The 72,089-nt window shown below is 44.0% G+C and overlaps 1 protein-coding gene across 7 annotated transcripts; it reads right to left on the reverse strand.

Annotated features, from left to right (window-relative positions):
• Positions 1-2,905: 2,905 nt before the first annotated feature.
• ephb3b (eph receptor B3b) lies at positions 2,906-56,047 on the reverse strand. Of its 7 annotated transcripts, none has more exons than XM_040184135.2 (16): positions 55,071-56,047; positions 28,528-28,592; positions 24,188-24,860; positions 20,610-20,765; positions 19,334-19,669; positions 17,086-17,210; positions 16,302-16,464; positions 15,777-15,885; positions 14,284-14,336; positions 13,923-14,045; positions 11,792-12,039; positions 11,005-11,220; positions 9,939-10,088; positions 9,392-9,591; positions 6,544-6,699; positions 2,906-4,744 (listed from the first exon to the last, which is right to left on the reverse strand). In XM_040184135.2, exons 1-16 carry the CDS (start codon positions 55,132-55,134, stop codon positions 4,636-4,638), a joined length of 2,946 nt encoding a protein of 981 aa, XP_040040069.1. In that variant the 5' UTR covers positions 55,135-56,047; the 3' UTR covers positions 2,906-4,635. The 7 variants fall into 7 exon arrangements, with proteins under 7 accessions (XP_040040069.1, XP_077964414.1, XP_040040068.1 ...); XM_078108288.1 differs by having other exon boundaries at positions 13,839-14,045; XM_040184134.2 differs by having other exon boundaries at positions 13,923-14,057.
• Between the last annotated feature and the right edge of the window lie 16,042 nt (positions 56,048-72,089).

Raw genomic sequence — 72,089 nt, forward strand, 5'->3', positions numbered from 1 at the left:
ACGAAAAGAGCGTTAGAAATAGATGAACTCTTGGTAACTTCTCGCAAGGATCAATATCCATTCATCAGATGCCTGTGGCCATAAATGATGAAAGACAACATTACAAAAGATATTTTTTCGAAAACGTACCCTCGGGCTATTCCACGGAAAGGGGAATGAGGCAGGCTAAACATTTCTCAAAGACAAACATGACATCACAGAGCTTTAGATGAAAAGTGAAAAATTCCTTCTAACAGGTACACTCACACACAAATCAAGGAGTTTGGAATGTTTGTGTGAAGCCAGTATGCATGTAACTGAGGCCTTTTGTAAGACTTTATCTATGAGTCGTATTATTGTGAAAATACAGAAAAACAGCAACATTCTGATCGTGTTTATATGAGTGAGAGACGGCCACACATTTAAAAGGTGAAGCAAGTGTGTTTGTTTTGTGCAATTATTTGACTGGAGAACATGTTATGTGTTGCCATAGTACCTCAAGGAAACAAGATGTACTTTATTCACATGAATGATTGATCAATTCAATAACACAACATAAACACTCAGGAGATCGGGTAACATTTCTTAAATAATTTAATTGCAAAAAGGTATTTTAAAAATATTTCTACAAGAATTCATCATCACTTTTTTAGTAATTTGTTGTGTATGTCTGCAGCATTAAATACATCTTAATGCTTTTAAAGAAGATTTAACAATTGCATTTCTCAGCGCTTTACTCGCAGATCACTATACACAAAAAGTACTCTCTGAAACATCTCCCTTCCTTGTATGAAGAGGGGCCTTCAAAAATGACCAAAAGACAGATGTGGAGTGAGCTTGTTAGAAGACAAAAAAGACAATATTTTTTATTTAAACAGACAACTGATGAAAAGAAAGTTAAAGGTTGTAACTTATGGGGTTTCGGGGAGGGTGGGTGTGTCTGGTGGTCCTTGAACAGTGTAGAATAGGAAGAGAAAGGAGGAGAAGAGTTTGGAAAGTTTGAATCCTATCGCCACAAAAAGAGATATCTGACGCAAAGCTCTACTGTTCTGTACTAAAAAATGGAAATGATTTTATTTCTCCCACACTCTCACACACACAAACCAAACAAACAATCTTAATTTCAGCATCGGGTGCAGTCAGAAGTCTCTTTCCTGTCTGTTATTTTTAAATACGAAACACTCCCATGAATGTGTGAAAATCCAGTTAAAGAATAATGGTTTGCAGTTGGTGTGTGAGCAGTTGAGCTCATCACTCACGACTGGTTGACTTTAGTGAACATAACTCCAGACCCCAGTAAACCACGTGCACCTCATCAATAGTTCATGAAGCTCCAAAGCGCTGACATTTTTAAGAGTGGGAATGTCTGCCATCTGATTGTGTTTAGCCTCCAAATTCAACCCCAGCTTAATGTTTATGCTCATCAACTTTGTCTTATTTTGGTGGCACATGTGACTTTGTAATAGAGGGGCTTAGCTGATTGAATGATTGAGCTGAGGGCATCGGGAAGTATAGTATTGTATATTTCCGGGAGACTTTTTGTGAAAGTCTTTAATTCTGCTCTATTCTAGACTGTCTCCTTCTTTCCCTAACAAAATTATGTTTGTTCTTTGGGAGAAACTGAAGTCATTTAATAGGCTCTTTCGCCACATTTTCATTATGTTAATACATCTGACGATACCTGCGCTTTTGTTCTACAGCCATTATATTAGAAATCTGGGTTGACAACAAAAGCCAATATGATACTTCCTGTGTAATTCTTTTTCACAACCATTACATTACTGTGGGTTAGTAACCCCCTAATGTGCAGAATTGAAAACATCCATATGAGGAAAAAGATAAAACAATATAAAACTGGAAACACATTGTTGTTTTGCATAATATCCTCCATGGCTTTTAAAAGGTACTCCAGAAAGTCTGACAAAATAATATGGGAAGACACAGCATGGGCGCTAACATTAAGTCATCATTACACACCTAACTAACTATCTTAATTCTTGATCTTATTGCATTGATCACCTCAAACCCAAAAAATAGGGAGAATGTCTGGAAGAACACACCAGTGGTGCAACCCTATCCCCTATCCCCTAAACCTAAAACCTTCAACCCCCCCACTGTGAGAGGTGCAAACAGTATGGCGTCTTGATGCAGCTGCTATCATTTAAGAAGAGAGGGTCTGCAGATTTGGGCTTTCTTCGTGCCAGGGCTGTTGATCCCGCACTGTACCAATCAAGCGGCAGCCCGAGCTGAGACAGGATGATTGCAGGCCAGACAGGAAATGAAGAGAGATAATGATAGGTCAGCCAGCCGTATGTCTGCGCTCACTGCAAGCCCGTGTCCTCGCAATGCCAGATTGGTTGCTGCATTAATCGACCTGACAGACAAAGACCAGTAGGTTGGTCTTGACAGCTCCGGACTCTCTGCTGAGGATCCCGTTGCAGCCAGGCAAACAACGGATCAACTGTGGAGCTCCAACTCAATTGCAATCAAAGTGATTCTGCAGGTAGGCTCCATCACCTCTGGACAATCCTCCTAAATGCGCCTTAACAGTTCAACGTAAGATGGAGTGGAAGGATCTCATTGTTGGAGGTGATTGAACACAAGTGAGTTCAAAAACTCATGCATGCCACATTTGAGTTGTTTGAGGGGTGATTGATTTGAAGAAGAAAAAAAAAAGTGCTTCACAGATGAATGGCGACGGATTGGTGAAGCCTAATATCTGTTTCAGCTGGCACAAATAAACTTGAACAATCGGGCACAGATACTTACACAACAACGGGCCGAAGAGTAAAAGGGTGACATGCTATTAACCCACGAGTGCTGTTAACTCTCTTCCTCTGCCACCTGACTTTCCCCATCCTCTCTCTTAGTACTGTACTTGCTGTTGATATCACTCTGAATCAAACATCTCACAACAACAATTCCATTTTGTCAAAACACCATTTTTCTTCTGTTATTTATCGTATTTTTGTTAGAAAACATGTACAAGCTGTTTAGAACAACAACAAAAATACAATATCCAATTTATATGCATTTCCTTTTTGTTTAATACTCAGCAATTCATAAAGGTGAATCCTCTTGGAGTTTCTCTTCCTTCTGATTGTATCAAGTCCTTCCCAAATACTGTCCATTTGGGTGTTGGTGGGGTGTGTGTGTGTGTGGGGGGGGGGGGGGGGGGGGGGGGTGTTTGTGGGGGTGGTACAAATAAATACATACAGGGCAGGATTTCCAGAAATTAAAACAAGGGTTTTGATTATTTCTAAATTCGGATAATAGTACGTTGAAGGTAAGGAGTCCATCCTAGTTTCTCTCAGTTTGTCCCCTAAATCGATTTTTTTGGATTCAATAAAAAAGAATGTTTAACAGCTGTCCACAGAATATAGCGTAATTGTTTCAGATATATTTGCTCCTTGTCACGGTTCAGTTCATGCGTTAATTCTCCACGGTGGCAAATAGCGGAAGCCGTATTGTACAGTATACTTGTGTGCAACTTGACATACTCACACACCCAAGCACACTTAATCACACATATACGCACACATGCCCACGCACGCATACAAAAACGCACACAAAAGGCCGAGTGGTCTTTCTATATTGTTGCCACAGTCCTTGTCTCCCCGTAATCACAAAAAGTGTCCAGTGGGGGTACGTGGGTTTGATCGGCCATTTTAAAACCACAAATCTCCCAAAAATGTGTAAGAAAGCCAAAAAAAGGGAAAAAAAGGTGTGTGGACAAACAAAAATAAAACATTTATCTGTAAAAACACACTTGATGATGCTCTGGAGCTATTCTGAGTCACTTCAGGTCAGGGTAAAGAGGTCATCTGGTGACCTCGTGAGGATTCAGCAGCCAAAACAAGTCTCCAAAAATGCGGCTGCCCTCCTTTGACCTATTTGATCCCTATCATCTACTTGACCTTTGATCTCAGCCCATCATTTCTCCTCTTTCTTGTACCTCGCCCGTCTCCAGCGAATGCCCTTTATACATCACACACCTTCAATATGAAGATGGAGAACGACACACACGTGCACAATTACACAACTTCTATCAGGGAAAGAATTGTCCTCTATTTCTTCTGGGTGCAAAACACCTCTGCTTTTTGTTTTTTTTTGTGAACCTTTTCTTCACGTTTTTTTTATACTAGGGCCTTTACTATATATGATGTCCATCAAAGCTGGGTTGAGGGGTCGGAGGGATGGGCTCTCGAGTGAGGATCAGAGTGTGACGTTTCAGTTACAGGGCTAAGGCCAACCTCACTAAAACACACATGCATGCAATTGTCAACCCACACCAGAGCTGGTGAGGCACGCATGGAATATAAGGGGGGAGGAGGAGGGGAAGGGGGTTGGGGGGGAGGGGTGAGGGGGGGGGGGGGGGGTAACTCTTTCTCCTCTTCCAAAAACACACAAATTCCGATTGGATGGTAAAAAGAAAAAAATGAGGAATAACAAAAAAAGCAGGAACAGGAAGTGAAAGTGGTAGTGAAATAACGACAAAAAAATAGTCAGAGGCACTGCAAGCCAGTTTCGTAGCGTCTAATGGGCAGAGATGGGTCAGGCAGCTAGGGTTTTCCAATGGCTCTCTCTGGCACACTTCCTCCCCCCACTTTCCTATCTCGCTGTCCTTCGACTGCATCGATCTGTTTGTCCCGTCGCTCACACCTGGACGGGAAGTGTTTGGTTCATCTGCAGTCTCATGTCCTGAATGCTACCGAGGATCTTCTTCTGGTGGCCGGCCAGCGTAACCCCTATCCGCAGCAGGTCCCTGTGGATTCAGAAGGAAAAAGAAGAAAATAAGAACAGGTGGCTGAGTCTTAAATATATAAATAAAAAGAACCAGACTAACATCACATGTTTAAAGTGGAAGGGCAAATTTAACTTCTCGCACAAAAGTAAACACACATTCAACCAGGCGCAAACAGTCGCAGCACCTTGGAAATCACCCATAAACTGGCATCCAGAGGGAATGTCCACACAAAGGAGACACTCATCCAGCTATAGTGAACGTGGCTCTTAATGCAACATACTTGTGTTGCCCGGCAGGTGGGCAAGAGGAGAGTCAACGAGCCATTATGTTTTAGTTAATGATTAAAGAGCAAACTTAGCTACTGTTCGGCAGCTGGCGGGTTTCACACCAGCCTGCCTCCGCTATGGAAACCGGAAAGCCAAGCATTTTCTCTTTTTTTTAGATACTAAACAGATTACTCAGTTAGGGACCTGTCATTCATACTTAGGACGGGTCTGTGTAGCAGTAAATCAGCTTTAGCTCAGCCCCTGTTGCAAACATCATTTCTCAGAGCTCAAAAATATCCAGGAAAAACTACAGCAAATAAGACTGGAAAGTGTAAATGAGTCTTATAGCCGAGGGCTCACAGCGGCTACGGTGTAATCTAGAGTAAGTTGAAGGTGCAGTGAGAAAATATGAAATGTTGACATAGTGTAACGTTGACATCACTAAACCCTGGTAGGAACGGCCTGGGAGAGCGCACCTGCTTCGGCCGTCATTAGTCCGTCAGCATAATCTAATCGTCATGGCCATGTTGGTTTAACGCCGTACAATTATATCACCAGAACCTTTCTTTTCCGCTCGCTTGTTTGATTTCCCCAGTCGATAGCTGGGGAGTGAGCGGACAGCGTCTGGAGCGGCGATTAGCGGGCTGTTGGGCCTTTGCCACACACACACACACACACACACAAATACTGGTTGATCTAATATTGAACACATTCACCGTATACTCTCCTTTTCTCAATGACTTTGTGGCCCAATCTGATCTCAAAAATGAGCAAGCAGACACGTGCAAAAACATTCAGTCCATAATGCACATCCATCCTCTCCAGAGCAAAATAAGGGCGCATCACCGCAATTTCACACTAATAAATGGTGTTATTTTTATTTTTTATTTTCATATATTTCATATTTCGTCACCCCCATTGGTGAACCGATGGAGGATGAAATGATAATAAATGGGAACCATTAGAAGAATTACTGACCATTAAGGCCAACAGAGAGCCACAGTACACCACACCTGTCAGCCTGGCCAAATTGAAACAAATTACCCCACCTCCATTGCCTATTATGCAGCTAATGAGGATAATTTATTTATCATTATAACCCTAATTAATTTATTTGATCATCACTGGCCTCCAATTCCCATGACTTCCTTTACATCATTTCCTGTTTGTAAACACAGCAGAAGGTTGATGATCGTCAAGGTGACCCGCACATCATAGTTGAGGGACGATCGCTCGCGGAAAAATTGTTTTACACTAGTAAATTGTGCATGAGCTGAAGAACGTAATTTTTGTGGGTCCTCTGGAGATTAACCAATCCTCCCCAGTCTACAGCAAACTTATCCTGATTGATTACCTACTAAATTAAAGAAAAAGAGGGGGAGGGTTTGCTGCAACACAATAATACCTCTTTTCCACATCGTATCATGACTGACTGACATGATTGACTGTTTTTGTTCACTCAAAGTAAATCTGTATAACACTTATTTGGCTCTCCAACTCTGCCCAGTCAATACATGTACGGCTGAGTAGCTGCATCCACTCTTCACTCACTCTGCTGTCATCTGGGCCACCAGGTCAAAGGAAGCAAATCCGGCATTGACAAAGTTGTCACGGTAACGGCTCATCTTGATGGCGTCCAGCCAGTCCCCCACAGTGGTAAAAGTAGTATAGTCTGGCACACAGCGGTCAAGCAAGGGCTGGGATACCCTACATTGGGGGGGTGGGGGGGGGAGGAGGGAGAAAGAGAAACAGAGAGAGAGAGAGGGTTAAGGTCGTCACTCTACAGCCTCTGCAGGCCAACCTCAAACCCCAAACGCCCCCCACTGAGCGCCACCTCTCCATTTCTCCACCTCTCCTCCTCTCTTCTCCTCTCTTCCACTATGTAAGGAGTGGTGTGCAGGGGGTGTCACTTTTATGACTGTGGAGAGACTGGCTGGAGGCTTGGGTGGTGGGTGGTGGATGCTTGCGTTGAAGCTGGAGAGGCTTCAGAATTTGATTCTGAATGATGAATACACTTATTGAAATATTTCAAAGATTTCAAATTAAGACAATCTAATCGTTTGCTATAGACAGCTGTCATTGTCGGGTTTGTTCTTAATCGTGAATGCATTTAATTGGCAGCATCGGTAATGTAAGAATGCATCATGTTTCCTTTTGGATAGCTCTTGTTTTTCGGTGAGATGTGTCTTTGTTGCACGGGGACCGAGATAACAGAAAGAAAAACCACGCAGGCGTGGTTTAAACCTGTTCCGGCATTCCATGAATTTTTCATCGTCAATGCATACTTTCTTACAGCCACATCATCCAATGTTGGCTAGACAAAAGGGCAACACAATCCCACTGAGATGGGAAGACATACTGCGATAATGCGTCATGACATCTGTGGAATGTAAACACCGATGGCACGAACCTGTATACACTGGCAACAATGAAAGGACCTCACAAACCTCCATGTGTGTATTCCTGAAAATGTGTTTTGCGTGTTCTTGCACACCTGTTGACGGCACTAAAGGGCCTTTTTAAAGAAAAAAGTAACCCCTGTGCTGATCAATGATGTTGATAGAGAGGCCACCTTGGGGGTTTTAATAAAACTGTGCTCCAGCTCAGCAAGAGGTGGAGCGGATAAACAAGAGAGGAGACGAAGGTGGAGGGCAGACAGGGAGGTGTGGTGAGCAGAGGGAGGAGAAACAGACGAGGGAGCGTGCAGAGAGAATGAGCGCCACTGTCTCCCCTCCTCTCTGCTCTGTTGATCCCTGTCATCCTTTTTGATGGCATTAGATTCATTAACAATTAAAAAAGGAATGGAGAGAGAAAGAGGGATAAAAGAGAAACGGCACGGAGGGGGAGTTAATAATAGTGATACAGAGGGTCCATTGAGTGGTGTAGATGGAGGGATTTTTAATAAGGCCTGTGCTTTGGAGCCCGAGGCCTCAGGCCGTTGTTACTCTTAATGGAGGATTGTTAGTCCTCTGAGGTTGGCTTCAAAAGGGTCCCGACCGTTAAAGGCCACATGTGAGCCACAAGCAAATAAAAACAGAAAGAGAGCAGAAAAATTGGTTAATGTTGTTCGCTAGCTAGTTTAGACAGTTCCTGGCAATAATTAAATTCAAGGACAATGGCTTGGACTGTCCACGTCTCCAAAGGTTCTGTTAAACTGTTTTACTGCATTGAAGTTTAGAAAGTGTGAATGCCTGCGTTTACAAACTATGCTCAACAGTCGATCTTTAGCACAAATGTTGCAGAAAGCCCCAAATCACCAAACCTCTGGTGCTCATTCCACTTTACACCTACAATGCGATACGTCTTGTCTTGTCAAGTGCACACAACCCACACAATCAAAGGACTTTTAACCCAGACAGTGTTAGCTAACCTCCAGCCACCCTTGTATGGCGGCATTGTCTCTCACTCCTCCCCTGTTAGGTTTGTCGGCAGGAGGCCACCTCTCCGCTGGCCCGTTTAAAATCTCGTTAGTGGCTAATTAAAAGGCGCTCCCATCTTTTTTTTTTGCATCCCCTTAACCCAGCTAATTAACAGCAAGCTTAATCTTCTAAGAACGTCAATCTGGCGGCCAACCGAGACCTTGTGTCCCCCATGAGCCTAAACCAGGATTGTCTATGGCCCTCCCTCAGGACAGAAAGACCCTGATATGGGGACAGATAGGTAGGTCATCCCTGTCACTCTCTCCCCATATCTACACCTTCTATCCTCCAAATTCTTTCTAGGAAAACCGGTTGCAGAGGACCGTAGTACAGCTAAATGTAGACGTGACACCATTGATTAAGCTCCCAGTTGGCGGAGTAGTTGCTTTAAGGGCTCTATTGAGTGATGGTAATTTGGATTTGCATAATGGCCCAGGCTGCATTTGTGAGTTGTATTGGAGAAAGTCTACACTTTATAAGAGTCAAAAGATTGTTACAGCTGAGTCAGAGTGACTCACGTACACCGTATTAACTTGGATAAGAAATATTTGCACAATGGAAATCATTATCGCGGTTAGTCTGGCTCAGGTGCAAATGAAAGTACTCTCACGGATGGAGAGTCGAGTGACTTCATTCAATAAACTAATGACCTATTACTGTAATCTATCACAGGAGTCCGCAGCTCTCCAACATTTGGCCTAAGAAAACCATAGAAGATTTTTAGAAAGCCATCAGCACTGATATCATTAGGCGATGACCATAATGTGACATTATTGCCCTTGATGAAGATCACTAACCCACTGACTAAAACCCATCAAGGGCTTCAAAGTCAAAGTCAAAGTTGCTTCCTATATTCACCAGCCCCACTGATCATTCGTATAATACAACATTTGCCATTAATGCCTATCTGGATGGGTTTTGCTGAGTGTTAGTGTAAACCTATCCCTTTCTTGTATCAAAATAATCATATTGCAGCTTACCCAGTGGACTGCGTGCTGTTGGTGACCACCTTGAGGCTGGCGGCGTTGCGGATAAGCTTGTCCAGCGTGGCCACAATCTGGGTGAATTTGGGTCGTAGGTTCCTCTCTTTGACCCAGCAGTCCAACATGAGCTGATGCAGTGCTGTGGGGCAGTCCATGGGTGGGGGCAGTCGATAGTCCTGCTCCACGGCATTTATCACCTGAGGAAGGATGGTAGAGAAATCTCAATACCTCTTAATCACAGATTACAGTGCAGAGGCAACGAAACACATTGATAGAGATGGGTGGATGGAAAGAGCGAGTGACGGAGGACAGAAGAGAGGGAAACGATGGAGAAAGAGATAAACAGGTCAAATTGGATCGAGAAACAACCGAAAGATGTGGATGGGTATAGATAAAATAAATCAAAAATTAAAAAATGCTTTTAAAACTTCTAAAAATTAGTTAATGTATATTTCAACAGATTACCATTTCTTAGACAAATATTAGTAGATAGTGTAATGTCAAACATATCAAACTATGAAAAAATATCCTTGTAGCAGCTTACATCTTGATTGCTCATGTCCCAGTACGGCCGTTCGCCATAGGACATCACTTCCCACATGACAATGCCGTAGCTCCACACATCACTGGCGGAGGTGAACTTCCTGTAGGCAATCGCCTCGGGAGCCGTCCAGCGGATGGGTATCTTGCCTCCCTGTGGATATGCGAATGAGTAGGTGAGCATGAAATACTGGAGGGATGGAGCACAAACACAGAATCACACACATACAAGAGGGAGAGAGAGGGTGAGAAAAACACAGTCTAAGGGAAATGTTGATGCACAACGCATGGACGCATGCTGTACAACCCAAACACCAGGAACGAACAAGGTTAACGGAGTCACAGAAAATGAAATGTACAAACATGTGATGCTAGAAGAATATTTAATATGCAACAAACTGTACTTTTTAACATCAATATATATCACCAGCGTAGTGTCCTTTCATATAATTATCCGACAAATTGAATTCTAGGTGAGGTGATTTGCATTTCACGTTGTCATTGTCTAATAAAGTAAAGAAAGCTCTTCCAAATTAGATAGACAGGTGAAGGATCTTTTTTTATTAATCCCCTTAATCACATTTTTTAGGTGTATTAATATCAGTCTAAAAACAATTAAATTAAATTACTATGCATTATAGATAAATATAACACCATGTCTTCCCGGGCCACAGTGGTGGCTTTTATTTTTTACCAGAGTTCATGTAACTTTCTGACAATGGTCCCTATCCCATGTATTGTACTTGGTCTCCAAATAGGAGCATTAATCAACCTTTTATTACATACATGCCAGAAAAGGATATTGCAAAATGTCTCTGCAATTGGTCTTATTTTTTCCACTTTTACCTACAGTCAACAGTGAGAACCCCCCCCCCCTCCTCCCACAGTCATGTCACATGGGAACAGAGACACTCATATTGGCAATACTAATCATTTTCTTATAAAGGCTATACTCAACATAATTGGTGATGTATTGATGTTAAAACAGTACATGTAGCACCTTTAAACATTGATTCCAAACATGAACAGAAAACCTCAAAGCGCATCCACAAACTCTCTCTCTGACTCACCAGGGAGCTGGTGTACGTGGGGTCTGAGGGGTCGTCCTCGAGGAAACGAGATAGGCCGAAGTCAGACACCTTACACACTAGATTACTGTTGACCAAGATGTTACGGGCAGCCAGGTCTCTATGAACGTAGTTCATGTCCGACAGGTACTTCATGCCTGCTGCGATACCACGCAGCATGCCAACCAGCTGGATCACTGTGAACTGCCCATCGTTGAGCTGGCAGAGGAAGAGAGAAAACAAGGATGGATTGGATAGGAGATTAAAGTTCCATGTTCAAAGGAATACAGTATATGTTAGCCTCCCTTTTACCTTTATGTCTCTTACCTATATGCTATTCTGCCATTGATAGCAACAGTACTTCTTCTTTGCATATGCCCTCTTTCATGCAGCTTTCATCTCCTTTCACTTTACACTGTAATGTCTTTTTGCAAATGTCTCTTTGCAACCTATCCATCCTCCGCTCCTCCCTTACCCTTTCTCTGGCAGACAGTGTATGATGTGACTTTGAGGCAGTGATAAATTGGGAACTGAGCTCTTTGTAAATGTCACCAATTGCCTGAAAGCAGTATATGTCAGATAACCATTGTGGAATCTGCAGCAGTGGTTAAAAAGACCTTTCATGGCTCCAAAGAAAGTGAGATTATTAAAAACTGATTGGGATTTACTAGTTTGCTGGATGGAGCTGCATTGATGATGAAAGACAGATACATGTTTTATTGGGCGTAACTGTTATTAGATCTGCTTCTTGTATGTATAGTGCTAGTGTGGGACGTTTATTTTTCCTCACCCGTAGAAAGGAGTCCAGCGCTCCATTCTCCATGAACTCGGTCACGATCATCACTGGCCGACTCTTGGTGACCACACCCTCCAGGCGGATAATGTTGGGGTGGTCAAACTGACCCATGATGGACGCCTCAGACAGAAAGTCTCGCCTCTGGCGGTCAGTGTAGCCCACTTTTAGAGTCTTGATGGCTACGATGATCTCCCGGCGCCCGGGCAGCTTTAGGCGACCGCGGCACACCTCTCCAAACTCTCCTGTGAGAGCCGACGTGAGCCAGACAGAGAAACGGCAAAGGAAGGAGAGAGAGAGAGAGAGAGAGAGAGAGAGAGAGAGAGGGAGGGGAGAGAGGCACGATGGAAGAGTGGAGGACAGTGGGGGAAGAGACGGGACAGTTAACTGGTTAGAACCAAGGAGCCAGGGAAGGGTAGCAGGAGGGGTGGGTCAGAGGGAACTGCAAGATAAGCTATAGGACTCTAGGCCAGTGTCACGGGATGGTGGTGATGGGCGAGCAGACAAAGACGCCGTGCTGTTAAGCTACGGATTAAAAGAAACAGCGTGGTGAGTTTGAGAAATAAAAATGAAATGTGAGATGATTTGAAGAAAAGAAAAAACGTATTCGGAAGGTGAAAAATGGTCTAAAAAGCGCGCTGATGGAACGTGAGATGGGGGGTGACAGAGGAGGATAGGTGGGGGGAGGGGCGTGAATCTGGTGGGGAGACAGGGGTGCTATGCTTCAGGGTGCCTAGAAAAGCGGACACAGTAGGAGGAGATGGGTGGAGACAGAAGCTTGGGGGTCCTTGGGGTTGTGGACGCTTTACGTTTAGCGTCTACGCCGAGCGTGTGCAGGAATGTGAGGGGAATCAAGCCGTGGGAGCGATGTTGGGGGAGGTCGGGGGAAGGCGGGGAGGGGATGGAGGGTTGGGTTGAGGATGGGGGGAGAGGAGAGGAGGGGAACAGGGGGAGACAGGGGTTGAGGGTTCGTCACTTTTAAGGCGAATGCTGGGAAGCGACGGGTTTCAAGTAGTGGCCTCGGAAGTAGAAGAGCTGTAGTAGTAGCAGTAGTAATGGTAGTAGCAGAAGCAGTAGTAGGGACTCCCATCTCTGCCATCACAACGTCCTCCATTTTGGCTCAGTACAATGCTAAGAAAACTCAACCTCAATTGGCAGAGTCCTGTAGCTTTTAATCAGAAATATTACTATCAAATATATTGTATACATGAAATACTTTACTATCAAGAAAAAAATCGTTTTCAGGAGGGTTTTTAAAGGATGAGACACAATCACATAATGACAGAAACAAGGGTTGAAAGTAGTTATCCTGTAGAAGCACTCTTCAATAAAGAGGTTCACACTAAAATGGGGGCAGGGGCAGAGACTAACAGTCCTAGAAAAGAAATGTTTTCTTATCTTACACCCCGTGCAGACAGGAATCTATATTTCAGGGGGATGCAGGAGGGGAATATTAGCCGTTCTCCTTGGTAGCAGGAATTGCTTTGTGCACAAATACCATAAAAAGTATCTATCTTTATAAGTAATACAATGGGAGAAAGCATAGACAGCAAGTATCCCAAAAAACAGGGCTGTAATAATTACTAAAAGAGAAAAGAGACTAAAGCACACTCATTGTGTGATTCCCATCTCCCCTAACAAAACAACACCTGTCTGCATGGGGCTGAAGTTTTTGATTGGGCCAAATCTGATTCCATTAGAATCAAGTTTTAAATTATTGAAATGACTGTGGTTTCATTATCATTGAAACTACATTATTTATTCTCACTTAGAATTTTTGTCAATCCAGGATTGGACTCTGTTTAAAGGAAATGGGTGAAATTATAATCGTCCATACAAAAAGGGTTGCAGCTGCTCTAAATGCACAAATCATGGTAGACACCCAAGGGGACGCTAACTTAAAGAGAACAAACTGCAGCTAGTAATGCTTTAGACATAGAGTGCTGGAGACATCTGTACAGCTGGAAAGAGGATTCCTAACATGAACGAGTGTGTGAGGGAAGGGGAGCAAGGAGAGGACTAGCGATGAATTGAGTGAAAGTACCGCTTGGTGTGAAGTCCTCTAACGGTATGGCCTGGAGGTGACTAGCAGTCTTCCCCCTGTAGCTCAGGAGCTTTGGTGGGTTACCTGCGCCAATGACCTCCTCGATCTTCACGCAGGAGACGTCGATTTCCTTGGCAAACTCTCGCACAGCCTCGTTGGGATCCTCGTAGGTGAAGGGGTCAATGTAGACTTTCATTCCAGGTGTTACTATGGGGGATTCAGTAGCAAGAACAGGAAAGTGAATCTATGGCGTCAATATTCTGAATACACATTCTCTATCAACAAAGGATAGATCAATGCAAATGCTATTGCACTAGACACCAATTAACGTGATCTATTCTCTAGTGGTTAAGGAAGCTAAGCCATTGCTATGCAGTAACGAAAGGGTAGAAGCGCAGAAGAAGAATGATGCAAAAAGGAGGGGCATTTCGGCAAAGAGACTTACTGTACTGCTGCAGTTTCTCTGTGTACTCCGACTCAGAACCGTTTCTCTGCTTTCTGTCGAGCAAGATGAAAACACAAAGTGAGTCACGTGGTCTCCAAGCAGCAGGCTGCAAATGCCGGAACAGAACAAAAGGGGAGAGGAGAAAATAGATCCCTAATAATGTCTGCAGAGATGTAGCCACACTACAATGCAGCATCGGAAAGAAAAGAATACACTGTGTGTCAAAAGATTGGATCAATGGCCGGTGATACAAATATTCATACTTGGGGACTGGAACACGGTTCTAAACAAAAAAAAGATATCATACTATTGCCCGAAGCAGCAAGTGAAAGTCGTTTACTCTCGGTACCCTTAAAAATGAGCAAACAGGACAAAAGAGAGACTCAAACAGCAAACTCAACTGTATCGCCTTTCTAGCCTACAGACATCACACTGACACCACTATTTTTTTTCCCCTCATATCTATCGCTGTCTTCATTCTCTCCTTCCCTTTTCACCATTTCCCTGCTCTCTTTTTGTTCTTTTAGTTTCTGTATCCACATCTTGTTTTCGGTGGGGGGTGGCACAGATTATGACAGAGAGAGGGGGGTAGGTTTTTTTTTCTTAAATAACATGTTAATTTGCTTCCTTTGTTGTCTAACCAGTAACCAGGGCAATAATACCCAGTGGTGATTTGCATCTTATTTCAAATTCAAATCTGGTTCGGGAATATGCCAAAGCTCTGTGTTTTGTATCACTACTATTTTCTTCTTTTTCTTCCGTGGAAGTCGGGGTAGCAGCTAAGCCCGGACCCTGACAGAGACACAATGTAGCGGTGTGAAAAAGAGAAGTGAGCGAACAAGCGAGAGCGAGAGGTTGGGTAGCAAGGGAGATTATTATTCAGTCTAGCGTGACCGATGCCCACGCTTGTCAGCGGCCGCCTGAACTGGCTGGTGGAGAGAACCCTGGTGGGCGCGATTCAGTGTTGGGTGCCAACCTTTCACACGTATGCACACACACGCACTGCACTTCCTGCTTGACAAATGAATGGTGAAAGAATTAACGAGTCAGGCTTTTTGAAAAGGTGAGCAGCCGCTTGCATCATCCCAGTCAATTGGGCTCAGCAGACACGGCCACATCTGGGTTCTTTGTGGTCGGGCGAACGCACAGTGGAGTCTGTGAGTGCTGTGCCACGGGGACAGACCTATCAGGCCTAACAGCTGCTCCACCATGCTGTGTCCAGTGAGCAAAGTAGCATTTTGGCCAAAGCTGTTTACTATTCACGAATTCAGAAGGCTAATCTGGCATTCAGGGGGCTCACAGGTGGCACAACAATCCGCTGAGACTCTTCTCGGGTGGTTTGGAGGACATGCAAATAAAGTTGACATTTGAAGCTAGCTCCTTTTTTTTTAATATTGTTTTTTTTCCACAAATGTTCCCTGAAAGTCCTCACGTATGAGCATATGCTGCGGTCGACGAGTCAGCGTGGCTGATAAAGTTAATTGTATCCTGACCTGAGGCAGACGATTGCGATGACCACGACTGCAATGATGAAGACGAAGGCAGCAGTGGCTGATCCCACGATGAGGGGCAGCTGATCATGCCATGACTTTTGGTCGTCATCTTTGGGGATCAAAGAGGAAAAAGTGGTTAGTTAGGAGGGCTGCTCACATACATTTACAACACACTAGCCGGAAAGTATTTTCCTATATCTAAATATAACCACGCCCCTGCGTTCTTTAGACTTCATCAAGCACAATGTGAGCAATGTTTTTGTCTGCTTAATGATATCTATGATGTAGAGAAGAACTGAAGCTGATACCTTGTCTGATTACCAGTATATTTTCACCAAATCATAAGTCAGTTTCTTAACAAGGACTTCAGTCTTTTGGAATAAATAGGCATGGTAGCTTTGAGACTCCATTATGTTCTTAAATTCATGCCCAGCACTATTGAGGTGTATAATGGTATTGCGGCAAAACAACAAATATTTCAAATATACCCCTGTGGGTGAGGAAGTAGATATGGGAGTAACATACTTTTAAAGTTGGTGCTGAAGTCGGCTGGGCTGCTGTAACGGCCGTAACCGGCCACTGTCCTGGCACGGACCTGTACCACGTAGGGGGTTCTGGCCTTGAGACCTTCAATGCGGGCGTTGCTCCGTTGTGCAGTCATAGTGTGGGCAATTGCCTCGCCCTGATCCTGCAGAGGCAAAGATAAGTAATATGGCATCAGCAATCAAAACGATGCAAAACAGTGTGCCCCTGTGTTCTCCCTTCTCTTCCCTTTCCCTTACACACCAATCTAACCACACAGGCCGTGAAAGCAATATGGAGACTAGAGGAAGAGAGAGAGAGATAAATGGAAGGAGACAGATTGTAGCCTTTGTGTTAATTCGATGGGAGGAGGACATGTCAACCAACAGAGGTGACATACACTGAGGGACTTTGTTCTTTCTCCAAGGCAGATCCAGACACAGCTCTCTGGGCCTTTGAAAAAAATCCAGAACTTTTGTAATGTGTGGATTGAGAAAGGACAAGAGGGAGGGCAAGAGAGAGATGGAATTAGGGCTTCAGAAAAGGGCAGAGCAGAATATAAATATGAAAGGGGATTGGGAGGAGAGAAATAGAGAATTGGAAGAAGGGATAAAATGATGGGATGAGATCACGCAAAATTGGAAATGGTGACTTGCCTCACTGAAACCTTGTGTTTATCAGCTGAGGCATTGTTTTTCCACATTAGCAGAAACACAGATGACACAGAGACCATGCAAGTCATTGAAATTAGATTGAATTTCAGGGATTGATTTACATTGGTGCTTACCTTCTCATGGTACTTAATCTCATAATCCAGAATGATTCCATTGGGTTTCTCTGGAGGCAGCCAGGACAGGCTCATAGTGCTCACTGTGGCCGCCATCAGGTGAACTATGGGCACTGCAGAGGGAGCTAAAAAAGGCAAGACAAAAAAAAAAGGAAATTCCGCTTTAGTTATAATTTTCTATGTTATGTATTTTTTTCAAACCCTCTGCCCTTTGTGTGTCCACAAAAAAAACAACACAGTCTTTGCTGTGGGCTAGTGAAAAGCTTTGACCGATGGTTAGTATGCATAACCATTCTCCACTATTGCTCAAATTCTGCCTCTGAGTGCTTGGGGAGGGAGAGGGGATATCTAATTCTTCTGTGACAAGAGAATCACACTGGAAAATGAGAGATACGTTTCTGGTACATGCCTTTTCCTTTACCATACACCAACTGTAGGCAGGCTTGGGGGCAAGCACGCGTACAGACTTTTTACTTTTCATTTGATTAACTACAGCTGCACTTTTGCTCCAAACTGTTGAGGAAATATTTGGGAAAGGTTCAGCTATCCTCCGCTGGTAAATTTACCCGTCATATCCATTTTTTATTCATTAATGTATATTTAATACACTCAAAATATATATTATTGTAATATAATATATAATTTGCAGATAAATAGACATGCATTGTTGTCATATAACACACTGGAACCCCTCCCACCTGGGCTTCTAATGCTTTCCACATGTGCATAATAATGGCGTGTTGTCTCAGTCTCTCTTTCCCCTTTTCTAAATTCATCCGTTGCACTCCCCGTTTGCATCACCATCGTAATCTTTTCATAACCAGCTGTCAATCTTCACCTGCAACTTCTATTTAAGAACAACGTTCTCACTATTTCCTACACAAGACTTCTTTAGCTCTTCACTTTTTATCCTTCTTTTCACCACTTTACTCTCAGTCTTAGTCCCTCTCCCTTCCGTTGAGCTTTTTAATCCTCAACTTTTAGCTCTTTCATCCTCCCCCTTGCATTTCCTTTCTCCCTCTACTAGCTGTGTTTGTGGCCAGACATCCCTCTGCTTCTCTCTCTCTCGCTCTTTTTGGGCCCCAAACCTTCCCTTACCTTCTTCATTCCCTCCCCCTATGCTATCCACCAAGGCCCACCATGTCTCCCTTCTCCCCCCAGAAGACAATGCTTCCGAGACCTATCCCCTGGTTTCTCCAGCCAGGGGATTAGGGGCCCTCCTCCGGGTGAAGACGTTGGAGTTACCATGGAGGTGGCCCCTGGGGCTTATCGCCGCCCTATTATTTATTTTGCTTCTTAAAAGGTGAATGCACACGAAGGGATGGTCTTGGGACTACACCAAGGAATTATCTGATCACAGATGATGCTCTCTTGCCCCCTCCTATCCTTTCACCGCTTTTTGTTTTTTGCAAGCAACTGACCCCAAACCACCCCGGATGGAGAGTGGACCCCATCTGAACAGTGCTGAACGGCATGTAAAACAATGAGGCCCTCACGTGGGGCCCTATAGGGCCTTTGGGTCTTAGACCCCAAAACACAAGGCCTCCCTGAAATAGGAGGAGAAGGCCATGGAGAGAGGAGAGAGATGATCAGGGAAGGAGCATAGCACAATGCTGGGTTTCTGACCCTGCAGTAATAGTAAATTTAACATAAAGATTAAACACATCCAAGGCTCAACAAAAGAGCCCTGGGAGAACCTTGACGGAGAGAAACTAGTTAAAATTAATCTCAACAGCACTAAAATTGCTGAATTTTATTGAGTAAAAATACTATAGCTACAACCATCACCAACCTCAATACATATCAATCTTTTTTAATTCCACCATTAATCCTGAAATGTAATGTTTTTTAATTAATTAAATAAGATTGTAGGCAGTATTGACTCCTATCGGTCCTGAGGGCTGGATGAGTGGTGTCTTGGAACCAGTGGGCAGCTCGAATACTGAAGGTTCAACACTTTGAATGCAGACTGCCTCGCTATTGCTATTTGCAGCGGTGTTTGTACAGAGCGCACTGTGGGCGTGTGAAAAAGGTCCCTTTCTAAGCTCATTCAGAAGAATGTCTTCCTTCTCAATCCCTGTTCAAAGGGAAAATATGTAACACACTCCCACGTGCACAGAAGAAATTGATCTCTCCTTCTTCAGCGCGGAACACATTGTCTTGCATCCTTTTCAAGCCTTCGGCCGTGCCTACAAGTTGAATATTGAAGTTTGACAGGTAAGCCAACGGGACTGCAGCCTGCACCTACCGGCTTGATTTGTGGTGATGTTCACTGCAGAGAACTGGGGTGTGTAGGGGCTCTTGTTGGAAACACCGTTCATGGCCTGGATCTCAAAGCTGTACTGCGTGTGGGCTTGTAGATTGCGCACAGCGACGCGGCGCTGCGTCAGGCCCAGGTGCCGTGGCGAGATATCGACGTTGTCATCGCACCGTGAGCACATTCCCCGCTCGGGCAGGCATTTCTTACAGATGACGTTGTAGAAAATGTCTTCGCGGCCTCCCAGGTCCCGCGGGTCGCTCCATTCCAGCACGAGTGAGGTTTCGTTCACACTGGAGATGACACTGCGTGGAGCGGAGGGAACGGCTGCAAGAGAGAGAAGCAAAGCAAGGATGAGATGAGGAGAATAGGTTTGGAATCAGTATGAATTTAGTCTCCGTGCACAATAGCTGTTACAAGATTTGTCTTGTAGAGAAACTAATGAGAGACAGAGATTCATACTGCAAAGCACAGTTTACATACGTCGTATTTATGAGATCCATGACCCAAGAATATTCCTTGTGGTGTGCTATCCGTACATTTTTTATGCATTAACTGGAAATAAAAGATGTTCTTCCACATAATAACAGTTTTTTCCAGCAGCCCCCCCCGAAAAGGAGTTCAAATTTAAATTGGATGCTCATTTCCAGTCTGTGTCTGTGAGTGAAGTGCTGGGGGGGAACGAGCGAGACCAACTATTGGCAGAGCCATAGCAATTCTTATCCAATTACTGGAGCCTTATCTCTTACTGCACTGTGGGAGAATCAACCCCCCACCCCAGCAACAGAAAAAAGGATCTTCTTCTCCCTTCAGCAGCGCATGAATTAGCTCCTATGTGTCTGTGTGTGTGTGTGTGTGTGTGTGTGTGTGTTGCTATTAACAAAGGCACTGCAACAATAAAAAATCCTTCAGTGTGTCTGTAAAAGGAGGGCAGCATCGCAAAGAGATACACTTCACTGACAGGCAGACAGGGAAGGGCCTGCATGATAACGTTCTGGATAACGTTGGGAAAGCAAGCAGACTTGTTTGCAATGTGTGTGCGTGTGGGAACCTACAACTGAGGGCATTTATCAGCCAACGAATCTGGCAGAATATTTATGTCACTGGTAAATTATTTTATTTCATGGCTAAACGTACATTTGACTAACGATTGAATATAAAATATGAATCCCTTACTGTCTTGTATGACAAAGATTGCAATAAAAGCATTTCACACTATCAGCGTGACTTTGAAACATTTGGTTATTATCGGGCAGTCTTTACTTACTGGTGCAGGGGGAGTCGGGGGAATCGGCGTCTGAGCGGTAGTAACCGTTTCTACAGGAGCAAACACTGGACGCTCCGGAGCTGGCCCGGCTGTTGGCTGGACAGGGTAAGCAGAAGCTGTCTCCTTGTTTGGACTTGAAGGTGCCAGGGCTGCAAGCTGATGTAAAACAAAATAAAGCAAAACTGTGAGGCAATGAAACTCTTATAATAACACTTTTCAATTAGGCACTTGAGCCCAAGTATTACATTCACCTTTTACACATCCTTATCTTTAGTATACGGGCATTCAAAACATGGAGTAACATATTAACTATAGTATTGGTAACACTTTTCCAGTACACCGGTAAACATTTATTATAGATTATATAGATTAGATATATATATATAGATTATATAACATAGATTATAACCACCTATTTGATGTTTTTAGCACGTGTTTGTTTATACGCACATAGACATGGTTTGTCTCCCCCCCCCACAAGCCCACATGTTCCCCTCTCCCCCGACAGAGAGAGCATCTACGGCAAACTGTAGTGGGAAAAGCGTGGTGAGGAGGTTTTGTGCAGCATGTAGCTGTTTGCTTAAACCCATGCTCACACTATGAGACTGTCATCCCAAATTACATGCACAACCCTCAGAGCTAAAACGCTGGCATGGTGCTTCCTTTTGAATTCCGTCAGTTATGAAATACATATGCACATGCATACAGAGAATCAGAGGAACGAATTACACACAGCCACGGATGTAGCTTCACACGCACCATCCATGCCTCAATTTCCCTCCATTCACTTCAATTTACACCGTGTTGACAAACCTTTGGCTCCGTCCTTCTGTGTTTGAAAACTCCCAACACAAAGTTTCCCTTCATCATACGTTAATCATAACAGGTTCTCCATTGGTAAAGCCTGGTTGATCTGATGAAAACAGTGCTGGCCTTATAACTCAGGTGATAAGGCGGCGGATACGGAGGGGAACACAGACGGCGGCGACTTTGGCAGGCGCCATATCTTTGATAAACTGTCTCGTTAAAAGATGAATGACTTTGCCGCGGTGCTTAATAAAGACGAGAGCAGGTAAGACTGGAAAAGTTTACAGGGGCCAGTTGATTAGGTGACCCGCTAGCGCGTTAGCTCGTCAACGTCAAGGACACACTGCAATGTTTGTCCCTCTGAATAATAATCCTCGCGATGGCTCTGCCGTTGGTTTAAGGCTCCCTGTTGAAAACAACCAAGGTTGGAGGTCAAATCTCTAGCGGACCACTTCCTGCTACGGCTGCTTCCCAGTTTTCTTTATTTTTCTCTTTTTTTTCCAAGTTCAATATTAGCACAAACCCACCAGTCGACTACACTGTGTACATTAGCACTGAGTGTATTTGTTATTCCACCATTAATCAGAGTCATCAACACCACTGGCCCATACTGGGAAATACTGCTTGATAAACAGATAAGAAACAACCTTGACTTTTACCAGGTACGGCAAAAACTACTTCCATTTCTTGTCAGGCCCTCCCTTTATGTTTGACCAAAGTCAACTACCAGCAATTTCTCAGGGAAGAGAGATTGGAGAGTTCTCTAACATGTAGGCCTAATGAAAGAAGTTGATAAAGCGGTCCCATTAAAAAAAGCTAGAAAGTGCTGATCAATAACTTCCAGTGATTAAAGGGGTCATCCTCCACCTTTCATCAATTTCCTCTTATAAAAATGGAGAAAGAATGAGGAAGAAAGAGATACAAGGGACTAGAGCAAAAGGGAAGGAGAGATGGAGGAGGTGAAAGAGGTGGAGGCATAGAAAATGCTAATTCAGCAGCCTTCCCAACTCCCCTGTGTCTTATCATAAGCTCTATGTTCATGCAGAACATAGAGCTTAAGGAACTGATTAGAATATATGCTGAAATTGGAAAGTATGGTGCATGACGAGAAAAGTAAAGAATATTCGGGGTGCAGAATGTGCAGCAAACAAGTAAGTGGAAGGGCAAAAAACGGCTCATCCATTAATAAATATGCAGACATCCTCACTGTAACTTGCTTATTAATGAGAGCAGCGTCCTTCGAATTGAGAAGAAAAAGAGAAGGAAAGGAAAAACTAGCAGAAATAAAAAGGTGGCACGAGGTCAGGAAAGCAGAGGGAAAAAAAGAGAAAAAGAGAAGAGTAATGGTGAAAGGATGATGAGAAATGGGTTTGGAGAGGAGAGTGGACCTGAGGAGGGGTGAAAGGAGAAGAGAAGAACGCGGTAGATTTATCCGCCGTGGTCTCCACTGAGGCTTGATTAGAGTATGTTTTATCCGGGCCCAGTTGCCAGGGCCTTAACCTTGAGCTGCCACGAGCAAACAAATTAGTTTTTAACCACATACACCAAGCTTTAGATTTACTAGGCTCTCTCACACACTCATACACACTCTCTGTCTAAAGGTGAGTACACATATTTAGGGTCTGCCAGAAGCTGACAGTGTAAAGTATCCACCCGCTCTCCGGATGATCACTAGCATCAGTGCTTAACTTAAAAGTCTTCTCAGCCTCGTCTCTAAACGCTACGAGGAGAACAATGAGCCCTGTGAACCCGGGCAGGCTGACCACATTCAAACTGTACAAGGGCAGACACCATGCATTCAACACCGCTGATGAATAACCCAACTTGCTCCCCACCATCTATCTCTCTCTCTCTCTCCCTCTCTCCGTCACATTCTGCTTTCTCCATTTGACCTGCGCAGCCCAAACCTAATTTTACGCCCCCGTACCCTCAATACACACACACACACACACACACACACACACACACACACACACACACACACACACACACACATTGTCCATTTATCCCTCGCCCTCTTCCATGCTGTCAACTGCAATGCAGTTCAGTTAAGCCCCCCCCCCTGTTTAAATTCACCTTGCTCTAAACCTCTGTGAACCCGTCATGTTTTCCATCAGAGCTGAAATCGTCACGAGGCCTCTCAGAAACAAACAGCCTCCCCTGGATTTCCATTTATTTAGCAACCAGCTGCCGAGCTAAAGCGAAGTCAGAGGAGAGAACAGTCGCCTGCTGACGGTGTCATCTAGTGTGTACCTCTAGTGTGTGTGATTCTACCTTGTCATCATTGGATTAATGTGTCAAACGTGTGGGGCCGACGGAAAATCGGGTGATGGAGGCTGCGACCTGTATCCAAAACAATGGCGCTTCAATCTCAACAACAATCAGTCCACAACAACCATTTGTGAGAATGAAGGGTCCTTCAGGACAAGACTTTGACCCCTTACTGCACACGTATTCATTCACCATGCCATCAGATCCATCAGATCCCATGTGCCTAAAATGCAAATGGGACTTTTTTCAGCAGTAATAATGTGATACATTATTGATCGCCTTAGGGATCCCCGACCCCCAACCCCAACCGCCGTCTTATTGATGTGAAAAATGTGCACACTGTTCTGTAGATTTATAACAATTTATTGAGTTGTTAGGCGGAGCAGTTAACATTGGGCTTGGACCTTGGTGTGCGTTGTTAAAACCAGTCTCTCTAACCTCCAGATTAATCCACCGTGACAAACACCGAGCGTTAAAATACCTGTTTTGAAAACACTCACCTTGACATTGGGTATCTTTCATGGCTGATTCAAAGCCAGATGAGCACGTGCAGGCTCCTACAGGAACCATCCACTCGCCATCTCCATTGCAGTAGAGCTTCAATGGCACGGACACCTCCAGAGCATTGGGGACACACGTGCCCGGCGCAATGACCAAGGAGGTTGCCTCGGCCCCAGTCGCCGTCTCCGGGAAAACTGCAAAGTTGGCAATGGTGGTGGAGCATTTTTTGTAAAAGACCCTCACTGAGATTAGCGACATGCAGGCGCCGAGATCCTGGAAGGCCAAGTAGAACCCGGCTCTGGACAGCGGCCCGAAACTTCGAACCTTCGTGTTGACCCGCCCAGTCTCAAGCATGGAAAAGCTCTCATCTGGGGCAATGGTATCCACCTTCACATAAGGGTTCTCCATCCAGAAAGGGCTGGTGGCTGTGGCTGAGTCTGAGTCTGACTCATAGTAGAAGAGGTTGAAGGTCTCTTTGCAGGAACCAGGTATGTTGGGAATGCTGTTGCAATCGCGCACTGTGAATTTCATCTCCACGTAGACACGCAGCACATCCTTTCGTGGGATAAAGTCACTGCGTAGCCAATTATTCTGGTTGAGCTCACGCACATTGCACACTTGGTACGTCCGGATGGGGTTCATGGCATCATCGTAGCCACTGACCTCTTCCCACTGAAAAGAGAAACATGAACCGATTAGAGGCTGTAAAGGTGTATTGATATCTTTGACAGATATTCAGGCATTTCTTTCAGCTTTTAGGGCCATTTTCCATAAATCCCCCTGCCTTTGCCATGCTACACTTTTAATCTCTGGCTAGTGGAGCCGGGAACAAGGACTGCAAATTCATCTCAATTACAGCCACCTGTCACCTCTTCACCACCGAGCCGCTGCAGCATGTTTACCTCATATCTGTTTGGAAGTAGCAGTCACATTGCTTCACAACCAATTACGCTTCAATTACAGAGCAATGATCGCAACGTCCTCTAATGAAGATGCCGGTTAACCTTCATGATTTTCATCTTTTACACTCCTTTATTTCTTTCAATGCTGCTACAGTACCCAGGGGGTGAATTACTCAGGATAAGATGGGATTAAATTTTCTAAACTTTGATTACCAGCTTCATTAAATAAGCGTGAGCAAACTAGACTTAAAAGCTTCACTGTGAAACACATCTAATGCATTTTTCAATCTCAAACGAGGACACCAAGATTAAATCGTTTCACTTCAAATAGAAATTCCTGTGTGTATAATATATCTTTGTGCGTGTGTGCTGAGGGATCTGCTCTCCTTTCCTATCACACAAACAGAGTGCATTTCTTTTTTAACTAAGCCAAGGCCTGAAAAGGTTATTTGCATATGTAGCAGGTTTCAAAGTGTTTTGCATTAGGCATGACAGAGAAGCGGGGGATTACATTTGACTGCATCAAACTAGAGAAATAAAAAAAAAAAGCTTAAGTACTGTTTCAGGTAAAAGTGTCTACTCCTATACATGGCTTTCATTGGACTTGCTACCTAAATCTATGGGCTTAAACCGGCAACCTTTTGATTCCAGGCTGGTCGCATCACTTACCCCTCCTGTCACCCTGAAAGACTAACATGCTTAACTAGTATGCCAAGACCCATCTATAACAAATGAAGTGTCAATGGTTTACGCTCTAAGGACCCATGTTTGCCTCCGAACATTTGATTGAAGACACACATTTAGTCATTTGTTTCTATCTGAGCATCTTAATTGAGGCTGTGATATGGATGTGGTGGAAACAAGTCTATTCATCCAGGACCCTGGAGGCTATCAGTGGGAGATGGAGAACGGGCGTAGCTCCTCCGTTGCATTAAAAGAATGGCTCGGCGGGAGCGAAGACGAAGCTGCTGGAGGGAATCAATAATCTCCGACCAGGTCAATGGGATGGCTAAAAGCATGAGGTGTCAATGGGTATTTAGTTCGGTGTAATAAATCACCCACTGCAAAAGAGCGATATGGTCAAGTGTTTGCAGGTGTGTGTGTGTGTGTATGACTTTGTGCGTGTTTGTTTGAATGTGCTTATGTGTGTGTTTACTTGCTCTGCGTGTTTGTTTGAGGGTATGTACGTAGAGTTGTGCTTTTGTTTGTGTGTGTGTGTGTTTAGAGAGAGGTCATCCCCAGAGACACGCACCAGTGGACAACACTCTGCTTAGAAAGCCAGAATGAATTAAGTAGGTCATTTGAAAAAGGGTCAAGTTTCTTGGCATTGATTTACAACGAGATTAATCGTTGTGCAAGATTTACAATTGCACTTAATTTTCTCTTTGTCCTTTCCGATCAAAGCTTTTAATCTGTTGCGGTCCCAAGACTCCTTAAAGATATATGGGGTTGCATTTTGGGATTACCATGGAACAAACAATAGATATCGTTGTCATTCATCAACCTTAAATTAATTTATGGTGAACAGAACTTTAAGTAACCTCGACAGAAACTAATAATAAACTAGTGTCATTAGATTCAGGGATAAACTCAATTGATCCCCCTCAAGCTTTTGTGTCCTTTGATATTTTTGTTGATAGTATGAAGAAGCTCTCTGAAGCTAATTTTGAAGACATGCTCCTTCATCATGTGTTTAAGCATGCTGGGGATCTGTGAAACAGGCAACGATACTCTAACAATAGTTATTATCTCCTCAAGCTGACTGACTTGGTAGATTGTTATCACTTTGCTTATGGAAAACCCTCTGGGTGTCATTCCAAGTCTGAAGGCAGCTTTGCTATGAAGGGGAATACCCCCGCCATGTACCATCTGTTTTTCAAGATAAATGAAACAGTATATGGACAAACACCCCCACACACACACACACAATGCAAGGAGACATACTGGAAATTGGATGTGCACGGAACGGCATTAGTGCAGACACTGAACCCCACATAATGCATGTATGTGATGTATCATGTCATAATAATGAAATATGCTCTTACAAATAGATGCAGTTTATCTTTCCTCTGTGTATGTTTATGTGCCATATGCTGTTATATGTTTGATATAAAAAACCCAGAGATGCTGTTATTGCTTGACAGGACAGCATCCCGGGAGAGTGACTGTGTCTTTTTCTTTTACATTACTTTACATGTCATTTTAGAAATAGATTTCTGTGAACCCTCCACTTGAACATTTGTGAATTTTACTTAAGGCTCACTGTTCATGACCCCCCCCACGTGCAGCCCTCGCACTGTTTTGTGTCGTTGTATCATTAAGGATTCATTTTTCACTGTACGAGAAAAGTAAAAGGGGGGGGAGACAGTGTCAAAAAACAACTCAGGAAAATCCACAGGACATTCTGTATCAAGAAAGTGGAGCAGCGGAGAAACCTTTCTCCAGTCTGTAGGTTGATAATGGGAAACCTGGAGCGCAAAAGGCTCCCCGCTGTATTCACTTCCATTGAAAAGGAGCATCTGTTGCGGGTTTGTTTGGAAAAGAAACGGGAGGTGTTCTGCATGGAAACGGTGGGAGCATCACAACAGCATTATGGTTTAACGAGGAGGAGCGGCGCAGTGGAAGGCAAAGGAAGATGGAGCGATTGGAAGGGAGCGAAGGGCCGTGAGGGTGTTTGTGCGGTTGGGGGGGGGTTAGTGTGTCTGGCTTCATTAGCGCTTAGTAACTTGGAAGTAAAGGGTAAAATAAGAAAGGGTGGGCGACATCCAACAGCTGGCGACGGAATGTTGCTGCAATTGCAGGGCAAAAAAAAAGTATATAAAAATGGGGGCCCACCTTTTAAAACGCGAGGGCCGAGTCAGAGGGCCACACAAAGACAAGAGGAGGAGCGCTTGGGGTCTTTGAAGTATAGCTAAGGAGAGGTCAAGACTCCTCTTTAGGCCATTGTGGAGACCACATGGGAAAGCAAGATGGGGCTGTCGCTGGCACATTGTGTGCGGTAGATTTGAATGCCGGGCCGTGGAACGGGTCAACGGCAAGAAATATTTGGGTCTGTAAAAGGTTAGTTCATGAGGAAACTAGAATTTCTTTCACATTAACCCGTGCACATGAGAGAAGGGGAGAGAACATATGTGGCATGTGGCTGGGCGGGGCAGTGGAATTGATTTGCAGTGAATCTTTTTTTGCTGCTAAAAACTACATCCTGCTGCATCCAAAAACGTATTTGTTACTGTCTGTACCTGCAAATAAATATTTCAAAATATAAATCTGAAACAGCAGTTATGTTGTCCTGCCAATTCTCTCTTATCTTCCAACATTGTTTTTTTTCCCATTAATAAATCAGTCGTACTCACACACACACACACACACACACACACACACACACACACACACACACACACGCAGGCATGCAAACACACACTGCACACTGAACTTACCCCGGTCTCAGGGTGTGCAGTCCAGGCTAATTCTGTCGTGGCCCACTTTGTGTCCATCAGCGTCTCTGTGAACAGAAGCAGCAGAAAAACAACCAGGTCAGGCAAAGAGGAACATGGTGAGAGGGAACATCAATAGGAGTTTCAATAGTTTTGCCATAAAAGTGGTCGAATGAGCGGCGGAAGAGATAAGAGGCTTTGACTTTTTTCTCACATAGCTCGGTACATTAATAAACAACAGAAAAGCGTCGGGCTCAGAGTGATATTACATTCAATTAAACAAAGAAGCACTGTTTGTGTGTGTGTGTGTGACGGGAAGACGACCAGACAGTGAGAAGGTTGGGCAGAGGGATCTAGGTGGGTGATCTGTGAGGTATTGTGTGGCATTTTACTGCAGCTCTTTAGATCCTCCTGGTTAATTAGTTTCATTTAGACGTTTGCTTTCATACTTGGGAAAGGAAACAACAGCGGGTCTCGCTGAGAAACGGTTCCGCTTCCCACAGGGCAGCACAACACACACACACACAAACACACAGAAAGTAACACGTTGTAAAACTCTCCAAGGTATACAACCAAACAGACGGCTTCAGTGAAGAACTGGGCTATAAAGTTTGGTGTCACAAAAGAGGAGCTTTTGAGCGGAAACAAAGGTTGAAACAATCCAGCACTCAATGTTTACCTTATTTTAGCGCCTGTCTCACACATAGAATGACACACACACACACACACACACACCCTTCATACTCACCATACACACAAAACGCAATACAAAATGGCGGATAGGATTCTCTCCAGCAAATCCCTTGTCCCCTCTCCCCTTTTCACCCTCTTGTTCCTACTGGTAAATACGAAGGCTTTGTGCAAGCACCAGGAACACAACAAAGGTAGAGCGTTTTTAGTACCTGGTGCTCAAGGCGCAGTGTGCAGCCACCGTTATTATCTCCACCGCTGTGCTGTTCTACAAGACAGTAAAAGATGATGAAACGGCGCTGCCAGATAGTGATCTTGAACCACGGGGTGTTTCCAATGTTCTAGCCTCAGTTGTAGCTGAAGAAGTCAGTCAACTCGTTTTTCGCTTCGTCGCTGACAGGAAAAAGGACTGGGGAGTAAAATGAAAGAGTAAACCCACATCAAGAGGTGTCTCTCCGGGAGTGGCTCATGGAGCGAATAGCACATACACATAGTTGTGCAGGATTGTATCCAGCTCACTACCAAGTAATCGTTTCCCCTTTTCTCGCCTGTCAGTCTTCAATTTTCTCTCCGTGCTGATAAGGGAGATGCTTTCGAATTAATTAATTCATTCTGCTTCTCTGTGCAGCCCTCTGCTGTTAACAGATATGCATTGAGTCACGTTTGACACATGCAGGAATAAAGGCTCGCTAGTGTTTTCATCTCACAGACTGTGTCCGTGCATGTCAGCTGCAGGACTTCCGCTGACTCATAGCATGACAGCGTGTGATTTGAGACCTTTTTACCGACAGCCATGCAGGTAGGTAAGCTGCTGTGGTGGAAATGATACACCTCCGACGCCTGGTGTTTATTATTATGACTGGCTCGTCTGTGTGCCGCATTGGCTTGTCATTAGAGCCGACCTTGCTGTAAAAGGCAACGCGGCGAAACGCAGGCGGAGTCAAAGAGGGGAGGTAAAGGGGGAGACAGAGACAAGAGAGAAATAACGAGAGGCCGAGAGAAGAAAAAGATGTATGGAAAAAAATAAACAGGAGCACACCGAGGTGCAGCGGTGCGGACAGTGGATCGTTTGGGAGTGCGTGTGCAGCAGTTACGCTTCTCTTCTCGAAGCGTCTGCATTGTTTAGCCTGACCATGTCTGTGCGTGTGTGTGGCTATGAAAGTGCGTACGTGTGTGTCTATGCGGTGGTGTAATTGTGTGTATTTGTGCATTACAGCTCTGTATTGTGCCCAAAGTGGAGCACCAATCCGGAGTCAATGGGCCAAAGCAAAAGCACTGAATGACCACGACCTCACCAGGCCTCTTTGTCATTGTGTGTGTGTGTGTGTGTGAGTGTGTGTGTTTGTGCGTGCACGTTGGTGTGCAGGTTGGTGGCTGCTATGCTCATTTGTCTCCGAGCACTATGTTTATGTGTGTGTGAGCACATCAGGTGGCAGACGTGCACCGGAATATTCATGACCGTCGAGTAAATTCAGAAACCTGCAGATTCACAGAAATCAACTCACACACGCACACTATAGAGAAAAGAAAAGAAATCAGATAATAAAGAGCGATATGTCTTTGCTCAGAGCAAACGTTTCTGTTTGCCAAAACGACAAAGCCCGTGCTGTATGGATTATAAAGGATGAGAGGGAGCCAAAGAAAGATTAAAGAGTGAAAGGTATTTTTTTTAACCTCTGAAAGCGTCTAAAACCATACTGGCTGTTTGCCTAATAGGCTCGGCCGAGAAAGAGTAAGAAGAAAAATAGAAAAAATAATAGGAAGAAAACCAGAAGGACGAGTTGGGGGAGAAACAGCCATTGTATGACTAAAAGATCCTGCCTTGTACACAGGAGGTGCTCTCGTTTGTCTGTTAGCCCGATATGTTTCAGATCTCCCTTTCAAATCCTGGAAAAGTAGAAATGAGAGAGGGGATGATTGTAGGGGAAAGTGAATCAGGCAAACAAACATCCAAATTTACGGGCGTAATAACTCAGAAAGAGTGAAGCGTGCAGATGTGTAATCCTCCGTCCTTGCACGCACTGACTTTTCTCTTATTCAGTTTCAATCTCTCATCATGGAACGGTAGAACTAATTCCCCACCCGTTTCGCTTCATCTACCCCCCCTTTTTGAAACTCCACTTTTTCTGACTACTTAACCCCCCCACACACACACACACACACACACACTTGAAAACGCTAGGTTCAACCTGTTTTCATTTATTTTCCTCTTCCTGCCCCTTCCTCTTTTTCTTGTCAAACTCTATATCTGTGCGTGTGTTTTCAAGCTGTGCTGTGATGGATGTGACTTGTGGGGCGGGGGGGTGGGGGGAGTTTCAACCACCTACCGGTTGCAAGGACTATTCAATTAGACAGTCACTGTTTGAGAAAACCTGGGGGTGGCTTTAGCGAAGTGGTATTTATGATTGAGGTCAATTACAAAAGGGATTAGCATAACAAACCCGGGGGCGCGGGGGGGGTACGATTTTTCCGTTTTATGTATTGCTCTGATTGTGTGAGAAAAATTGCAGGAATACACACACACAGGCTCGGGGGAAATCATATGCAGGCAAATACATGCGTTCACGCACACATGCATCCACACACGCAAAGCCAAACCCTACACTCTAATCCCGTAATGACAGGGCAGGCCTAATAACAGGGGAGGGCACTGAAGCATTTGTCCCTATGGCCGCATCCAACATGCACACACACACACACGCACACGCACACCTACACAGCACCCACAGTTACAAGCCTTTAAAAATATGCCTTTGTTCAAACAAGCAGACTTCTTAAAGAAAAAAAAAGGTCCCATAGAGAAAAAGGGGAAGAAAGGGTATTATTGAGCGAGAGGAATGTGTAGTCGTTTCACGGGGCCCGAGTAGCGAGGAGTAGACAGGTGAGGATTTAGCTTGGATCTTGCCGCGACTACTTTTCAGCTTTTCAGCGCGCTCGTTTTTTTTGTTAGCGTGACCTCGTCAGACGACAACTGAGCGATGACTGAGCCAAAACAAAGATATGACCTCGACAGCCTAGCGGATATGTCCAAAACGATGACTTAATTGCTTCCTGTTAACATAACAAAATGTTCTTCTTTTCTTATTCCAGCTTTAACGGCTGTATTAACGAAACATAATACCAGCAAGACTTTGTTTTACAGCCAGAAAAAAGTAGTGAAAAAAAATAAAAATAACCTCCCCGATGACTCCTTCCTCTAAAATCCTTCCCTTAGGCTACTCCACTAGTTAATTATCTGCTCCCCACCTCTCCTCCGAGATGCTTTTGTTGTACTCTCCGACAGTCAAACAGACCAAGCACATGGCAACCTGGCATGGGGTAGCCACTCCATTAAAATACTATGTTGTCTGGTTGCCAAACACTTGAGCCTCTGTTTAGCCAGAGAAACAGTGAAATGTGTCAACATTGAGAGCGAGGACCCCACGCTCAACTTATTAACGCTATTAGCCTGATTGCTTTTTGTGCTATCTTTGTTGGCCCCGCTTTTGTGAGCCAACGTGGAGTAGAGAAAAAGGAAGAGAGACACAGGGGGAGAAAAAAAGAGAGCAGGAGGAGAGCTGCTATTCAAATTCAAATGGTCCAAAACAGCCCTTTATGCCTTTGTGCGGGGCCAGAGTGCAATGATTAGGAGTCCCTTCCATTTTATGGCGAGACCTCCCCTTCAGCAACCACACACACACACAGTCACGGTAATTGGTTGCTGCGACATAGACAGGCCAAGGAGGTGATTCCTCTGTGGAATTCCTGAACGGACTTGCCTCGCATGACGAGCCCCCGCCCCTCTTTTCAATCAGCACACACACACACACGTACACACACACACGTACACACACACACACACACACACACACACACACACACACACACACACACACACACACACAAATGCTCAGTCATACAACAATGCTTGTCACACGATAGGTTTGTCATGTCTGCTAACAGTGTTACACTGTTCATGACATAATTTCTATTTCCCCCCTTCCTATGTCACCCTCCTTGTTTATTATTTTTAACTCAAGACTTGTTCCTATCTCCCTCAGTGTACCTCTATCATCTACCCCCATGGGGAGGCCTAATGAACTCACCTCTTCGCCCTGTGCGTTTGTGTCTGGGGCCCCGCCCCTCAATTATTTGCCCCCTGTCAAACGATAGCTTGGGACCTTATACTATTTGGGTTTTCTGCTTTGGCGCATCAGGTCTGCAGAGGGAATTTCCGACAAGCGGCTTTTACTGGATAATTCTGGGACCTGTGATATGTAAACAAAAACAAACGCAACAATGTCATTTTTCTGTGAGGGGCTTTATGGTGGAAGTCGAAATGGAAAACAGCTTTGATCACAGTGAGGAAGACATCGTGAGCTAGCGCAGCGGCTTCTTGGAATTACATATGCGTGTGAGCGCGCACGCGTGTGTGTGTGTGTGTGTGTGTGTGTGTGTGACTGTGGGTGTGTTCGCTGCAAACCAAGGAGTGTGTTGCATTTTCAAGGGCTCTCAAAGTCTAGTCTAGTTCCTGTACTGTTGATGGACTGGGCCTCTTTGTCTTTACCACCTATTTTGTTTTCCTTACCCCCCTCCCCCCCTCCCTATCCCGTTCTCTCACTGACTCTCGTAATTACCAAGCGCGGAGGATCTGATGAACAGGTAGCCCCAAGGGCAGCTGTCTGCAAAACCAGGTGTGCCTTCATGTGGAGGTTCGGGAATGTGTGTCAACGTGTGTGTGTTTCAACGACTGTATGTCTGCAAGCCGGTGTCATGCCCGGATGAGTATGAGTGAATGTGCGTGCGCCTGTTTGAGTCATCGACGTGTGGGTAATTGTAAGAAGGTTGAAAACTCACGCAAGTGCCATGTTTCTTGCGTTGTCAAGGATGATTTTACCCGTGATAACAACAGGGTGAGTTGCTCTAATGTTTGCCGCTTAGGAATTCAAGCTTTTCTTTGACTTTGAATATAGGAAACTTACTTAAATTAACAAAAATGCCTGTCTCACATACTCCAGCTTGCAAACTTCCTTTTGTGCGTGCATATGTGCGTCTGTGAATGTGCACATTCTCTCCCTTCTATTCCCCAACTTGCTAGTTAACCACGCAGCCCCTCACCCTGTCCGAGACCCGGAATTCACAGCTGTCTGCATTGTCCGGTGGGTTCATTCAATGGCTCTGTGTTCAGTTGCTATTGAATAAGTCAAAGGCCCTTCCTCAACAGTACTGACAAACTAACACATACACACACATTAGCAGTGTGGGGAAGCCTTCAGCACTTGTTTTACTGGCTGCTTCCTCTGACACAAGCACTTCAGAATACCTTTAAAATATCCAATTTTGGAAAGGTTCAAGGGGAACCCTCGATAGTGTGAGCGTGGGCGTTTTCTTCGGAGTGCCATCTTTGCTCCTTTTTGTGTACGTCAATCTAATCAGCACATTTTTCTGCTTTTGTTTGCTTTAAAACCCATGTTTCCTCAGCAAAGCAGGTTGCCTGAGACATGCAGTTTAACTTATAGCTGACTGTACTTTTGCTCCCTTTGAACTTGCAACCTTTTAGTTAGCGTGCGTGATGTTTTTTTTTCCTAAAGTTCCTAGATAAAATTAGACTAGAGGATGACTTCATTGTTGGATTGATTTTATAAGTATGTCCCATGCTCCGTCATATTGAGTCGTGTTTACTCATTTTTGAAATGATTACCTTACGGGAACCACGTCTGCCTGTGTTTAAACACCACCAATGGGCGCAGAACCTGGTTTCTGTAGGGATGCAGGATGTTTACATCACCGAACATGGAAACGATTGCCTCATCTTTTACTATAAATGAAGTGAATTTTCAGTCACAACCCTTGGAAAACATTTTCTCTCTTTTTTTTTTTTTAAACATTTCATAATTCAGACTTCACTTTTTCCCCTCTTCATTAAATTCAACATCGATTAAATTCAGCTGACAGTAAATACTGTTAAATCCTAACACGCCAGTGATGAATTGGATTGTTGGATCCTAGCGTAGTGTGTGACTTGTTCTGCACAGACGTAAAATGCCATGATCTGATTTCCTGGCAAACGACTCTGTCAACTGAATCTTAAAAATGCAAACAAGCCAGCGAGCCAGCCTCAGGGATCTGCATATGGAAATATGAATCTCCTAGTCATGTTCCGTGAGTATTTGCCTGGCCGTATTAGTCAGAGTGGAAGGAAGCAAGCGAGACAGAATAAATGCCTGTGCATGCCGCGTGCGTGTCACCGCGGCTGTTGATTTGATTCCGTCTAACCTCCCTCGCGCTCCCTGGGGCGCACTGAAATACCTGGAATACAATTTGTTTTTAAAAACGACTAAAATAGTCTAAGTGTAACCTCCGCCAGGTCTGATTGATTTAGCCGCCTGGCACGCTAGATGAAAGTCAAAGAAGGAAATCACAGACGAACACGCCGCAATGCACTTTTCAAACTTCTATAAAAAAGACTTTTGAGACACATAGCCAGATAACAAACAGGCAACATGTCTCCTAACGTCAGTGGCACCAGCACTTGGCTTTTAACCAAGTGTATAACTGTAAAAAACACCAGCGCTCAGCAACGACACCGGCTGCTAGCGTGACAGAATATGTCCTTAGACATCGTTTGAAACGGATACATTTGTTTTTCATCAATCCATCTCGTGTTCTACGTAGTCTGGCATTTACTTAAAGCGTGTTGCTGATGTTCAACAATTGCCTCATTATATTTTTATCTACAAAGAGAGAGACATAAAAGGAGGGCGGTTGAGTAATTTACTCAATGAGATAAAGCGGTGGCGATATTCTTTGATGGGCCTCTTTGTCTGGCCGAACCCGCAGACTGCTCCGGTGACTCCTCGCTGCATACGGCTAATGAGCAAACGGCGCGAAGCAACAAGCGACCCTGATACGAATCATGTGAGGTGGCGCGGAGGCCAATAAATATGAAGTGCCTCGAAGGTCAAATGAGAGAAGGGGGGTAGGGAGATTTAATTGGTTTTGAAATAATCTTCATTCATTCTCAACAGTCTCTTTTCAATTTGAATTCCTCATTAAGAGAAAATTAAATGAATGAAAGGAAAACATGCAGGTGTGAGACGCAGACCTCCAGCGGTGTGACCAAATCTGTCAATATTCAAAGAAGGCAGCATGCAAGTGTCGTGTTGGGCTGAGGGTGTGAAATCTACCTGGAACCTGTGTCCCTTTAAGGGATTTGTCACCTAACATTCTGTCAGGTGAGTGGGAGGGGTCGCTGACCCCAAAGTCACATTGTAACACACCAAGTAGTGGCTTTGCCAGCCAACAAGTCGACGTTATACTGTACTTTGGGATTTTATCAACCCAAAAGCAAAGACCTCTAAGGAGAGTGGCTTTGTTGGCAGAAAGGTCACGCTGGAACAAACACATCGCGGGTTTGATCGCCAAGGTCAGTGTGTGCCCATTATGAGGCCGCTGAATTCCCCAGAGAAAAGAAATGAACTTGTATTTGCTCAAAGGTTGTAACTGGAGCAGTAAAAAAAAAAAGCCATATCAGATCCAAAAAACAATGAATGTGGATCAAACTCTTTGAAAACCAAACTAGGATATCTGCCAACAGCCATTTTCAATGCATTACTCAGCAGCTTAACACAGCCAAAGAACAAAGGAAATGTCTGTTTCATGGGTGTTTATTTGTTGAGATAAGCAAGGGAGAGGCAAGACACAGAAAGCGAGTGAGATTCACAGCTTTGGGTGTGGTTTCTTGTGGGAAAAAAAAGGCGGCCCGTGAACACTCATTTATAGGAGACTACGTGTAACCCTCCCTAGATTTCCGCAAAAGCAAAAAGAGGATGAGAGCAAAAGGGAAAGACAAGGAGTTGTGGGGAAAAAAGGGGGGGGGGGGGAAGAGGCAGACCTACTGTAGTGCAAAAGATAAGGAGAGAAAATCAAAGAGAGAGGGAGGGAGCAAAGCAGGGAAAGGGATGGGAATGAAAGGCTAGAGGGCCAGCGAGGAAACAAAAGGGGGGGGGGGGTGTAGATGAGGCTGGAGAGCTGCTACATGTTCTCTTGTATTCCCCACAGCCCTTGTGCTTCTTTCAGTGCCACTGTTTTTTTGGCATGCTGACATGCAGCGGCCTTCAGAGAGTGTTTGTCTGCGTGTGAATGTGTGTGTGCGCAGACGTCTACAATGCCCCGTGTGTGTGTGTGTCTCGCTGAAGTGTCTTGCTGTTTAGCGTGCAGCCTGATGGGAACTGTTTTTGCTCATTGCCTTATGGCAGCCCGGGGAGCCATCGCCTACTTCACTGCTGTCCTTTTCTCTGCTGTCCTCTCTAGTCCTCTTCTCCTCTCTCCTGTCGTCTCCTCTCCTTTCCGCTGCCCCTGTGCCAACCGGGGCGTCCATTCAGAACCGCTCGAGCGCCCTGGCAACAGACTGTGTAGAAGATAACCACACAGATTGCTAGACCGAACGTATGAACACGCGATAGCAGCAACTCGTCCTTGAGGAGTCGTGTGTGAATTTCAGTGGAACATGCCGGGGTAGAGAATGGTGCTTGCCTGGAGTCACACAACCACCTGTGCGAACAAATGAGTATTTGCTTTTTGGGGTGGAAGCTAGCGATTATCTGAGCGTCTCAGAGGCACTAAAAGCATCAACAGGCTCAAATATACGCAAACAAACACGTGCTTTTGTTCAATAGAGGTGGGCTATTGTGCTGCCTGTGCAGTTGGGTTGTGTGTGAGTTGTTACCCCACAATTGTTAATAGTAGGTTTCAAGCAATTCTGTATGTCAGCAATGGCTGACTCAGAACTCAATCACATGGGAACACGAACCCATACTGTAAACTTTCATAATTCTAACGCATACACATTATGCATAATACATAATTAAGCGATAAGAACGGCAACACACCTCCAATTGGAAAAGGAGACATGTTATTAAGACTCTCTCTCTCTCTCTCTCTCTCTCTCTCTCTCTCTCTCACACACGCACACACAAATCCTGTTTGTTTACTGGGGGTGTAGCCTAGAAAGAGCTGGAGCCGGGCATTGTGTAAAAGCTGTGGCTTTTTGAATGGCTGAGCACCACAAGTAAAGGGCTTAGCACCCAGCTTTGCCATTCTGTATTCAATAGCCAGTGAGTCTCTCTAACAAATGCATGCCCTCCCTCTCCCTCTGCCATTGTTCCTCTTAATGCCATCCCTCCACATGCACTGATTCTACCAACATATCGGATCACTTCCCAGTGCAGCGTGTAATGATCACGTTGAATTGAATTAAAGTTGGCTACTTCCTGTTGCACCCGGAACAGCTGCCTGCGCGTCCGCGGCGAGGGGAAAAGCTCCGATGCGGTCCACATTTTCAGCGTGCCGGTGGCTTCTAATTACTTGAAAACTGTTTTAAAAAAAATACCGCGGTGGTAGGGACTAAAAGTCTTTGAGGTTTGCCCGTTTTTTTTCTGCTTCTCATCAAAAATAGGAGCTGGGGACTACCCTCTTGGTATTGGCTCGGCTGGACTAAAAAAGGCTCATTGAAGCAACTTCTGATTTATGAAGATGTTGCAGGGTAATTATCAAGTTAATTATCACGGCCATTCGTGTTAATTTCGCAGGTATAACCTAATTTACCTGTGAGAAAGACAAGAAAAGCGAGAGAAATGGCATATGGGGAATTTAAGCTGATGAGTAATTAAACTCAACCCAACCACCATCACACCTCGCCGCACCCCCACTCCCCTGTCTTTTCTTTTCAAAAGAAAGGATAAAGGAGGATAAGGAGGACCAGGTGGCGAGCAAACCCTGCGGGCAGGCCGATGCTTCTCACATCAGCTTGTCACAGTTTACCTGCTTGCCCAATCTTTAGCCTCTTAGGTCAAAGACACAGAGAACAAAAGGGAGGTTAGGGCAGTTAAAGACAGGAATGCAACCCGCCAGGTCAGGGCTCCGCGGGCCTGTGTGACTGAGACGGTGTCGCACGCACACGTTCTCTGCTATAAGATCACATAATAGCACGGATATCTCGTTCCCTGTACCCTCACATACAAAGAAGGGTGGGAGTGGCGTTTTATGTAAAACAATTATAGTCCTAGTGTAGCGTGCCACATTACAAATACAAACCGAAACAGGAACAAAGGCCTAGATGCACTCACATACCAGATGCTGTTTACAGTATGCAAAACACTGGCAAGGTAAACTGGGCAGGTTGTTATATTTCTTTCTTTTTTCACTCACTAATCCTTTGGTCCTTCCGCTTTCTTTTGTTTCTCCTTTATCTTCACCTTCATGACGGAGTCTCTCTTTATACATCTGCCAACCACTCCCAGTATTCTCTGCATTCTTTCTACCTATCTAGTGTGTTTCACTGCCTCCAAAACGGTGGCATTGTTCTCTTGAATGATATAGTCCAATCGCTTTTTCATTCGACGCACTGTGGGCAACGGGTTAATGGTCTATGATGAAAAACAGCTGCGGAGTGATTGCTGAAAATGGTTTATAGATTTATTTCAAGGACCAAAGATTTATTTCAATTCTGCAGCAGCTGAAGACAGATAAAATGTTTTGGTTTTTTTTGTTATGTTGCATCGTTAACTTAAAGGAAGATTTGCAAAGTTGAGCTAATCAATTTTTATGTCAATTTTTTTTTAGCAAAGCCACACCCCAAAAAATGTCTGGGTGAGATAAATCACGTTAATCCGTGTTGGACTTAAAGCTGTCTTTCTCACACTCATCTGTGTATCTTTGTGTGTGTGTGTGTGTTTCTCTCGCGCTCGTCCCTCCTCGCCAACAAGATCCTTGTTGGCCCCACATTCCTAATTGCCTATGAGTTAATTATTCTCGCACTTGGCGGCTTCAATAACTTGACTTGTTAGACCTCTGTGCAAATGGACTTTGACTCTTCAGCAGCTAAAAGCATCACAGTTGTGAACCAGCCGGGACCCATGCATAGACAGGACCATCAATAAAAACCCTTAAATGTGGTCATGCCAATGCCTGTATCTGCATGAGCGAATACCTAAGTGCATTTTTAAGTCATCCATTTTAATGGGCTTTTGTGAGAATAGCACTATTGTGCAGAAAGCATCGGATTCTAGATTGCAAGATGGCCTAAGAACCGGAAAACAGGAGGTGGAGCATTTTGACATCAGCTGCACTGTCATGTGACTCTAGAAGTATGATGCAATGTGAAGGCAACAAAATAGAACTGAGGAGAAAGTGAAAGATAGTTGCTGTATTTACTTAATAAACTATAACAATATTTATTTACAGCATTGGCATAATTGCCGTCCCATTAAAAAAAGAATCTAACCCGAAAATACGCGTCACGTAAGTGGCTGTCCATATTCGGTAATAGCATTGAGGGACACATTTTAATTGTACACCCTATTATATAAAAAAAAGAAATTGTGTGAAGAATATTTCAAATAGACAAGGAGAGTAGCAGCCCCCCCAGAGCCGGTAGCATCTACACCACTCTCAGCCCAGCTCTGTATTATGTGGTCAATATCATGGCCAGGGATTGTTGGGGGTCCCAAAACATATTACTTATTAATGTATTTAACTTATAGAGAAACCACTCCATAGATAGGCACTGCACATTTTCTGGGCTCTGGGCAATTAAAAGAAATTGACGGATGGACGCATAGACACTTAAGTCTTCTAGAGTCCATATGGCAGTTGGCTTTCAGAGGCCCACTGCAATTACCTAAAGTCCTCTGCGCATTGGCATGACACACAGAGGACTCGAGACAGCAACACCAGAGAAAGAAAGAATAAATTATCCAGCAGTTAGTAACGCACCCACATATGGACAAACATACATGCAAATAGACTTGTACAGAAACAATTCAGCCAATCGGAGGCTTCTTTCTTTCTTTACCAGACAAACGGAAACTCATCCTGTGCTCGTCCTTGTAAGATGGATGTCTAAATAATCGCATCATGATTACAGAACCACTTGCATCACCGAGCCATGCTCAAGGATCCAAGCATACTCCAGTAAGTCCTTTAAACTCACACCGGCTCAATGCCTCCTGTTTCATTGGACGGTGTCCTGTTGGCCTTAAAGCACCTAAACAGCGGCATATATCTAAGCGACAGGCTAGTCGTCAATCAGGGCGAGGGAGGGGGAGAGGGACACTATCTAAACAGGAAGTGATGTAGGTTGAAGTTTCACGGTTCCCTGGAATGATGTGGATAACAACTGAGATTAGGGAAAACCTGGGAGATCAGGGTCAATATATATATATATATATATATATATATATTTGGTTCACCATCTATCGACACAGTATATATATATACATATTAAAAATTGTATATTTTTCATTTCTTATCACTCCATTCCTCAGTATTCCTCTTGGGATATATAGGGGGGATGTGGGCTACCCCAGATAATGTATTATTCACCCTTCATTGATGTGTAACTAAAGCTGTCAGTTAGGAAGCAGCGAGGTGTCACCAATAACCCCCACACAACCACTACCTACATGTACACGTACACACACACACACACACACACACACAGCAGCTCAAGCCTCAAAAGTGCGAGGCGCGCATTGATTTATTTACTGATACACAAGCATATTCATATGCACAAACATAAACATTTTCTTCAAAACTTGATTGGATGTGTGTGTGTGTGTGTGTTTGTAGGGATACAGAAGGTCATCTGGGAATTTCAAAAAGACTACAAAAGTATAATGGAGGTGTCACATTCATCCTGGTAGACACCAGCAGCTCTGTGTGTGTGTGTGTGTTTGTGTGTGTGTGTTTACGCTCGTCTCCGTCTGTGTGTGGGGAGATATAAAAAATATAGTTAAAATGTGATCAGACGGGGAATATGGTAAGTAGATCAAAAGGACAGGGATTTTGTTCACACGTGTGCAGGGGCCATTGGTCAAGGTTGGGTTATATAGACGATCAATATTCAGTGTATACATGAGCCCTTGGCTGAAAAGACAGGCAATACAAAACTTTTCCCACATACCCACCTGCCTCATTGTGATCCTTAAAATCCAGCCTCTGGCTAACTTAGCTAGTTAAAAAATAACAACTCCTATGTTTATGCCTAAGCTCACCCATTAGTACAAGTGTTCAGCTGGGTTCACTTCTGTTGTGGCCTGTGGCGATGCAATCTGAAGAGAATACAGAACAACGAGGTGCAAGTTTGTCTTTCTCTCTGACCGGGGACACAGGAAATGAGATGCACAAACCATTTGATGAAGCTGTGCGTTCCATTTACCTTGGACACACACACGCAACAACACACGCCAGACCTCCTGGTGGTCCAAGTTAGCTTGGTGGGGTTGGTAATACTCCAACAGCAGGGTGTGGATCAGCACTGACCTGATTAGTCATCGTCTTGACCCTGAACCGGTCAGAGTGGGTAGAATACAAAATAAATCCCTCGGGGCCGCTAGCCAGTAAATCTGACTGAGTCAGGACCGGTGTTTATGGGATTCAAACCGCACCACACAAGGCCACAGCAAATGGGCCAACTGACCCTGAACAGTGACTTCATTGAAAGGAAAGGAAAAAGGCTTTTGGGCAGGGTGTTTGCAGGACTGATTGGTAGTTACAGTAATTATAAGTTAGGGTTTTAGTAATGATGTCATGCTCCTCACATACTTTATTCAAGAAGATGTCACTCATCTATAGCAAATTGTAAATTGGCTTATTTGAGGAAATTGCACTTTCTTGTTTCTTGTTCTCCTGAGTTTGTACCCTATGGTTGAATGCACTTATTGTACGTCGCTTTGGATAAAAGCGTCCGCTAAATGACATGTAATGTAATGTAAATGTAATGTAAGGTGTTATGAAGTCAACAGTATGTATCTGGGATTTTGTTTTCCTTTCAACATCTGTGCTTAACAGAAGATACACATCAATAAATTATTGCAGAGTTGAACTGGAAAGCCAAAGCTGCTAAGGCAAAGCGTTAATATTTCACCAACATGAAGCCTCCTTTTGTGTCCCTTTCCTGCTTAATGACAGTCCAGACTCAACACATCTGGGTAGTTCTACTCTTGGGTTAATGAACAGGTGAGACATTACTTAGACAGACGGAGATGAAATTGATTTTTTTTAAGTGATGCCTCATTATCCCCTGTGGGGCACTTCACCCAGTGCCAAAGACACACGATACCAGACAACATGGGTTGTGTAACGTCAAGGTCATATGGTTCCGTCTGTGCATTGAGAGAAAAGGGTCCGGTAGTCTGGATTGGGATTGTATGGATTGTCTGGAATCAGGGCCATTAGTGGGAGACTAATTAGGGAGAAACCCAGTGGTCTTCATTCCGGTCGAAGCCAACATTCATAAATAAGTAAGTGCAGGGGCAGCTTGGTCGCTTAATTAACAAAGCGTGAAAAAAAGGCGTAAATCCCGAGAGGCACAGGCCCAATCTGGTTGCAAGCGCGGGCTATCGGCAGCGATCCTGTCGATCTTGGTGGCATTGATTGATGGCAGGCCAAATTGAATCTCTAATCATCACCACCGCTTTAGCTGCTGCATCTCTGGGGATTTACAGAGGCCAAAAGTGGAGCACGGGGTATTGCTTTTGTATCGCTTTCCTCACACTCGTGGCATAAACATCACAACCCCCCCCCCCCCCCACAACCTTTCTTCCCTGCTCAGTTGACCATCCCCATCTGCCCAAGGGTTATCTGACCCTTGTGCGTGTTCTCGCTCCCACTTTCATGTCTCTGCCGATTGTTTTCACACTTTAAGCTGTTTGGCTGAGGTATTTAAAACCCAGACACCTCATGTGACTTCCACTTAGACACCCTCTTGTTACCCACCAAAGCAACATATTGCGTTACAGCCCGCTGAGTTACTTCTGTCTCTCCTGTGTTGTATCCATTCCGTCTGCACTAATCTTTTTTATTGTCCAAGCTGACAGGCAAGCAAGAACGTTTTGTGGAAAAAGCCAAAGGCGACATGTTGAAAGAAAAGCGCGTGTCAGACACGTCATGTCAGGAAACATTTTCAGTCATTGGAACGAGGGGAGATGACATGTATTTGCAATGCCTTTCAACTGCAGACTTTCCTCACTCCATACACAATAGAGGAAGTCCTCTTGACAGTCAAGACCTTATCACGTAGTAAACAACAAGAAAGTAAATAGCGTCTGTCTCCTAGCTGCTTACTGTCACTGTTGGGGGTTTGATATCAGAAGGGCGTGAGATAACAGGAAGGAAGGAAAGTAATACTACAATTAAGACTAACAGTAACGGCCGCGACCTTTGGTCACAGAAGAGGTAACTTAAGAGGGACAGAGGGCAGACCGATGGACAAGAAGCATGGCATGAAAAAACAAAGGACTAGGATGGCGGTTGAAGAAAGACGGAAAAGAGAGTCTGGACTGTGAGCAAGACCAAAGAGAGTGACAGGAGGTGAGGAAAGGGAAGGTAAATAGAATACAAAAGGAGGCTTTGTCTGTAGAGGGTTTTTGCTTAATTACAACCTTTTTGATAGAAGGTCTTGAAACTTTCAGTTCTTCTTCTTTCGAAGGGAAGAGCGCCGAGCTGTCTGGCTGACACAATACATGAGAAAGCCCTTGAAGTTGGTGGTGCCTGATAAACCAACATGCAGTTATAAAACCTTAGATGCTTTCTAATCAAATGGCAATAAACACTGGCGGTCCATATAAATCAATGACTGTGTAAATCAGAGGGAAATTTGTCACTCTTAATGTAAACCATGCTTTGTTCTTGTTAATAAACGTGTTTTACAACGCTTTGTATTTCTAAGGCACTTAACCGTGAGCAGGTAATAAAACCACAATGTTTGGCTGTTGGTAAATTTGCAATCACAGTACATATTAGATGAGTGTTTACTCAGTCGCTCACACGGCCTTTTCTTCAACTCTAATTAATTTGTTACATCTGTCATTTACTGAGCCGTTGACACAATCTGAGATTGCATCTTGAAATGGTCATACAAGGTTTCAATTGATCTGCACTGGCTTGCTTGTCAGATTCATTAACGAAAGGCTGGCAGATTGCTTCCAGACTGCATTAAAGCCTACACTTTTCATCTGGAACAAATGTGATTGTATTATGCGTGAGCAAGATACAGAGAAAGAAGGATACTGAAAAGAACTGGCAAAAGCAACACGTCTCTCTTTCCAGGACCAATCCAGGATGGAGAAAGCTGCATGATGTGAAAGTGAAGGCTTGGTTGGTGGCAAGTGTCCAAAGCAGAAGATTACAGTTTCTTTGCTGAGCTGCATCTCACAATCTGCTGCTGCTCTGCTCCTCCACTCCTCACAGGCTTTCCTCCTCCTCGCCCAGCTCCTACCTACTCAGTGCCCCCCTGCAACTTCTGTTCTCGGCATTTTTGCTTACGTCAACACATTTTCAAATGAGCTGGCCGGACAATAAACAGAACCAAGTGGTTTTTGAAAATTAAAACCGCCTCTCTTGTCTGCCTTTCTCTCACTCTGCATGGTCTCTCTCTCACACATACCCACACACACACACACAGCTCCAACTTTCGTGGAGCTTTGAAAGCTGATAACCTTTCTGACTTTGACTCTGTCGGTGGAGGAGTGGTGCATGGTGAGAGTTGGACCCACTATAGACATTGCTCACCTTGCCAAGCTAGAGGCTCAGACGCCAGAGCTGGGTGGGGCAGTTTATGCATCATGGCCAAAAAGGGACTTCCCTCGAAGCAAACAAGCAACTGATTGAAATCTGCCACCTCCGTCCTTCCGGTGATGTTGGAATCCGCAGCGCTAACACAGTAGTCTTGCAAAAGGTAAAATGAAGGTCAGATGCCACGTATAAACTCTCGGTGAAGACAGACGTCTCGCCTTCTTGATCTTTTTTTAATCCCTTCCCTCTCTTTCATTTCACACACATACATGCACACTGCTACACACCATCAAAACGCAATATTTCTGGGGAACCAAAGCGGATGAGAAGTGAGGGGTCTTTGAACTGCCAGGATCTTTCAAGCCCCTTCTTCTCCTCTCAATCTCTGAGCTCCCCTGCTGCTCTGTTGGGACGGGGAGAAAGGGGGCTGATCGATGGAGACTGACAGCAATGAAATGAATGGAACCAGCTGATTGATTCATTAGCAGGAAAGTGCATGGATGTGGGCTCCGACATTAACAAACGTGTGTGTATTAGTGTGTGTGTGTATGCGATTGGGTGAAGCTTTTGTAGGGGCTTATGTGCATGTGCATTGGGGGGAGATAATGTGTGTGTGTGTGTGTGTGTGTGTGGCAATAAGCAACTGTCCCCATTCTTGTGGGTTCAGTGCGTGTGTGTGTGTGAGTGAGAGAGTTGGGGGTCAGAAGGGAAAGGGAAGCTGTTTATGGCCTGACTTGGTACAGAAGGAGGGGGTCAGCCTATATTGTCTGGGCGCTTTCATCTGGCTCATTGCAATTAGTCTTTCACAGCCCTGGTTGTCAAATCCTTGTTAAAATCACAGCTAAAAAACCCCAGGTCAACTAAGTATGTGAATACAAAATATTTCTAACATTTAAAATTGCATGATGATATGAATTTCATTTTGCATCCACAGATGTTTCAGTAACGCAGGCTTACAATATTAAAGGAGTCATGGATATTATGGAGATATAATGAAAAATCCTGTGTGAAAAAGAACCTAAATGAATAAACTAAACCAGTTGCATTTGATTGCATCTTCCTATCAAAACAAAGAAACTGCTGGGGAACAGATTTTCTTTCAACGGTGGAACATCCGCTCTGTGAACTGACTGAAGCTGATGGCAAACCCACAGGGTGGCCTCCCTCCTCGTCCGTCTGCTGCTATAAACACACAAGATGTTGTGTTTCTGTCACACACGCATGGTCATCTACCACTCTACCAAATGGACAGGTGTTAAGACCATCTAAGTGAGAAAAAAACCCTCAGAAGCGGCACCTCCACATTTGCTAGATTGCTGTCGTGAAATGTAATAATAGCCACTAAGGCGTTTCAACTTCCCTTCACCTCTAAATATTGCACTCACCTAAACATGAAGTCGCCGTGACACCGAAGCTCCATTCCCACTCAAGCTGAGGTTAAGTAAATGTTCCTCACAGCTGGCATTGCCTCCAGGAGGCTGCGGCGTGGAACCATGGGGATTATGTAAATATCCTGACAAAAGGTCACGTGTGATTGGTGCCATTGCCACTGAAATGTGTTGGATTCACCATATGTGAGCTGTGCAGGAGAGACGAGAGTTTAGAATGTTCAGGATGAATTTGGTGTACTGTTGATGAGCGAATAGCGAACTACTACAGACAAAACAAAAGCTAGAAATATTTAATAGCAGCGGGGACCCCTCCTCTTGACTGCGTGTCTTTTGAAGTGTGGATGAAGTGCACGAGGTGTTTTTGACAAGGACGTAGAAATTGGGCAGAAGATAGAATAATGGCCATCTGCAACACTGTGGAACGGGAAACTGCACAACCCCCCCACCAACTAAAATAACACTTATCTCCTCAGACATGTATTATGGTTATTTACAATGGACATTTAGGACAACACAATATATGTGAACTCAGCTTTTCCCTTGAAGCTGTTGCTATCATCAAGCAGAGACTTACTATTTGTAAAAAAAAAAAAAGTGCAAATGCTGTGTTGCTCTTGAAGGGAACACGCACCAGGCACGCACTATAAAGCATGCGCCTAGAAAGGTCCCACCACGGTAAACTCAACTAAAACACCTAACCCTAAACTCACTACACTGGCTCCCTGTTTCATTACCGACTGACTACAAAGTTTGAGCTCTCTATCTGCAAGAACTACTTACTCCCCAAAGCCCCACCCGCACCCTCCGATCTGCAAGCAGCTCGCTCGCAGCAACTCTGAGCTCCGCACCAATGGGCGACTGGGCCTTTTGCTCGGCAGCGCCACGCAAATGGAAAAGTCTGCCCGACCACCTGAGGCCAGCACAGTCGCTGGACTCTTTTAAAAACTGGCCTGAAAACAGTCTTATTCAAGAAGGCATTCTTCACTATATGTTAAGTTTTTCCCTATGTTTTTAATAGCTTTCACTTTATTTTAACTATGTTTTGCTAAAGGTGGGGGAGGCCCCGAAGTCCACTACCGTACACCACCCTGCGTTCCTTTGAATATCCCGGATTGTTCTGTGTGGCATAAAGCTCCAGGCAGTCTCTCATAACTGCGCCCGGTTCCACATACAAAGAGTCCAACTGCCCTGATCTCGAGGCTGAACATGTTGACAATAAGAAGCCAAGCGAACACCTCCAACCAGCTCTCCCACTGTGCTTTTGACCAGGTCTTTTTCTGCCGATGGTTATGTGTCAATGAGCCGTGAAAAGTTGCACAGTCAATCCCTCTAAATATACACATCCTCTTTCTGTGTATTTCTTTTCACCACTGGAAAAGGATAACCCCTGGAGCTTGATTGTGTTAGAACTACTATTGTTGAGATGGAACAAGACTAGCCTTGGGGAAAAAGCCCCCCCCCCCCCGCCTTATGACCTCTGGATCGGGCTCACAGGACGTGGGTGGAAAGCAGAGCGAGTCTTAACTCACTTTATAATCTGGATTTTTTGACATGTGGTAATTTCAGCTGCACTTTATGGACATCCGGTGCAGACAGCGCCTATGAAACTTCAACTCTGCTGGCGATTAATATCATGCCAAACATTTCCTCAGTTTTTTGAAAGTCGTTAATATTGTTCAGTAAGGACCAAAGAGGGGGAACATCCCTGTCTGAGTGAACTGAGTACAGTGAAACACCAATAGTACGTGCATGCACATACGCTATTGAACCTTAACATGCCGTTCTTTTCCATCGCAAAATAAATGTAAAGTCTGTTTGGGTTTAAAGAACTTAGGTGGTATTGGGGTGTGAAAATGGTCCGAAATCTTTAAAAGAAAGGTTTTAATTAAAAGGATTACAGTAAACATCAGTTCTTTATAATTACAGAGATTAACACGCCGATGGACAATCCCCCATAAATTCAAAACTATACTTTTCCCATCTGCAAGTACATGAGTGTTTGCTAGCGTCCAGAGGGTGTGAACATGTGCGGGCACATGTACCTTTGACACCAACTGGACAACAAATATTCGTGTATGGAACACGTACTCCAAGAGGACTCCAGCACTTATCAGAATTACTACGTGTCGGCAGCTGTCCTTGTTCTTGGGAGTATATCAGGGGCTTCAGTTAGAGAAGTAGGCATACCAGGACATACTGTACACACAACCACTGTAACCTTAATACCGCAGATATACAAACTCCTGCCCCCTAGATCTACCACCCATCTTGCTCTGCGAGTGCAAAATCTCTCTCTGCCTGTGTGTCTGTGTGTGTGTGTGAATGCATGTGTCTCTCCCTCTCTCTCTCTCTCTCCCTCTCTCTCTCTCCCTTGTCCTGCTCGGCTGACTTCAGACACCAGCACTGTGTCTGTGCCGTGAGCAGGCCCAGACACATTTGCCCCCCTCGCTTGCTCTTGACTGTGGGTGTCAGAGGCCTGCCGTCCCACAAGGCCCCTCTGTCGGATGCCAGGATGGACTTCGCGCACAAATGCCAAACAGCGATGCGTGCAAGTTACACATGCACACACTGGTTTTGGAAATTGGCAGAAACATATTCTTCCAGCCTAAAGCAGAGAGTCTGCGTTGTACTCAAATTCTACTTTCATTGAAAAGTACCCAAATAACTTACATTCACCTAAATCCCATTTATTGAACTCACAACATCGCAAAACACAGTGCTGCTGAAGGTTCACAACCCCCCCTATTTTTCTCCAGTCGTTCGGCTTTGTCCACTTTTTGGTGTGTGAAGGCCACAGCAGGCCTAACACGGCTGTCGCTTACATGTTCAAATTCCAGCTCAGTGAATCTTTCCCCGCCACCATAAGAGCCGTGAACCATCAGATGGTGCACATGACCGCTCCCCCAGGCCCGCTGCATCTATAAAGTCTGTCAGCTCTGCTGCCCTCTGGGTTTGTGATCCAAATCCGTCCCACATCCCAACCACCGCGGCTCCCCCTCGATACCATCTCACCCCGACTCCCAATATGTCGTCATCCACTCCCCCTTCCTTCTGAGCGCCATACGCCAATCCGGACCTAAGTTCCCTGTACATGTGTTCAACATGGCTGCTGCCTAGCATATGACCTACCGACTGGCTGCGTTCGCTGCCGAGGTCAATGAACCAGGAGACCGCTGAGAGTGATTGACAATAATTTATTATTATTTTTTATATAGTAATAATAATACTGGTAAATGCATATCTGTGAATGTTAGGATGGATCTGGAGTTTATATAGGAATGTATATGCACCTAATAGAAAGTTCACTTACTTAAATAATAATACTAATAATAAAAATACACTGAGATATTTTATATCATATTCTTATTTGTATTATTTATTTATTCATTTGCATTCCTCAACTTGAAAAAAATCCAATTCATACTCATAAACAATATCTATATTGTTGTTGAAACCAGTTTGTGGCGATTGCACAATTACACGGGAAACTAAGTCATCCTTCCGAGACAATTGATTCAGGCCTGGTTGGTAAATAACTTTATGAATTGCTAATTGCTAGAGCCGTTCAAAGACAGCTACCCCAGTCTTTCACGCGCACTGACTCTGCGGTGTTAAACGGCTGAGCCGCGCTGATCCGCTCGATCGATCATCTGCATTAATTGACACTTTTAAAACTCGTACTGCGTCTGTGCCTGTGTGCGCGTGTGAATGCATGCGTGCGCGCGCGCCTCTCTGTTCTCTATCAGCAGTGTCTATCTGCTTAACATTAAATAAAGAACACTAATAGTGCTTTAGAAGTCAACTTTCATAGATAAATAGATGCATACGTCACTGATCCAAGTCATTGGCTATGCTGACCTCTGCAGTGTCCGCGGTAATGATTCATCAGTAGAATTTCCACAACGACTTGGCTTCTATTTTGCAAATACACTTCCATGCCTCTTTAGCACGTTTCCACTGTGCCCTGAAATGGGGTGTGTGTGTGCGTGTGTGTGTGTGTGTGTGTGTGTGTGCGTGTGTGCGATGTGCCTCCACAGAGCCTTTAACGGTTCCCTTTGTCTCTCAGATTGTGACCCTAACTGCATTTGTTCAGTAATTTGCCTTTGAATGTTATGTAGAGCAGCTCCCGCAGTATAAGGTTTAACGTGGCAGCTCGGCGGTGAGACCACACATGACCGATGCTGCGCTCTTGAATAAAACCCCGGCGCACGGAGGCCTTCGGAGAGCAAGCGTGCCGGACAAAATGGCCACATGACACTCTTTGTCATGCGTGGTAATTGAGTTTGGTGAGACACGGTCGTCCCCCAAAAAACCGTGAAAATGTCCAGGTTTGATTTTGTACGTGTTTGTATTATGAAAGACCATTTGCAACAGCATTTCCTTTAAAATACGATTATTTGATATCTGTGGGAAATCGTTTTTTTTTTTTGTTTTTGTTTCATGTTAGTATTTTTTTAAGGTGTATTTTCCCTACTTATGTAACTGGAAATAATGGTGTGCACCCCCCCCCCCCCCCCACCGTGACATTGTAGGTTTCACCACTGCGTCATAGGCAATAATCGGCTAATATAATGGAATAATGATAACGGCGAGAGGACCACCTATACACTTAAGAAATAGCAGGGGAGAATAATACATCATGGGAAGAGAGTCAGAGGAGAAATGTGCCAACTGCAAACGGCTCAGGAAACCTCCTGCGGAGGTGCGATCTCGCCCACATAAAAACATAAACATGTGCGCTTCAAAGGTCCAGCTCGTGCGTAATCACTCCAAGTAATGCACGGCCATCCAGAACAAGGACGCGCGAAGAGTGAGAGGGGGGGGGGGGACCCCTGCGCTGCGCTGTGGCCATAAAGGCCCATTTGTCTTACTTCAGACAGAAAATGATTCCAGGTGAGTGCTGTTCAACGGAGTATTTGTAGGAGGTTTGTATTTTTGCGGCTGAAGTTCAACCAGAACGGGGTTGACGCTTTTGTCACAATAAATACGCTCAAACTTTTTGTTTTTTAAAGTGAACACACGTCTATTCGGGGTAAGTTGGTTCACATTAAACTAATGGAACAGAACTGTGTCAACAAAAGCCGCATAAACTCTTGACAAAGAGCATCTGAGTGGGAGCTCCGTCCGCTCTCCTGGCCAGAATATTATATTATCGCGCCTCTATTTCATTGCTTTCTTTTTTCTTTGCCTCCCCACTTCATTATTTACACCGAGGGGTAACCACAACGGTTGTCCGCTACTGAGGACTGTCATCGACGCAATTTGTCTCCCCCCTCCCCCCCCCCCAGCACAGTTCGAAATTCAGGGCCTAAACACCCGCCGAGCTCCGCTGAATAATGTGGCCTCACCCGACATGACAACGATCTGCTCTCCAGTTGTCATAAAACAAATTACATTTACTTCTTAATGAAAATACATCGAGTGCAATTTGAGTTCAGGCAATTAGCACGTTAAATAAAGTTGATTACAAACTTTAGAAATAAGACGACACACGGTGTGACTTTGCTATTTAATTAAAAAAGATCCACAAGAGTAATCAAATTCTCTCTACGAAATTAAAAAAATATTCTTTAAGTTTTTTTAAGGCACACAAACGCACCCAGAAGTTAAATAACAAAGTGAATGACAGATTCACATTGCTGTCTGGTATTGCTCATTCTGCCATTTAACAGCTCCGAAACGCCCGAAAAAGGCAAATAGGGCGATAATGAAATTAAATGTAATCTAAGTGTAAAAGATTGGAAGCTTTGACTTTAAGAAATTACGTGGCAATTTAAGAGGGGGGGGGGGAGAACCAAAAAAGAAAAGAAAACATGAATACATTAGGAGCACTTCCGCGGGCTGTGTGACCCTGGTACCCGGAGAGACGCCCGGTGGGGCCGCCGGAAACCCTCCGCACCGGGCCGCTTCTTTCTCCCGAAATCCCAATAAACCCCGAGGAGTCCAAGCAGCGGGCATAAATCACCCATCTGTATTAAAAGCTTTGGTGAACCCCCAGCCGGGCAATTTCTGGCATCACTTATGGACGGGATATATTGTCCTAACGAAATATATCAGCTTCAACTATTGTCAGGAAGCCCCCCCTTCGTCCACCCCCTCTCTCTTAGAGATTCCCAAATGGGGTTCTGTTGACCTATCGGGGTCACTAAGCTAAAGAACTACACTTACAAAAACATTTTTGTTCAGGAGAAGTTGGTGTAAGAACATTGTAATAGAAGTCCCGCCGGTAGAGAGACGCTAATGATATTCTAGCCCTAATCATCACTTAGAGTGCCATATAATAATATAATGTCACAGTCAATCTGTAGTGATTAAACCAAGAACACAACAAACTGTGTACAGATAAACTTTACATCCAGATCATCCATGGGTGCGCATGTTTGCTTTAAGCCTGGTCCAAGAAAAAGACACGAAGAGGCTGTTCAGTCAGAACGGTGATTTCATGAAGAGCTCGAGAAACAGCGCGTAATCTTTCCTCAGACTGCATCCGACCTGCTGGTATTTGCTCAAATTAGGTCAGAAAACTGACGATTAGGTGGAGCAATACACTTCAATCAAATCAAATCAATTTATTTATTCAGGTTCGTGGGTGTTGAATAAGTAACACGACCTTCGGGGGGGGGGGTGGGGGGGGCATTAACATGCAATACACAACCAAACCAAGTCGTTTCAGCCCGGCTACTGTATGCAGCCTGCTCACTGTGTATCTGAAAGCACCGACTTCAAGTAGAACCTTAAGGAAAAGGGAAAACCTCGTTTCGAAAAAACAAATGTTTCATTTTAAACCCCGCCACAGACACATTTCACCATGATATAAGAAAATCAAAGTGGCGAGAGAAAGGCGTTTACTCAGCTACCGGCCCACTGTCCCACTTCCATGCTGCCAACGCGAGCCAACCGGGAGCCTCGCTTATGCTCCAGCAATCGCAGTTTATAAGCTTTACGCGGCTTTGTCGTTCACTTTCAGGAACCTCGTCCACGTTCCCAGATAGAGGGCAGAGTGAGACATTCTATAAATGTATGAAAAGGAAGGAGTAGATGGTTGTAACACTTCGCCGGTGGGAGAAGAGAAGAAGAAGAAGAAAAAGAGACAGCTAGAATTTCGCATCGATTTTACGCGCGGCAAACACCAACACTCAGCTGAAACAGATGGCGGTGGTTTTTAGAAGCAACTGCGTTTAAAATGCGACTGTAAACGATCCATCAATGGCATTTTACGAAGAAAAAAAAACACTAAGCAAACGATTAAAAAAATGAGCATAGAGATCAATAAATGCGATCCATATCACGACATTATGCGATTTTCTAAAATTCGGAAAAATCATGGATAACGTGTTTTAATGAATAGAAAATCAAAATAAATTGCATTATTGCATTTTATGGGAGTGAATACTTTGACCTCAAACTGATAGTAAACATGTCAAAAGGCCACACATCCCTAAAATACGTGCCGCCGACCTGAGGGAAAGTGTCTGGGGTAGTGTGTGTGGGAGGTGTGGGGGGGGGGGGTGTACGGAGCCACGACTCCCTGGTGGGATTCAGTGTGGCGCTAATTTCCTTTTAAGTGACGAAAAACTCTTAGCAGTCGGGAATAGCTGATGTAAGGGAGAACAACAAAAAAAAAACAATACACGACGTCCATTGAAATGGATGAGCTGTCGATCACGCGCGCTACAATTGTGTATTGAAACCTGTATCGGCCACAGCGTAAATGCCATTAAGCGATCATTTCAAACGCCCCAAATGGGCACTTTGAACACGAAACGTTTGTTTTAAATTCGGGAATGGAAGAAAATGAAGCATTTGAGTGTAACACAGGAGCCTCTGAGAGGCATATGGGTGCTCCACAACTTGGTGTGGGGGGGAACAAAATACGCTTAAGCGACAGCTACTAAATGTGGAATGTCTTACCTTCTACGGTGGACACCACTGGCAGCAAGAGGGTGCATAAAAACAGAAAGTAATCCATCGTCATGAAGGAGTCAGATCGGACATGTAAACAGACCCCGCGGACGCGTGCACTTATCCCGGGTGATCCCACGCTCCACGCACTCAGCGCCGTCCCGGTTCCAGCGGTGTCAAGCTCCCATTCACCAAAACACGTCCAGGTGAGTGTCAGACGGGGGAGGTGGAAATGACACCGGCGGTGTCAAATGAGTGGATATAGAAGCCCGTCTCGGTTGTTCAGTGATCTCCAACGTGTCTTCCAGAGAAAAGGCAAGCGGGCACGAGTCTCCCAGTCCCTTCCCTTGGCACGGAGTGAATCGGCTGAAAGTAGGTAGTCCAGTCCGCGGTCACCATCCGGAGGATATTTCCAGCAATGTTTTTTTTTTTGTTGTGAGTCAATGATGGTAGAAAAACCAACAACAACAACAACAACAACAAAAAACCCTCAAGAAACAAACGCCTTTTGGGTGGAGATCCAAAGACTTTCCGCGTCGGTCAGAGAAGCGCAGATAGCCGCACTTGTGTCAGAGCCATGGCGTTACAGTCCCGGAAAAGGCATGTGCGCTCTCACATGCGTCCGCGATATCGAGCGGTATTCCTCTAAAGACGCAGCCTTCACCAACCAAATCCCCCCCCCGCTCGCACTCGACCACCACCCGCGGGGTTTGAGGGTATTTATTCCCTGAGCGAATGTAGCAGCTTCCACTGCTGCGCGCGGACCCGTCTGCTTCGCTCGCCTTGTGTTCTGGAATGAAGCGCGCACGCACACGGCCGTGGAGGAATAACGGCGGAGTTGGGGGGGAGACAGGGAGAGAGAGAGAGAGAGAGAGAGAGAGAGAGAGAGAGAGAGAGAGAGAGAGAGAGAGAGAGTTGGGGGGAGGGGGGTAGCCGGAGAGGAGGGGTTACCGTGGAAGCAGCTGCAGTGAACAGGAAAGTCTACCTTGACATTCATTTAAACGTTAGTTTCACATGTATTTGTCGAAATACGATCGGCCCGTTTACAGACGCGGGCGCGTCTCACTTCTTTTACGGGGAAACTCTTTGTTTCCTGCACAATTAGAAAAGCATACCAGACAGATCATCTCTCCCGGACGCCTTATTTATGACCTTTCACTTGCACCGAAATAGAAATACTGGATATCCGTGGGATAATTGACGGAGTCGTTTTTTTTAATGTGTTCATTTGACTTTGTTCAAGAATATTGTAATGCGTTATCGGTTTAGTTGTCAAGTTGTTTTTGTGTAGTTATTTATTTATTTTCTATTCAGCGTGCCCCCCCTTTCCAGGACTCCCAGCTCGATCCACAGACACACAGCGCCCCCCTGCGGGTCGCCCCGTTCCGGTGCACGACAGAAAGGAAGTTTCTGCTGATTTTTTGGGGGGCTTTTTGCTACAAAAAAAATTAATTTTCTCTTAAACTGCGTGGATTCAAATAACTCCGTTGGACACTCTATAATTTAAAAAGCACATCGGCCAAACTTTGAGATTTACTGCGAGTATCGGTGTGACATCGGCACACCCGATGCGATTATATTTTAGACTTCCATTAAATCACAGTAATTCATAAAATAATCAAGTTAAGTCTAAAACATCGACAACATATGAATTGAAAAATGTAAATCCAAGAGTTTGTGGCGTCGCGTGTGTAAAAATCCGAGCTGCTCAAACGTTCCCGGACGCGACGCGCTTCCTGAGCGATCACAAGAACAGTTTGAGTTATTCAAATCGCTGCTTCGCACTTCTAACGCGGAGAGGCTTTTTGCTTCAGCCGGTTGGGTAAAACGGAGCGGGCGGTGTGTTCTTCTTTCTTGACGGGATTATAGACCTGCGCTTTTCTTTCCTTCTTCCTCGGATGTGTTGCAGGAAGAAAAAAGGGTATTTCTCACGAACAAGCTTTTACAGCTTTTCTCTTCAACCTCTCCACAGTAGTGTTATTAATTTATTATATCGTCGGTCTATTCTAAAAGAAGTGGAGGAATTGTAAACTTCAGTCCAAACGACCCATTTTTTATAACTTAAAAAAATAATATATATATAGAGCATTTTTTTCTTGCGTTTCAAATTGATGGGAATCACAACGCTTCTGACCAAGCAGCGCGTGCAGAGCACACATATGGGATCATGTAATAATATAAACACTCGCGTTTCATTTAGTAATAACCAGCTGACACATTTCCAATAGCAGAGCCAGAGATGACAGCCACAGTTCTACCACAGGCCGAACGTGGCACATGTCAGCGTTCATATTGGGTTGACTTAACTGTGTTGAATATTGATGTGTTCCCTTCTGTATTTAGAGATAAGAAAAGAAGTGCAGAGCTGAACTCTGCTCCTCACATAAGGTGATCGTACTGAAGTTCATTCGAGGGGCTTAGTAGTATATTGCCAAGCTGCTTCAACTGTAATTTATGTGGAAAGAATAATAATTATGTTGCTTGTTCTGCTTATATAGGAAGACGTGTTCTTAAGGTGAAGAGTAAACTCAAGGTGAAGTGAAATGACTGATGTGTGAGTGTAAGGTTGAAAGGTGACTGGATGCCAGGTGCAAGCAGATGTAACCAACGCGCTCTGTGTCGTGACTCATTTCATGTGTCACTTACTTCAGCATCATCGGCAACGTTGGCGCTCTTGCCATCAACAAGCCTTCCACTGCTTCAAATTAATTCAATTTATATTCAAATGTAGTTATCTTTTCAAATAAAATGTGTGATGGGACAGTGTTGACTTGTATTAGGAATAAATACTACAGAGTACTTTGAACAAGAAGAGAAACATTTAAAGTGAGAACGCAAACCCCATTCAGAGAGGATTGTCAAAATATTTCTCTGTGTTTTAAAATCATTTTTATTACTAAATAGTTGTTGTCGTTTTTTGAAATTCTGCTTTCAAAGTGTTTTTGGTTCAGTTGGCTAATTTTTTTCAACACTGTTATAAAGGCTCTGCTTCCCGTGCTTTGGCAAATTTTTATTATTTTTACTTTGGGGCGACCGCAGATGAAAAATATGATGAAAAGCTTGGACTCCTGGATCTGAATGAGAAGAGGCAGAGATACTCTCCAACGTTTACTAGCTTTGTGTTACAGGCCAAATCTTAAAAGTTTTCACTTTGTGTGCCCTTGGGTTGAAAACGTCTTTTAATGTTTGTGAAATATTATCAATTTCTTTGAATGACTGTAAAGCGTTATTCTATTAATCCATCCTGTTCTTGTTTGAAATTCAGATCAGCTAAAAGTAGACAAGAAATATAGATAATTAAAATAAATACAATAGAACAACACCGCCTTGCAAATACTATGCAAATAGCAGAGTATTTGCTAGATTTAGTCTAAGTAATTGTTTGTCTGGTTGCTTTTGTGATTATAAGTGATGTTGTTTCATCACTAGTGGCCCAGCGTATAGGTAAACAGGCTGCAACAACTTGTACTCTGACATTTTAACAATAATATTATTGCAATATCATTCATTTGATTTTAAAATAGTTTTACATCAAATTCACAGTGACTTGCTTTTGGAAGTAATTTACTGCTGATGTGAGCCCAGTTTGTGGTTTGTACCAAACAATCAATACGGTAAATTCATATTTGATTCATATCGTATATTATATGTTGCATACGTTTAACATTTTAAGTTTGATGAGCTCAAAAAAATGTATAAAAAAAAGTTTGCTCATACTTAATCAACATATTTTGGGAGGTAGATGGGCCAGTTTGCCATAACACTTCCTGTATAACTCACAACATAGCCTCTTTGAAGGATAACTCATATCATAAGTGAAGCGATGTGGGAAAGAGGATCTGCGGCGTCTTCAAAGAAGACTGTCTCGTTTGTTGCCAAAACCGCCCAAGCCCCAGTTCTCCTGCCTGGTCGCCATTAAGGGGCAACAAGAAGCACACTAAGTTCACGACGGCCACCTCTGCTTTTTCACCCGCATTAAAGGAAATGAGATAAAGACTTGAGAGCGACTTTGCTAAGAAAAGAAAACATAAATTTGACAGACTTTTCTCAGGGCTCCTCTCCACCTTCAAAGGTTTCTTCCACAAGATCAGAAACTAAAATACTTAGTGTATGATAAACACAAGTGCTGTAGGGATTAATCACAGAGAACTGCTGAACCCTCAACTGTTTTCCATTGTAAAAGATAAGTGTGTCAAACCAAAAATACAGGCTTGGTATAAACCGGGGAGGTGTGTAGGGGGGGCTTTTCCCAATGACTGGAGTGTCCACATTAATAAATCAACGGTTCTGTGCTTTGTAGCCATGTTTGGGTTATTTCATAACTTTCAGAGAAGGTTTATTGTGTTTTCTATACTTTCTAGTTTGTGTCATCTGGGTCCAGTTTGAAAGTTGAGGGTTTTCTCGTTTATGAGTGCAGAAGTAAAACTGTATATACGACCATGTTGTTTTACATTGATTCCAGCGGGTCAAGATTAGTGCTGTAAACGCCCACCAAACACATAGATATCCTATTTCTGGAGGAGATGCATAGATATTTTTTTACCTGGAGCCTTATCTTCACCATTACTTATGGCCATATTATACCGGACCCTTTAGACATTTAGTCTATAATATCCCGAACGAGGACTAGAGGATAGTTCGACTGTTCCTGAATTCAACTGCTTTCAAACCAAATTGAGGACACCAACTTTCTTTTTCAGCAGTGGCTGGTCCGGTTTGGAGTTTGAAATTGGGTCTAAATGTGACAAATATGTCTACATGTACAGTACACAGGCACAGAGACACGGCCATGAAATGTTTGTGGGAAGCACCTGGCCCACATTAGACACTCAATAAGTAAAGTGGCAGACATTTTACTGCCATATGGAAATTTCTCAAGCTTACACCTAGTGCACCCTCGCCTGAACCTCGCAAACCTCATCCATCCTTCCTCCCACTCATCTCATGCCAAGATCCCAATGCCTCTACTCGCTCTCTTAAAACGCAAAACGGACACACAAACCAAGATAGACCGTTTTCTCACACACACTTAACTCCCCCTTTTTTTTCTCCCTCCCTCACAAATCAAATGGACGGACGCAAACACAAACACGCACAGAGTCGCCCCCTCTAGCATGCATAAAACTCTGGCAGACTTCACAGACACACTCACACCCTGTGGCCCTCGTGTCTGGGTATGGTCTAATAGCAGCAGTAATGTGTTGTGAGTGTGAGGGGATCGCTTTACTGTGGCAATATTAAGGGAATGGTGAGCCGTTGGTTGGGATGGAGTGTCTCTTGACGTGTGCGTGCATGCTTGTGTGCGTGTGCGTGAGTGTGTGTGTGTGTGTGTGTGTTCTGGTAGTACTGGTGGAGGAGGAGTTGGTGGTGGGAGGCTCTGGAGAATCTCAGAAGGACTCAAATCTGGAATCCAGGCAGAAAGGAAGTGTGTGTGTGCGTGTGTGTGTGTGTGTGTGTGTGTGCGGGAGAGACTGGGGCTGTTTACAAGAGTTAGGGCGAAGGCGTGTGTGGGTGTGTGGGGGGAGAAGGGATGGGGGTCTAATCCTAAAGGCCTTCACCACTGACCGAGCACTTAACACAGGATCACAAACGCAACCCAAACTGAAACCCCCTCAAGACCCCGACCATCCACCCTCCTCTGCGCACACCAGCACAAACACACACAGCCAACACCAAATCCACTGTGTCGCCTCCAGCTGTAAATCAGCACCTCCTTGCCGAGCGCCCCCGACCATCCTCTCCGCTCGACAATACCAACACTCAAACCTCTGCCACAGCCAGCTACTGTCTGTCTCTGGTGAGTATCTGCCACCTTTCAGCACCTTCACTACCCAACAGAAAAGATATACTTCACCGTCTCAGGTGACTGCAGATTTATGACTCAGCCCACCATCAACCCCGACACAGTTGTCTTTGTGCCGACAGACAGGAAGGCATTTAGGCAGACAGGCAGTCATAGGCAGACGTGGTCATAGTCGTGTGAGGATGACCGTATCACGCATGCTGACAAACGACATGAGCATGCACATTACGTGCTGAGTTTCAGTGTTGAATGCACAACCTTTTTAAAGGCGCATATGAGTCAATATAAATCCTTTACAGTGTGTGTAAAGGAAAGTACTGTGTGGGCATCTTCCAGTCATCCAGTCCGTGTAACTCCATTTAGTATTTATTCCTTTGCACTGTTTGTAATGTTTGGAATACACAGAGCCATTTAATCTTATTCTAGGTTATTGCTGCATGTAGTTTGCATCACATTTAACGTAATCAGAGGTTCTTTTTTCACTGCTGGTGTACGTAGCAGTCCCCGATATTCTTCACCCGCTTTGTTGTCCCTTGATTCTAATCACTTGTGTGAGACAACTCTTCTAGCATTTACAAAGAATGTACTGGGGAAAGGGTGTATCATTATTGTGACCTATGAAAGAAAGGTGAAAGATTGACATCTAAAGTCCCCCCTCATTGTTGCTTCACTTGAATATTGTCCTTTGAAAGGCATCAAAGGAGTAGATTTAATTTAGAGATTTTTTTTCAACATGCAATTAAGCCTTTTTGTGTAAAAATTACAAAAGACACTAATTATTATTCCAAGCAGCATATTTTGGGGTAAAACATGTCTGGAGGGGACTTTTAATCATCATATTTAACCAACCGATTTCCAAAACAGAAATGGTCTTGCTTCAAAAAGTACAGAAAAAATCCTTTCTGCTCGTATCATTACCATTGTAAATGCACGGCCTTCCAAATGTGTGACCTGCTAACTCGCTGCTACCAAGGTGCGTCTACTTATAATTCAGTTTATCTGCTGTTTTCTTACATGCACTGCTGAGCCTGAAATACCTTTAACTCAACAGAGTTGCTTAAAGTCCTGGAGGTTTTCTTTAGGACAGTGGATTATTTTCACCTTGGACTAAGAAAAGAACTCTCAGTTTCCTCAATAACTCTTTAACGTGTGGAAGAAGATACAGCCTTGACAAATTTCCCAGTACAAAGTCCAGACAAAGAGGAAAAAGGCAGGCGCATGGAAGAATCATTTGACGTCAGCCAATATCAAAGTTCCATGATGAATTATCACCGGCGCTGGTCCAATAACAAAATGATTGATTGGACCAGAGCCCTATGCTGTCTGAGATAACATTGTCCAAGGTGTCCATACACAATGTAAACACAGTGTCTCCCTCTTGGGCAGAATTCCTCCAGAAACCCTCAGTTGACCCTTGAGCTTTTAGCATGTCCAGCTGCAAAATGTAGTCTTCCGTGCAGTCTGTGACCCGGTGGGCTGCCAATTGTTAGAAATGGTGGCAGACGCTCTGTGTGGGTTATTGGAGGTCAATATGAACATCTCTCAAAAACAAGCCAAGGAAATTAACTGATTAAAGAGGCCTGGAGGAATGTTTCTCCCATTTGAAAGCACATCGTATTCTGTGATCGTGTCGTTACCGCTACACTCATATCTCATATAGAAGAACTACTTGAGGCCATTGACTGAAGTGGAGGTCAATAGCTTCGCTGTCTACTTTTTATGAGCAACAAATCGTCCTTGTCTAGTTACTGTCAGTCAGGTGAAGAGGAAATTTTCTCCCCCCCCATCAGTGTTGAGCACAAGTCGGGCTCTCCCAGAGGCAGTTAGTCATGACAAAGTTTCTAACCGCAAAAGCACATGGTTTAAGTTTAGCCCTCGCTACCATTCAACATGCTTCTCACTGCGTGATCGCACCACTCATACACGACACACCATGACCAAAAAGCAGGGTAATGGGAAGCAGAGCGCCACTCTCAAATCTAGACAACCAATAGGAAATGTCATCCAAATATTTGAATAAATGCTTTTGATAATTTCTAATGGGCTTCACGTGTAAGAGGGCGCTGCTGACTCACCTCGAGTCCTGGTAAATCCATCTCAAAGAGAGACGGTTGTTTTGCAGAGGTGGTAGTAGTATTACAGGGCGTCAGCTGGGGAATTAGTTAGCTGGTCTTTTGCATGTTGTGAGAGAGAACAGGCACCTGGCAGGACGGTGCAGGACTGTAGTCACTCACTCTATATGTGTGGTCATATGTACGCCAAGCCCTTATTACCTCAGTTTGGGTTGGTGTGAGGTGGTCTGTGTATGTGTGTGTGTGTGTGCGTGATACGTCCTTATTACCTTAGCATATTCGTAATGTAACCGAGGTAATTATTACCCTTGCATGGCATCGCGTGTTCCTTCTTCCTCTTTACGAGACGAGACTGCCTGAGAACTACTCCACATGTTAAGCAATGGAACACGCTGGTGCCACAAAGATTAAGAAATGTACCTTAATACATGTTAAGAACTGTCACAGTGATCATACAGGAGCGATTGGATCTTTAGTCCTTTAATTGCTTAATAGAATTAAAACGTTTAAAACATTAAAACATCTTTAAGGTTACTAAGTTTTTCCTCAAAGTTAAATCACATCCAGTTATAAAGTTTGGTTCCCTTAATTAATAAACACAAAGGAACATATTTAATTGTTACAGTATTGGTTCATATTTGTCCAGGTAGATTGAATTTAGTATCGACGACAAGTTGTAGGTTCGGGAATGTTACAAAAATTGGCCGACATAAACCAAAGACTCGACTATCCGACAAGCAGTTCTAATGAGGCATAATGGAAGCTTCTCTCTTGATGATCTATAAACTTCGGTTTGCAATTAATCTACTTTCTGCACCGTGAATTGTCCCTGAAAAAAATTAAAATGATTATTCTGTGGATTATCCAGAGTCACCAGGATATTGTTTCTTAAAAACTATGTTGCTGTGCATTTTTTAAAAATAGTATCAACCTCATATACATTCAGACAATGAACACATTGCTTTCTTTACACTAAGACAATAAAAGAAACTTCATGGATCAATACCAATAGATCCGGAAGCTAATTCCATTTTTCGGGGGACTAAACTAACCCTTTAATATGGATCTTGCATTGTCATTATACTCCTCTGGTGTTGACTAGATGCAATGTAACAAACTATTACAGTCTGCATCATAAAGTGAAACAATGGCAATGTAATAGTAAGCAGAAAAAATAAAGAGTTGGAGGAAAATGTTTTTTCTTGAAACAATTTGTACATAAAGTAAAAATTCCATCCCTCAAGCCAATGTGGATGACGTTCAATGTGCATATGACCATACACTTCCCTTTTTCTGCTTTTATGTAAATATTGCCTTGATAAAGAGTCTAACAAATAAAAGTCTAGCCACACATAATATAAACACTCACACTGCAGTTTCATAAGCAGACAAAACAGAGCTATATTATTGTTTGGCCTCAGGGCTCTGACTTGTCCATGCTCTTACACATCATTACATCATCAATATTTAAAGCAACAAGAGCAACTAGTGCTGCTAGGCTGCAAATCATAATGTTTCCCCGGCTTATGAGTCACAACAAGTTCTGCTGCCAAAGGTATAGGATGACTTTTTCACACATAATTATTCTGTTATTACTGTTTTTTATGTATTCTGTCTGGTATCGGAATAAGCGGCCACTATTACCAAGAATCAGGGACTGACTACACATTACTTTCAGTTCATTTCTGTTGTTGCTAATGTGGACTGAACTTCTAATCTAATAATCATAATAACTACCTCTTTTTTTTCTAACCCTTCTTTTGGATATTAGTGTATCAATTTTTAAGTGTCTATTTTTAAGGTTACTTCTGTTTTGTATCACGTTATTGCTCACACGGGTTTAAACTTTGGTTTGTAATACTGCTTTGGCATGTTGCGCTCTTAGTTTCTCTACTCATGCGTGCTGTGACAGCCGACAGGCAGACCAAGAGGAAGGCAGAGCCCTGGCAGAAACGCTCTTTTTTTTTGGTATGTAATTCACAAATATGCGTGCATGCACAGACAAGGTTGCACAGTTTGCACGTGGCAAAGGGATGAATGCATGCAGTTGTGGAGGCACACACAAACACATGACTGTACCCAACAAGTATTTGACGGACAGCAACACGCGGGGAGGGGGTGGGGGGGTGTTTGGAGCTGAAATAATAATGAAATTTCATTCATGAGGGTCACAAACAAAGCAGGCGGAACCAATGGAAAAAGTAAATAATATATATGGGTGCAGTACCTCATATATTGATACATTTAAAATGTTTTATGTCATTCTGACATATACATTCGAATTTGCAGACCTTTTCTCCCTCTAAAGGAGCCCCACCCGTGTTTATGGCAAAGATATACACAGGAAACAGTCCCACTGCCCGCACACCAACCCACAACCACCAGTCGCCTTATGCTTGTAACAGACAACACAAAATGCTCTGCCATGGGCCAATCGGTCAGAAACAGTGCGGATTTATTATGAGCAGGTGCTCTGAAGACACTAGACAGACAAGGTTTTATCAAGACGGAGTGTATTTACTGTTGGTAAATTGATAGTAGGCATAATGAAACAATAAAAACGTCTGCAACCACTGCCGGGACAAGGTGCTCTGTGGTTGAGGCCGTGCGCATAGGTGAGTGTGTGTGTGTGTGTGTGTGTGTGTGTGTCACAAGAAATCCATTGCAATTCACCAAACCCACCTCACGTACTGTCTTTCATGCCTCATTGTTTTCTTAACCGATAAGGAAGTACTTGAGCTGTTTGCAACCAGTGTGTCAACAAAGTGAGGGGGCAATAGAGTTTTGAAAAGGCCAGTAAGAAGGAGAACGGGTAATAACAGGGAAACATTTACCATGAGCGCGCGTGTCTGTGGGTAAATATGCGGTTTGTGGGGACAGAAAATGGGGTCCGTTCAAACAAACAAACTTCACCAAAGTGGCTCATTTTCAGCATTGTTGCATTGTATCATGTCTTCCTGCTGCAAGTCATCACAGGGTGTTCAGTGACTTTGCCCAGTGCTTTTTATATGCCTCTGCCCCTCCCGCGACCCAAACCCCTCACACACACACACAGGTCTGTCACCCATGGCGATGTGAGTGATCTCTGTACGGACGCTGCTGAGCAGCTCACGGGGGCATCTGGTCTTTTTCCCTTCTCAGTCGCTGAAATGTAAACACCCCAGTTGCCTGGATTTGCCAAATGAGCACCTGGTATTTCAAAGTGGCCTCCTGGCTGTGTGACTTTCTTTTTTTTTTTTTTTTTTTGCGTTAGGGTTGGAGGCAAAGGCTGTTCTGCATTACGCAGACATGCACACAAGCAGGCTTGCACGCACCCTTGCTGTTGTTCAAACCATAAATGTATAGAGGGAGTGAAAACACGAGGTGAGACGGGTCAGCAAGCCCACACACGGACATGGACACACTTTGACAAAGCTACTTTGACAAAAAAATGCATGCTTTGGTACATTAACAGTGTGAACTCATGCACACACATACCCTGCACTCTCTGTCATTCCCTCACCTGGCTTTGTGTTTAGTCTATACGAAGTGTAATGGTATACGGCAGGATTACTGCAGTACAGCGGCGTGGCGCGTGTAAAGACTGTCCGTTGTAGTCCCCTTCGGGGTGCCGCAACTTGTTAGAGCGGCAGTTAGCCACACAGAGCTAAACCCGACCCAAAACCATCACTGAAAAAAATGGGGTCATCACACAGAATATCCATTGTAAATATTTGATTGCAATTATCCATGTGGCAAAGTGTAAATACATTTGAGGCCGATGCGTTGCTTGTAAGGGGGGGGGGGAGTCAGCCTGAGCCAGATGTCTTCTCAGGAGGGGTTTGCCAGAGAGACACTTCCATCCAAACCTCCTGAAGGCAATTAACAGAGAGAAGAGAGACAAATGTAAGCCTAGGATTTAAGAAAGAATGGAGATGGAACTAATCATTGGTTTATTTGTTTGTATAATACAATACGTTAGAAATGCAATCATCCTGGGAATTTTCCTATGACTCTTCACGGAGCAAAATCTAAATCAACTGCTGCGAACATTTTTCAACAATTTGGCCCAATGTTGTATGTTTCCATCTGTTTGTTTTGGTTACCGTGATACCAGAGATACCAGAGCTGCAGCGGACTAGAAAACTAAAACTGATCTTGAAGGATTGAAATGATAATTAGGCCATACACAATAATATGCACAAAAAAATACACAATAACCCTAATAAGAAGAAAAGAGGAAAACCACATATTTGACAAATACTGAATTTTCCCAAATAATCTTTCAAGTCATTAGTCCTTAGTTAGTTCAATATTTAGAATCCGCTCCGTTTTTCACGCTCAATTTTTAATGATTGCTTCTCCGTTTTCCTTTATTGACGATGGTGTGTTTACTGCTCAGTTATGTCCACCCCTGCTGTTCTTATATTTTCTAAAAGGCATATCTCCTAGTTCCTCTACTGCCGTTTTGTACTGTCTCCTTGACGATGGCAGAAGAGGAGAAAAGATGAATATAATTTCATTGAGGCTACCCTACACCATGAAGCAGGAGTTGTCTCTCTGTGGTGTCACTGGATTGTTTTTGGTACACTTGCCAAGCCAACTCTTGGCTGGATATCATTTTGAAACATATATCATATCTGATATGTTATTCTTGTTCTCTTCCCATAACTAAGAGGATAGATTGCAAATGAGAGTGACTCCTAACAGCCCTATCATAATATATGGAAGTGAAAAGCAATGATATCATTTTGCTCACCCACAAATGCTGCACACGATGTTATCATTCTTATGACAAAACTGCTGCCTGCCACAGTTCACACAGCGACGCAGACAACAATTCCATTTGGCTCGGGAAGCCTTTTCTCATCCCTCCCGACTTCTTCCTAAAATGGAAAATGTTGTCATGTTTATTGCGCTGGCGTGATTTGTGGCCTGTTTTCACATTCATGTGATAACAGACTATGTCATGACGCCGCATGTCTCAACAGTGACAGCGTAGGGCCAACGTTGGTTGTCTGTCAGCGCTGCGCAACGACACATCCTGGCCTCCACCCCAATCAGACCCGAATGAGTCACCGTGAGCCAAAAGTCAGGTGTCTCCTTTTCTGACTCCCAAACACATTCCGTGGGGGTTAATCACCACGTTAGACTCTCAGTGACAGTCTGTGTTGTCTTAGTTATTTATACTTCTGCGGTGACATTGGTTTGTGCTCACTTGACTGGATGAACAAAATCAGGGTGGGTGTAACTAGCAATCTGTTTTCTGGCACAAGTGTTGGGTGTGCGAGGTGGTAGATCAAAGTATTTTTGAGCGCATTCTTGTATGTGGGTCTGGATGTGTGTGAGACTCGGAGAGATAAATCAGGCGCACTTCTCTCAAGCTTTCAAGAAACTTTTCGCAACGGACCGTGATGCCCTCCCCTATCCGCTCCAGCACAAAAGTGATGGTGACGGTGATCTGCCTTTGTAGTGAATCTCTCTTTTCTCAAATGGCTGCATCCACAGGGAAAGCAGAACACATTCTGCAAACAAGCACGAGAAACACCACAACAAAACAGAGTACAAACAGCAAGCGGGCACAGAAATGCTGATAACATCAGTCTCTGTTTTTTTCATCTGTTTTCCGCTGTCTTCATCCGGGACTACTGTATCTGTCATTGTTCCTCATTTTTTCTTTGCCATTTTATGCGGTTCTGTGGGAATGTGCAAACATTTTCCATTGGAAAACATGATCCTAGCAACATTTCACGTAACCTCCCCAAGGTTGCAAGACCTTGAGCCTTTCCCCCACCCAAACAACAGCCCACCACCACCTTTCATTACCTATTTTGGTCCTCCTCTCCTTCTCTTTTTGCCCTTACTTTTAATCCTTTTCATCAAAACTTCTGCAAACGGTAGTGCTGTGGTCTCCTCCTACGTGCTGGGGGCAAAGGTGTTCCAGATTAAAAAAGAGCCTCGCAAATTGAATTTACACTTGATGAAACAAACAGATTTGCATGTGTCTACCCGCCCGAGACGAGGTGGCCAGCTCCAGGCAAAGAGCTGTCCCACCTCTGAAAAGTTTAATGCGCTCAACTAATTAATGGGCTGTTATTGGAGAAATGTGTCACAGAGTTTGAGGTGAGGCAATATAGAGCGATGGGACCCCAGTCCAATAACCCGGTCGAGGTCCTTGCTAATAGGATGGAAACAGGTCATTTCTTCACCTAATGAAAGTTTCCAAGTGGAGTCTGTGGTTTTCAATGTAAACCTGCATATCAGTCTGGTATCAGTCTTAGAAAGGAATGCCTGATTCCAGCTCTGTTGGTCTCTCTTGTTAAGAGGCTTACGTTTTTTTTTATATATTTGTATCATGGTGGCACATTGTGTTCAGGCTGCTTTGAAGCCATATTGCGTTGACAGCTGTGCATTTGAGTTGACAGCTGAGTCCATTATCTATTTCCTTTATTTTAGCAATGTATGTGTTTCCTTGCATTACATCAAATTGGAAATAACAGCAATGCGCCAAGGCAAGAACAATGTTAGAATTCTGTTATTTCCATGGTTCATTTAATTACTTTGTTTTGTTCATTTCTTATCTTTTGATGTACAATAACTATTTCCGTACAGCTTTGGCCACACACGGCTACATCGGGGCCTCTCGCTAGCGTTTTGTTAGTTTTCAGTTCCGCCTCCATGCTGGTCGCCAACAGAGGTCACCGGGGAGATCGGTTGGGGATCGACGACCATAGATAAACCCTCCTCTCTCTCTCTCTCTCCCTGGGCACGGCTCAGGGGACCAGTGTGGGCAGACAAGCTGACGCGTTTCCTCCCGCTCTGTGTCCCTTCAGCTATTTACCAGACGGAGGTCCTATCCAAGGAGGAATTTCACACCCTATTGACAATGTGGCGTCTGTCAGCTGCCGCTCCAGCACCCATAACCAAGGGCTCATCCTTCCTTCCTTCCGTCTCTGCCTGGTTTCCCTCTCTGTCCCCTTTTCTCTGTGCTTTTATGATCCTTCAAGGGGGCTCTGCCCTGTAGGTTTGGGGAAAAAAAGGCAGGATCCAGGCTTTAAAATACAAGGATCATTGCTTTGTCGGGGATGTGACTCTGGTGGGGTTTTGTTTTCCGGGGGTTCTATTGGCTCAGCTGGGGGAGGTGGTTGTTGAGAGTAAGTGTAGAAAACAGACAGATTGATGAGTCATTTGGCTTTGCGGAAAGGAAATAAGTGATTGCATTTGTTATTTGTATTCTTTAGGACAATGCGGCTGATGTCAGCCACAACATTTGGACAGTTTTCTGTCCTACAATTTGTCAAAAGTTTTCAATTCTTAACATGAACTTTCCAATCTGGAGTCAGACTGTAATTTAGCAAGTAGTTACACACAGTTAAGAGCCACTCCTATGAAGATTAAGACAACTTATTTTCACCTACTTTGTTTCAGGGGTGTTTGTCAAGTTTTCAACCAATCCGTCAGGTCCTTTCAAGCTGAACCATTAAACGTAGAGAAATTATCATCAGAGGGAGATTCACCACATGTGTACATTTCGGGGTACAAATAAATCAGAATTGCAGAAACAAAAATATCACGATAGTTAGGTAATTGGTCTATGATGAGTTCCACTGCCAGAATGATGAGCTCAATCGCTCCAATAAGAGCCCCATAAAGAGTTCATTATTAGTTCTTCATACCGACCCATGCCGTAGAAAAGGTCTGGTGGGGTTGAGTAGATTCAGGCTGGTTTGATTGTTTTCGTTTGTAGTTTGAGGTGTATTTTGGTTGCAAATATCTGCACATATATAGAGTAGGTAGTGTGGCATACTTGTTTCAAAATCAAATCAGGGATTTTTTCAAAGGCTGACTGCTACCCAGCTCAGTGCAAACACCGGTACATTCAATGCGACAGGAGAGTATTCACCCAATAGTGCAGGTCATGGTGAGAGATGGCACTCCAAAAATCCAGACAAAGACAACACAAGCTGTCATTGTGGTGCTGCTCGTAATCCAGGTGTTATACGCTTATTTTTTATTAGGATTCAATAAATCTTAAAAATGTTCAGTAGGCTGGAAAAAAACTTTTTATTCAAATCTCAGTTGATTTGAAATATAAAGGTAGCTGTACTGTTTTTGGCATTGAATCTCGCCACAATCTTCAGGAGGCTTCAATTTCCAATGGACAGCCTTTCAAGCTATTTTATATTATATATCATTTTCAACTACTTTACCTTCTGAACCATACTGTTTTTATGTGGATGGTATCAACAGAAAAGTGATTGTTTACACAGCCAATATAAAGCATGACATAATTAAATAAACCTATATGATTGTTGTTCTAAAGGAGGGCAATGTAGATACTCTTGACTATAACGCTGCCATAAAATGTCTCTCATTACAAATAGTTATTTGTATTTCTATTCCTTCCTGAAAAGGCAAAGATCACATCCTCTCCTGCAACAACACGCGTGCTGCAGGGAAGGGGAGTGTGGCTCCCTCTTCTCCATGTGTTTATGTGTAGCTGTATACACACAGACAGAAAATATTAAAGGTAGAGTGCACATGTTTATTTAACATTTCACCTTGCAATCCATGGTATGTGGCGTGATCGATAGACAAGCCAAGGTAAGCTCAATTTAAGGTGTGGTTGTTTGGTTTGTGATGGAAATATTAACACGTTTCCACGGCAAAGCAGATGTGTAGAGATTATCTGGCTTGTATAAAATACACAGAGAACCTTTTTTCTGCTGCAATTTTTTGGTGCTGTCTCCTCACTTGGCTCATGTCAGACATATTGCTCAACTCTTCGTTTCTGATATTTATTCACATGCAAATATTAACATCTGATAGTGAGTGCCAATTCAATTACTTGATTTTTTAAATATTATAAAATGAACTCTTCACCTTCAAGTTCATAGTTAAGAAAATTTGAGTTTGGACAAACTAACTCTCTACTCCGGTTTTTCTTGTAATACCAATTGCAATAGAGCATTCACGTGGAAACATACATCCTGAGTTAGCAGTTTACAATAAATGAGATAAAAGAAATATGAGCAGAAAAGATTGTATCATCAGAATATTTTCACTCAGTATTATCGCCTCTTGAGAAAAAGTTGAACGTAAAACACCCACATGATATGCTACTCGAAGCGTCACTAAAACCACATCGCCATGGAAACAGAACATCTTTTTGGT

Source organism: Gasterosteus aculeatus, chromosome 8, assembly GCF_964276395.1.
Source record: "Gasterosteus aculeatus chromosome 8, fGasAcu3.hap1.1, whole genome shotgun sequence".
NCBI classification, from domain to species: Eukaryota; Metazoa; Chordata; class Actinopteri; order Perciformes; family Gasterosteidae; genus Gasterosteus; species Gasterosteus aculeatus.

What these genes read in the sequence shown, in the direction of transcription:
- ephb3b (XM_040184130.2), bottom strand. Translation starts at nt 55,134, where the DNA reads ATGACGATGGATTACTTTCTGTTTTTATGCACCCTCTTGCTGCCAGTG. An exon ending in AGTGGTGTCCACCGTAGAAG is followed by an intron (nt 28,593 to 55,070) that starts GTAAGACATTCC and finishes TTCTGTTCACAG; the next exon opens with AGACGCTGATGGACACAAAG. An exon ending in ATCGCAATCGTCTGCCTCAG is followed by an intron (nt 14,337 to 15,776) that starts GTCAGGATACAA and finishes CTTGCTCGACAG; the next exon opens with AAAGCAGAGAAACGGTTCTG.